We start from the raw sequence: 72,089 nt of genomic DNA, 5'->3' as shown, positions 1-72,089 counted from the left end.
TATTATTTATCTGCACCACCAATTTGCTGATATGTGAGTGATAGGGTTCCCACAGTCCCCACTATATCCCTTCGACTGTGAAAGCCCTAGCTCCTGGGTAAGGAGAACCCATATGATGTAAAAAATGGCAGAACAGATCGGCAACTGATGGGAAAATTTCACCCACCCTTGAGGTTTCTCTTTCCCAGATTTGCATGACCACGTGTATTTAATTTAATTAAACTACACATAATACATTTTGTGGTTTTTCCACCCACTAGAAACTAACACTTGCTATGCCATTGGTTTTCTTTGAATTGAGCTTTTCTTTTCTTTTTCTCTGACTCCTAGATACTGTGTGTGTACTAATCTTTTTTGTCATCCCACTGAATGCAACTGAGATATAATTGACTGTCATATAGTTGTCATGCACTACTATCGTGTTTTCTGTATGCTGTGCTAAAGAATTAATTATGTCTGTAACTGTTATTGCTTGAAAACTTTATAAATTAAAAAAAAAACTATGCAAAGGAACAAAAACTTTGATCATCATTTGGATACATTTCGCTTGGGAACAAATACAGCAGCTCCAGTTCTAACTGGGCAAGCGACATGCATCCAGGACCTGGGGTGTCATTGTAGGGGAAGTTAGTGTGACCAGGAGTCTCAGTACAATATACATAACACAAGATTAGCATTATAACATCTTCCATTGCTGAGGATAAAGCACCAAACATATGCGCTTGCATCTACTCCTACGTGTGACGAATGGGAAAGGCCTGTCAATGACGGACGGCAGCCCTCACGCAGGGACGGAGACTCAGATGTCTGAAACAGAGATGCTGAAAGCTTTCCTGGCCTATAGTGGACACTACTGTAGACTACAATGGCAAAGAAGGGATCTACAATGGTAAGACCCTGTGCCATGTGTCACAGTTCAGAAAGTTGATTTACTGCCTGGCTTCTGTCTCCTGCTTCAGTGCGAGGCAGAGCAGACAGCCTGGGGCAGACAGCCCAGACTTAAATACAGCGATTTGTTTACAGATACAATCATATCTCTAAATAAATTGATCTATTTTATATTTGTGCAGGAATTTCAGTGGGGCGTGGCACCAGAGCCCTAATGGAGAAACCTCCCCTGGTTAAAGTGGAACAAAATGGTGCAATTTGAGGTCTCGGCTATAGACAGATTTGCTGTCTGTTAGTCAGAACTATTGTTTACAACATACTTGAAGTGGGCTTTGTGTCAGTACCTTGCTTATGATTAAATGGCTTTGTTTTCTATCGTAGTTTGTTTCTCTTGCTCTTGTTCTCTAGTTCTTGAATTTGTCCTGACCAGGAACACATTGGTCTCACAGTGTTCTGACTGGTTGCCTTGTATTCTTCCACTGCTGGTGCTGACTGCCTTTGAGTAACTACTTTTAGGTGTTGCTTACCAGACATCTCAAGCTGTCTGGTTGTGAATGTTCTAACACACGCTCTGCCCCATCTTCAAGGAGAGTGACAGAAAAAAGTACAGTCATGTCACCAAGCTCACCTGCACAGACTGCTCCATCATCCAATTCATCATCACAGGATCCCCCCTCCACCACCACCAAGCCTCAGAGCCAGTGGACCAATGCCCTCAACACCTCTGATACCACACCCAATCTAGGCAGGCTGTCAAGGACTTCTAAACCTGAATCACTGATTGTGCCGACAGTCACCCGGTCAAGCCTACCAAATGCAAGAGATCCACCAAGCAGGTTAGTTGGTACCCCATGGAACTGAGAACCATGAAACAAAACTGATATTTGATATTTGATATTTGTGGTTTTTTTATAAAGCGCTACTATCGCTCCAGGAGGAGCATCTTGGCGCTGTGCCCACAGCAGATCTATTTGAGTAACATGAATCGGATCAAATGGCTGCGAGAACTGAGGAGTCCGATTGAGAGTAGATCCACGTCTTCAGGGTTTTCCTGAAAAGGCTTTCTGAGGGGGCATGCCTAAGATGAGGGGGAAGGCGATTCCATGCCCTAACAGCAAGGAATGAAAAGGTCTTTCCACCTTTTGTTTTTAATTTGATACGAGGTTCAGAGATGAAATTAGCGCCTGATGACCTCAAGCAGCGCGTAGGAGTATAGTGCTGAAAGCGCTTAATCAGGTAAGCTGGGCCCATGCACTTGTTAGCTTTAAAAACAGTAATTAAGAGCTTGAACAAAATTCTCTTATGGAGAGGCAGCCAATGGAGTGCGTTGAGGGCTGCAGTGGCCGAGGACCTCCGGGGGAGTTTTAGGACGAGTCTAGCGGCTGCATGTTGAACGGTCTGTAGTTTTTTTAGTGAGGACTTCTTAATGCCTGCAAGGAGACCGTTGCAATAATCCAACCGGGATAGGATGAGTGCAACCGCAACTGATTTCCTGGCTGAAATGGGCAAGAAATTAAAAAATTTCTTTAATTGCCTGATTGCAAGCTACTAGGAATGAAATGGCGTACTAGCAAGGAGCTCACAGACTGAGCCACCCTCAAGACTTCCCTCGACCAATACCACCAACTCTTAAAAAAGAAAAGGCAAACCCTGACGACATTGAAGCCAGTGCTAACCACAGCAAAGAACTCTTCAACATCATCAGAGAGTTCTCCAAACCAGAAGCCACCAAAAACATAATCTCCCCTTCCCAAGAACTCTGTGACACCCTGGTGAACTTCATTCACAACAAGATCTCCTCCATCTACAAAAGGCGGTAAAGGAGGAGATTTCAGGTATCCCAGGAGGTAAGGAGTTCCAGATCTTTGGAGCAATCTCTGAGAAAGCTTTGCAACCAGTTCTCTTTTTATGGAAGGATTGTGGTTTCAGAAGTAAAGAATTTGCGCGGCGTAGTTGTCTGCATCCTCCTGAACGCTCCAGCTTTAGAGCTAAGTAACTGGGTGTATTGGTATGCAGTGCTTTGTGGGTCATGCAAGCGACCTTTAGGTGTATTCTTGCCTCGTAGGGCAGCCAGTACAGAGCTTTCAGGGTCGGAGAGATGTTGCTATTTCTTTTTGTTCCTGATACCAGTCTTGCCGCAGCATTAAGCGATGGCCGCAGCGGAGCCAGCTTGTATTTGGGGAGACCGCAAAGAGTGGTGCTTCCATAGTCTAATCTTGGTAGCACTAGGGCTTGCACTGCCGTTTTTAGGTCGGCTGTGGGAGGAAGGGGTTAAGAGCATCAGATGCTCGAAGGCCACCTTTTTCAGAACTCAACTAGACCAAGCAAAAAAACTGTCCCCAAAACTTTTTGAACTCTTCAAGTCCCAAGCCTATAGTCATCCGAACCCTGCATCTCTGGGTCAAGGGACACTGCCTAATTGTGAAGAATTTGCAGACTTCTTCACTGCGAAGTCTAGTAATATCAAAACTGAATTACGATCTGCCCAGGACCACCAGTCGATCAGTACACGGACCTCCTTATGTTCACTATGCGTGGCTATCTCTGACCCTGGGCATCCAGACCCCCCTAAAAACAATGCATGCTGGAGTCTGTTCCAAACCCTGGATGAGTGCACTATACTCAAAACACTGTCAAAACCTTCCATCATTATAATGTCCCTCTGCCATCTGACTTTTTCCCGGACGTTAGATCCTCCTTACTAACACTGCGGACTAAGATCGTCAATGCATCACTTCAGCAAGGGGATATTCCGGACTGCCTAAAATCGTGGTAAGTTATCCCAATTTAAGGAAACTAACAGCTGATCCCACCGGCCTGCATAAATTATGCCCAATCCCCAACATCCCCACTCTGGCAAAGCTCCTGTAGAAATGTGCGCTTGCCCAACTCTGCAACCATATTGACCATTTCCAACTCCTGGACCAATGCCAATCTAGTTTCCGCCCGGGCCATAGCACAAAGTCGGCACTAACGCATATTGGTGATGATGCGCTAAGAATGCTGGACCTTAATGAGTCGTGCTTACTGATCCTTCTCAATCTCTCATCAGCATTTGATACTGTCAAACACGATAACCTAATTGATCTCCTAGAACATAGGATGGGGTTGTCTAGGCCGGTGCTTAACTGGTTCTCTTCGTTCCACCATAATAGATCTCAAAGCTTTAAGGTGAACCAATCCTTGTCCCATCCTGCACCGGTTACGCTGGGGGTTCCACAAGGTTCAGCAATCTCGCCCACACTCTTTAACTTGTTCATGGAGCCTCTAACCGAAATTCTGAAATCATCCAGCATTCACTGCTACATGTATGCAGATGACACACAACTTTATTTGAAGAACGCCTCCCCTGAGAACATTCAGTCCCTCAATTCAGTCCTGCTGGAAACACAAAGCTAGCTGACACGGAACCAACTGAAGCTAAATGCTCTAAAAACAGCATTCCTCCTAATCTCACCTCACAAGCAATCCCCAGTCATGGAACAATGGCCGAATCAGCTTACTGCTCTCAATTGTAGACCTCACCTCGTGGACTCAGCATCCTCGATTGGCATTATATTAGACAATAGTTTGAACATGCAAAAGCACATCAGCTCCTTCACCAAAGGAGCGAATTTCCAATTGAGCATCTTAAGGAGGCTCAAACCCTTTCTCCCTGCCCTTGACCTAAAGGCTGCATTGCAAGTATTAGCAATCGCACAGCTGGACTATGGCAGCGCAACGCTGTGTGACTTGCCCAGAGGGAAAACGGCTCCTCTTAGGGTCGCCCTCAATTCTGCTGCTAAGCTCATAACGGGGATTAAAAAATACATCCACATCTCTCCGGTCCTGCTGGCTCTGAAGTGGCTCCCTTATGAAGCTCGGAAACAGCTGAAAATAGCATGCATGGCACACAAAGCCATCCAGTTTAAGACCCCGCTGTACCTCGCCCAGAAAGTGGACCTCTCATGTGGTACAAGAGCCTCCAGAAGTGCCAGCACTCTTTTACTCAAACCACAAAAATTCAAGAAAAAAAGACTTACAATCGAGCCTTCTCAGGCATGGTGCAGAGGATCTGGAACTCTCTACGCCCCCCCCCCCCCCCCCCGAAGTCAGGCTGATCCATTTCACTGTCATTTCCAAAATGGAAGTTAAAGGACTCTTGATGCTCACTTTACAAAGCCCTACGCAACAAGGGACCAGCATACCTTAAATACAGGGTGAACTTCCTCCAACCCACCTGTAAACTATGATCTGCATCCCTCTGCATTGCCCGTACGCCCCGCATTCACAGAAACCAGAGCAGCAGCCACTCTTTCTCACACTTGTCAGCAACGTCCTGGAAAGGCCTCCAGCTCCACCTCCAAACATCCCCCACTCTACAGGAAATCAGGGAGGGCCTAAAACCTGGCTCTTCTACTGAATCAACTCAGCAACAGCAGCACCCCCTCCCTTCCCCCAGCGCCTAGATACCCTCCCGGGTGATAAGCAGTGCTGACAATAAATATTAGGGATTTTTTTTTCTTTTCTGTTAAGCACTTCTTGAGCGTGCATGTGATTTCTAGCTCTCTTACTCATGTGTGCCCCAAATCCTGTCCCCCAGTGCTTTGTGTTGTTCTCACACATGTACTGCTTTCTCACTTGTGAACTTCTCCCCCTCCCATTACGCTCCATGTTGTGGTGCACTTTCCCACATTTGCTTCTCTCCTAGTGTTACTCTCACCTTCATTTACTTCTCCCCTTGCCCTCTATTTGACTTTTACTCCTTCTAACGGGTGCTTCTCTCCACCCCCACTACAGTCTTCCTTCCATCATGTGCTTATCCCCAACCTGTGTTGTAATCTCCCTTGTGCGCTGCTTTTTCCTCTCTTGTCATCTTCTCCCCTACCCACTATTCCAGTGCTCCAACCTCTTCAAACATCTCCCCAACACAGGGGGAGAGGATGACTTCGATACTGCTGTGGTAACCCTGACTCAACATTTTGACCCACAATTGAACCCCGACTAAGAAAGGTTCAAACTGAGACCGGTCTGACAGACTTAAGATGAATAGGTAGATGTATTCTACGCATGCCTACACAAACTGGCGAGCACCTACATCAACATGGACCAGCCAGATGAAATCATGGACCAGGATTTCCATTCGTCCACTCTACGGAAACTCATACTTCTCCAACCAGGCATCACCTTAAACTACATCCTGATATTGGCAAGAACCCATGAGCTGGTGGACAGCAGTGCTGAGGACATAGAGGCGGGCCTCGCTGACCCATCAAGAACAGTCAAAGTCAAGGAAGATCAAGTCTATGCCGTTCACCAATGTCCTACCCAGCCATGTAAAGCTGCCATTCCCAAACAGTTTGAAAAAAGGTGCAGGAACTGTGGATTGACACACTGAATGCTCAGCGTATGGAAGATCATGCTCGAAATACAGCCTCATAAATCACTTTGCCAAGGTGTGCAGCAGTTGCAGACCAAGTATGAGCACAGGGTAACATGGCAAGGACCGCCCTTGCCTTGAGGATGGCAATGAACGACTGCCCGGGCAGAAACCATGAGTCACCCTGAGGATGATGATGATGAAGAAGGCTTTACATTGTTGTTAAATAGCAGAGATAATCATTGGAAAAGGTCCCCAAATCACTGCCCTGATTGACACGGTGCGTCTGTGAATGCCATGAACACAACTCAGTTCCACAAGCTTGTGCCACGGCCAAAAACTAGGACCCACGAAAGCCAGAATCTACACCTATGGAGGCATGGACCCATACCCAAGAGAGAAATCAGGTGATGGTAGAAAATGAGGGGAAAAGAACACAAGCCAGATATCATGTTACTGTAGGGGACACAGGCACTCTCCTGGGATGTCACACTGGAGGAATTCCCACAGTTGTTTGTAGGCCTAGGATGCCTAAAAGGTGTAAAGATAAAGCTTCACATTGACAAGACCATAAGACCTGTAGCACAGAGACGCAGACGAGAGCTGTTCCACCTATGCCCATTGGTCAAAAAAGAACTGGAACAACTTAAACGCTGGAGTCATTGAAAAAACGACTGGACGGACTCTGTGGGTATCACCTCTTTTGATAGCCCCCAAACATAAACAACCAGGAGTCATAAAACTCTGTCGACAACCAGCTCCCAAACTAGGCAATATGCTGGAAATGGCACATCACCCCACCAGTCGCAAACATAGTATCTGGTGCTTCATGTTTTTCCAAATTGGCTCTAACTGCTCGATACCACCAGATGGTGCTCGACTAAGTGGGCAGATATATCACCACCTTCTCCACCCACATAGGTCTTTGCAGATACCAATGCTTTAACTTTGGGATCTCGCCGGTTGTCAAAGTGTTCCAAGATGTCGTTCAAGAAACCCTGTCTTGGCTAGTTGGTCTGCTAAAAGTGAGCGATGGCAACTTGATATTCTCGGACACCTTGGGAAGACTACCACATGAGGCTGAAATCTACCCTAAAGCACCTAGATGACTATGGGATGACCCTCCACCAACAAAAGTGTTTCTTCCACACGAATGCTGTTGAGTTCTTTGGGTACCACTTCTCGAGTGACGGACTGCAGGTTGATCCGAAGAAGGTGAATGCCATGCGATCAGCAGCTGCCCCATGAAATGCATCCGAAGTGAGAAACTTCCTGGGATGACCAACTGTGGATGATTTATCCCCAACCTGGCCACATTGTCAGAGCACCTCTGCATCTTAACCAAACGTGACTGCCCCTGGGAATGGGGCAGCAGAACCAAACAGGCATTCAAGATAATGAAGGGAGCACTCCTGGATGACACAACAATGGTGTATTTCAGCCCCAGACGCAGAAGCGAGCTGGTAGTAGATGCAAGCTCCATAGGCCTTGATGCTGTCCTGCTCCAAGAAAAACATCAAGGGCCATGCGTTCCCATCACGTATGCCAGTAGGGCCTTACAGACACCGAGACCCGGTATGTCCAAATTGAGTTTCAGGCAATGGCAATTCGATTGCCATGCTGGCACTTCCACCTATATATCTGTGCAAAGAAATTGAAGGTAGTGACGTACCAAAAACCATTGGTCCCTCTATTTGCTGGCACCGCCAGAAACAGACTATTGCTATCCAACTTCAACAGTACACCTTCAGGTCGTATATTGCCTATGATCATCGCACCCCTGCTATACTGAAAACATTGCAATCAAGCACACATTTTTTACCCATTACCATTAAAACAGTTAGTCTGGCTTTCTAGGCATTAAGGCTATATATGCAGTTTCTAATATTAAATGCAGTCATGTTTAAATGCAACAGGCCTATCTTGCATGTAAAATGTATTATAACCATGCGAAAGCCCTGTCACAGGTGACAGAATCTTGAGATGCTTTATAACGTCTGTATAATCTTTGTATAGAGTTAATAATATCTCAATTGCAATGCAAAAATCAAATTATTTTGAAATCTCAGTACCAAAATATAAATAAGTTAAAACCTAATTACAATTGGTATGGCTATAATCCTGAAAATGTATTCCTGAAATGCATAAGCAGAAAGAAAAGAAAAAAGTGTAAAGAATCAACAATAAACCTGAACTTAATACTCATCCAAACCTCGAGGGAGAGCTTAACACTAATGTTACATCAAACAGTAGTCCTGATCCTAAACTTAAAGGTATCCCATCCCTTACCATAAGACTAAAGCTCATTCTAAAACTAAGAATAGCTTATCATGACCTTAAAACAAATGCTAATCTCAAACTCTAAGTTTAACCCAAGGTTGGGACTAACCCTAGCCCTCAGAGAAGCCTATCTTCAACCTTATGCCTAGCCAAACCCCTGAGTGTGTACCTAATACATTCCCTAAAATTGTATTTACTCTAAGATGCTCAAATACACCATACATGTCCATACTCAGTTACCGTGTGCACAAAGTACTGAAAATACTTGATCCAATTATGTTCAAATTTGCTTTATTTCAAATTGTTCTTCATGATAATTCATCCAACACATTATGTCAGTGTTAGACCTGGCTTCTTCAGCAGGTTTATCCGCAGACTTTTTGCTTTTTGGCCTCCTGTTTTGACCCTGTTTTTGTGGCTTTAGGACTCTGGGCACTTTACCACTGCTGATCAGTGCTAAAGTACATATGTTCTCTGTGTAAAGTGTGTTTATAGATTGGCGTTTCCATGATTGGCTTCTTTGATTTACTACTAAGTCCCTAGTACAATGCACTGTGTGTTACCAGGGCTGGGAAATTAAATGCTGCTAGTGGGCCTGCAGCACTGATTGTGCCACCCACACAAGTAGCCTTGCAGAAGGTTCTCAGACCTGCCACTGCAGTGTCTGGGCGCAGTCTCTACTGCCATGTCGACCTGGCAAGTGTACCCACTTGCCATGCCCTAACCTTCCCTTTTCTGACATGTGAGTCACCCCTAAGGTAGGACCAAGGTACCCCTGTGGGCAGGGTGCAGTCTCTGTCAAAGTTAGAATATGTGTTGATGTGTGTAACATGTCCTGATAGTGAAATAAATGGAATTTCGTTTTTCACTATTCAAAGGCTATCGTCCCCTAGGATAGAATGGGGAGTTTACTTATAACAACTTATAAGTATAACTACCCATGGGAACAAGATAGGAAAGTGGAGTTTGGTATGCCTGAACTCAGAATATGAAGATGCATCTTTTAGTAAGGATGATTTTTATATTCTGAGTTTGAAAATACCACTTTCAGAAAATGGGTATTTTCTTGCTTAGCCATCCAGTGTGCCTCTGCTAGGTTTGTATATTGACTGTCTGGCTTTGGAGTGACAGTGGCTGGAGTTGTGCATTCTGTTCAGACAGCCACTTGGTGGGGGGTGAGGTGTGTCCTGCCTTTCTAGGATGAGTCAGGGCTGGGCTGAATAGACCTTGGCTCCATTTAGAGTAGGGGAAGGAGATTTCCTTTACACCTGAATGGGCCTGGTCTGCCTTGGACAATTCTGTCTCCACCTCCTGCCAGGAAGCTGGGCCAGAGAGGACAGAACTGTTTTTTGCTGAGAACAGACAATCTCTGCCACAAGAGGACAAATGAATTTTGACAATAAAAAGTGGGGCCCAGACCCCAGACTTTTAGAATACTTTGGGATCAAGAAGGAACCTCTGTCTAGGAGAAGAGCTGAGAGAAACTGGAGGAGAAGCACTACCCCTTGGCTGGGTACTGACTGGGGTTGGCCTGCAGTGGCTGTTTCTGCCAAGGAGAGGGTAAAGACCTTGCAGTGTGCTGTGTCTCCAACTTGAAGAAGATCTCCAAGGGCTTGAGGTAGAGCTTGCCTCCTGTTCTGAAGTCTCAGGGACACAAAGTATTCATCCCCTCAATAGTCCTGCAACTGTAACTGCTGTTTCAGCTGCCACAGACGGAAATTGCTATTATGAAAACAAAAATAATGCATTGGAACAGATATTCAAGATCATTAAACTAGAAGGAGAAAATCAACTAATCCCTCTTCAGGATTTGTATCCCAAAATATATTATATAGATTACAGAACCAACACCAATTAATATTTCAAAGAAGTTTATATATATATATATATTCACTGAAAAAAACCATAGGTTTCACACCAGTTATAGTTAGGTGGAAATTTTACTCACATAAAACCATTGAAATTCCCACGTTATAGTTAGTTGGACTCACTATAACTTGCGCGTGCAATGCACTGCTGATGACGTCACATATTACATCACTCATGACATGGTCAGTGACATCACTGATGACATCTCAAATGACATCACTGATGACAACATCCTTGTGACAAAGTGGCAGACCTCCTATCAGCATAAAATAACCTTTGACACACACATTCAAAAATAGAAACTAACATTTTCTTAAAAAAGGAGAAACCAATACCAATTACAACAACTTATTAGGTAATTCCAACATCTACATACACATCCACTCATTCACCAACAGTTCTATATAGTCACTCATGCATGTACTTACTCATCATATGTACTCATACACCTATACATCCTGTTACACACTAATACTCATCCATATAGTTACTCACACACAAATTCACACATGCAAATAAACTATCAAAAAAACATTTACTTGATTATACTGCTATATACACACCACTACACATACTTCTACAGAAACGGAAACATATTTACTCTGTTAAACAATCAATTATAAAAACACATACTCACTAACCCACCCATACACACAATCATCCACCCATACAGTCTTGCACACATGCTGTCTTCAAAATACATACAAATAGTGAGTCACTTATTCATGCATCTGTGCTCTAAGTAATATCCCCCACCGAACCATACAGACACTGATACTGATACTCAAAAAAACAACTAATAACCCATATACACACTCATGTAGCTACTCACCAACCCATGCAGCCACTTATACACAAAGTGAGACACAGATACAGATATTTAAATATTTAAACATTACTCGCTAATATATGTATTCACTAAGATACATTTAATAAGTCAGTTAACCAATCAATTTTACACAAAAATAATCCATTTAGACATGTATTTACCCATTTATTCTTCCATCAACCTTTAGATATACATATATAAAAAATATTTATTTTTCAGAAAGATACACATTCACTGGATGATGTCATCAGTGATGTCATTTGAGATGTCATCAGTGATGTCATGAGTGATGTCACTGACCATGTCATGAGTGATGTAATATGTGACGTCATCAGCAGTGCATTGCACGCGCAAGTTATAGTGAGTCCAACTAACTATAACGTGGGAATTTCAATGGTTTTATGCGAGTAAAATTTCCACCTAACTATAACTGGTGTGAAACCTATGGTTTTTTCAGTGAATTTAATAGGTTTTTAAAATGCTAATTCCTAACTATAACTGGTGTGAAACCTATGTTTTTTTCAGTGAATATATATATATATATATATATATATATATATATATATATATATATATATATATATATATATCAAAGCTCCACTTACACCTGCCAGACGCACTCCTAGGCTGGTGCCTGCTCGCCGGGGGTGCACCCGACCTTAATATCCGCTCGACAGTCCCTCCCCGCAAATTCCGGGAATTAGGTAGCAGCACTCCGGGGTAAATTCACAGTTAGGTTTTATTATTCAAAACGCGCTTTCGGCACTCGGCCTTCGTCAGTGTTCAAAGCAACAGTACAGCGCAAAGTCTCAATGCTTTTAAAATCGTCACGTGATATTTTACAAGACACAAAGATAGGACCACGAAAATAACAATGGTCGCCATCTTTGAATGGGTAAAGTGTGTTCAATGTTGCTTGCCGCTCCAGATAGCCAGCAGTGTACAGCCACGCATACAAAGATAAATCAACAGTGAAACATACAGAGAGTCTAAATTCATCACTCAATGTTTGCCATTGACATAATGCCCACAAATGGGCTATATACATTCGATGCTCGTTGCACCCCCCACTCTCATCCCACGAAATCACGCCCAAAATGGGCTTTTAGTAGGTTCTGATGTAAATAAAATAACGTGATAAAAAGCATTTAAACAAGGCAATACATTGTTAGCACAGAAAAACGAATTGAAGCAATTACAGGACATATATATATTACCTACTGGCGGTCGCGAGTAGGTATATATAGTTAGGATTTTTTCTCTATGGGATTTTTGAAAATTCTATGTCGAATAACTTTGGCGTTTGTGGACGGAATTGGCTGAAATTTTCAGGAAAATGGCACATTTTGTTTCTGAGCAGCCCCTGAAAATTGGGGGGGGTTCGTCCAGGGGGGGTCGAGAAAAAAGGGGGGTCCCAAAACGTGTTTTTAACATTGAGTTTTCCATAGGGCGGTTGGCCTCACTTTTAGCCCGAACGGCTGAATGGATTTGCACGAAACTTGGCAAAATTGTAGGGACTGGTAGCCCGATGTGCCTTTTGTAGGTCTCAATATATGTGCTCCAGTGGATTTTGAGAAATTAACGTTTAAAAAAAGATATATATCTGTAACAGCGGACCGGGCAGCGCTCCGGTTCGCGGACTTTTCGCGCAACGGAGCTTTGTGAAGCGAAGCTGATTGGTTCTCCGGCGTCTGTCAACATTCCAAACAGTCCGTAGCGGCCGCCATCTTGTCTCTCGGTAGGATCGAGAGACAAGAGGAGGCGAAAGCGAAGGGGCAAATGACCATAAGGGGCATAGTAGATCCTCCCTGACCTCTTAGGTTTGATGTACCATTTTGCCAAGTTTGGTGTAATTCCGTTCAGCCATTCAGGCTGTAGACGTATCTAAATGTCAATAATCGAACGGCTGAATGGATTTGCACGAAACTTGGCAAAATATTAGGGACTGGTAGCCCGATGTGCCTTTGCTAGGTCTCAATATATGTGCTCCAGTGGATTTTGAGAAATTAACGTTCAAAAAAAGATATATATCTGTAACAGCGCTCCGCTTCGCGTACTTTTCGCGTTACGGAGCTTTGCGAAGCTGATTGGTTCTCCGGCGTCTGTCAACATTCCAAACAGTCCGTAGCGGCCGCCATCTTGTCTCTCGGTAGGATCGAGAGACAAGAGGAGGCCAAAGCGAAGGGGCAAATGACCATAAGGGGGCATAGTAGATCCTTCCTGACCTCTTAGGTTTGATGTACCATTTTGCCAAGTTTGGTGTAGTTCCGTTCAGCCATTCAGGCTGTAGACGTATGTAAATGTCCTATGGAAAATTGCATGGGGAAAACACATTTGAAAGTGTTGAAATTTAGAACCAATTAAAATGTTACTTTGGTTTTGTATTTGTGTGTGATGAAAGTTAATTGGTTATGTATATATGTCAAATGAGAGGAAACCACAGCCATTTTGTGATACTACTGTCTGAGGTACATTTGTGAGGAATTTTTGGTGGTGAATTTCTGGTGTTTGATTTACACAGTACTAACACTTCTCCTACTTTTAAAAAGGTGAGTTGTTAATTTGTAAGGGGAACTATGTTGTACACTTGAAGATAATTCGAAAAATGTTTTCTGTTATTTATTTGCAGTCCTTCTGTTATACTAAATACTTGATAAAGTTAGTTTTATATTATGTATTACTAAAAACGATAAATGAAAGTGATTATTTTTTTCTGCAATTTACAGCAAGCAATTTCAAAATAAAATGGCTCACAATGAAGAGACCGTGGCAATTTCTTTTGAATTGTCCACTACATTGATTGAAATTGAGAGCACCAATAATGAAATATTGTCACAAGGAGGAGATGACGTGTATGATTTCATTAGATTGATTGAAATTGACAGCACCAATAATGAAATATTGTCACAAGGAGGAGATGACTTGAATGATTCCACTACATTGATTGAAATTGAGAGCACCAATAATGAAATATTGTCACGAGGAGATGACTTGAATGATTCCACTACATTGATTGAAATTGAGAGCACCAATAATGAAATATTGTCACGAGGAGATGACTTGAATGATTCCACTACATTGATTGAAATTGACAGCACCAATAATGAAATATTGTCACAAGGAGGAGATGACTTGAATGATTCCACTACATTGATTGAAATTGACAGCACCAATAATGAAATATTGTCACAAGGAGGAGATGACTTGAATGATTTTTTTGATCAATCTGTTGATGGCGAATTTATCGAATGTTTGGAGACCATAGAGTTACAAGAATCATCATTGCAGACTTTTCATGAGGAAATTGCTGATGAGGACATGTTACTAGTTCTTTCAAATTTAGAAAATTCTGAAGAATAAATTTATATTTAGAAATCAAAAATTGTTTGAGACATTATTCATTTTTATTTTTAATTTATGAGGTTGTAGCGAAGTGATTGTAGTATAAAATGAGACTTATAGTATAGAGTGCAACATTTTTATGTTACATGGTAAGTTTACTCATATTTACTTCCCTTCTGCCACTATATTATCTCCAATGTGTATTTGACATCTCTTCTTCATCTCCGGCCTCCTTTCTCTCACTGTGTGTCTCCGATGCATCTTATCGCTGCTATTTTGTGTAATTACAGAAGAGAGTAAAATAAAATAGTTTGGAACGTGAAAAGGGGGCAAAGTAGAGTACCCCTCACCCCCTAGGCCTTTTCAGGCGGTCCCAAAAGGATCAGTTTCTGCTTTCCTGAGAGATTATGGTATGAGTTCCATATACCACAATAATTTGCATTACAACATGCAAGATATCTATCTCCTATTACCAACTTTTGGAGATATTCGCGCTAAGCGCGAATATCTCCAAAAAGTAACACCTGCCCTGAGCAGTTCTTAGCCATGTTATCCAATGGGAGGTGGATAAAATGGCTAAGAGCATTAGCTCGGTAATGCATGAATATCGCTGACTTTTTAGCGATATTCATGCATTGCGGCCGTTTATTATCGCATTTGCGATAAACCTTGATAATAGCAAGGTTTATCTTCGATAATTTCTGACGATGCTTAGCGGTAAAAAATTCGTTGGTAAGCATCGTTAGCGATAAATATCGCTTAACTTTGGTAATATGCACCAACGTCTGTTAACGTTCGATTCGAAGGAAATGAGGAAGTGTTGAAAAACATTGTTTGCGCCATCTTGCCTTTTTTGAAATGCCACACTTTTGTCGTGCACGGCAGCCATTTTAGATGCCTTGACCAGACCCACTCTCTGCACGCTGTCGATTCGTAGCATGGCTCCCCACCCTCGCAAGCATCTTCCCCAGGCACTGGTCACCCCCGCTCTCTGTCTTATGCATGGGCAATAAACCTCCCCCCATCTGCGCTGCTCTTCCCTGAGAATCACACTCTGTGCCCGCCCGACACCTCCCTTTCGCCCTATTCACTACCGCACCCTCTGACACTCCTCTTCCTCTGTGTCTGATTGTCCATGCTATCAGCTAGCCCTGCAGATGTAGTTTATGGCTCCAGCTGTAAAGAATCACCCCTCTTCAAAGGAGTTATAGTAGATCAAGGCCCACACCCGATGAGATCCGTCACACCACACGTGTTCCTACTATCTGAAAACCATCCTGTATTGTGATTGGGGAGGGGACCGAGCCTGAAGCGGAAGATTCCAGGAATGACTCTTTGTACATCAAAGTTTTTACAATTATGTGTCACATTAAAAATATATAGCACTCCAACAAAGTAGTAGGAATATAAAACTTTAATAACATATAAATATATACAACAAAACAAAAACAGTAAAAACATTTTAAACAACGAAGAGACCGTGGCAATTTCTTTTGAATTCCTGATGAGGACATGTTACTAGTTCTTTCAAATTATGAAAATTCAGAAGATGTTGCCTGGGGGTGGGTCGTCAGTAGCAGTCTGTTGTGCGAATAGTTCCAAGGCAGCAGAACGCGCTGAAATCTAGATGGCACGAAAGTGATGTCTAGTAAGTTGCCGCCCAGCAAATAACGGCGTGGGGCGCCGCGGGGGTGAGTGAGTCCAGTAGGCACCACAGCTATTCTTACCGGCATTGCAGAATTACTGCTGGGGACAATGCCTGTGCTGTAGCAGGGTCACAGCAGAAACAAAAAGGATTCTGTTGAAGATGTTGTTGGTTTTCAATTTGAAAACAGTTCTGGTGTCAACTGCTATGCTAATGTAGTGGTTAATGTTTTGTTTTCTCTAGAAAATGTAAAAGAGGGGGAGGCAGTCCAAAGTTCCGTTAAAAGGGCAAAGGAAAGGATCGGTGGTTTGAACTATCAGTCAAAAAGGGGAGGGGGTGCAACAATTTTTCCTACCGGGTCACACTGTGCTTTCACCGGAACTGAGGTCTGCAGGATTCTAGTAATTCAAAGTGAGGCTGGCGCCAGCATGGGAGCGGCGACGTCCCGCGGATACAGTTTCGTCACTCCACGGGCGATCATGGCAGTCATTCCCCATCGGGGGTCGGAGACTGCCGCGGCTCCTCTAGAATCTTCAAGGTCGTGGAGGACTACGGTGGTGGAGTCAACCAGTGACCGGGCCATTTCTTTATGCTGGGCCTGCTCTTGCCAGGTCGACCGCCATTTTGAGAGTTCGGTAGCTACTGGCGATCGCGGGGTCAAATGAGCGGACGGGCTCCACCCTGCCGGGCGAGACGTTGCAGCATGGCCACAGTGGAAGAACCCTTTTCCGGGCGCCTGGAGCGCTGAGGGTGCAGCTGGGAAGCCTCCACCTGGGGAGGCGGGAGAGGCCTGTTCGCACCGTCTCTCCCTCCCAGTGCACCCCACGGCGTCTCGCTTGAGATTTGTTATGGCCGGACCAGGCGATGAGGACGAGGGGGGGGGGGGGTCGGAGGCATGTGCAAGACATCACCCCCCAGTGTTGTCGCAGCCATTATTCAAGAAAGAAGAAGTGTCCCGTCCGTCTTCGGGCCGGGCTTCCGGTGGATGTCGGCCGGACGCCCCTGGCTCTGGCCCCATGAACGGGTTCCTTGGTTTATCGGCTGCAGCCGGATCCCGTCGGCCTCGGCCCCCCGACCGTTGGTGGCCGGACCGGAAGAGCATGTGGCGGGACTACCTGAAACTGTCAAGGGCCACCGCGGCCGGACTGGGAGAGAGAGGGGCGGGTCGAGGAGACATTCCCCCCCCTGCAACTCTTCAGCGTTGTAAAGGCAATCCCCTGGCCGGGTCCCGCTGGCCTCGGCCTCTCCTCCGGCTACACCCTACGTTAGGATCTCCTGGCCGAGGCGTGGCAGCAGGACCCGCCTTATATGGGCTGCTCCCGGCTGGGCGTAGCCGCAACCCTGCCCCACCTTGGAAGTTTCCAGAGTGGGGGCGGATGTTCTACTGACTTGCATTTTCCCTAGTCTATCGATTTTTTTGGCGTGGCAGGCGGTGGGACAGCGAGGGGTGATTTGGTTTCTCTTACTGTTTTTCTGGTCTCTCATCACTGGCATATTTTAACGTTTTCTTGTTTCTAGGACATTAACAGGTTTTATCATTACGTTATGTTATCGTTTCTTTGTTCGTTGTTTAATAAAAGTTCATGTTCATCAGTGGCCTACTGATTTTCGTTTTCCTATTCTTTTCTTTCCAGGTTGTTTCATGCTAAAGTTTCTGTTAACAGGATACAGTGATCACTTCGTTATTATTGCATATGTCCTTTTCACTAGGGGTGCTCTCTGGTCGGGCCAGATGACGTATCTCTAGTAAATGGTCCGGGTGAAACAGGTGCATCAATCAGTGGGGAGTAGATAGGCATGACAGATTACAACGGGGGAGAAAGGTCCGCATTACGTACCCTTTCACTATTTGCAAAGATTTTCCTACGTATATTTGCAAACAGGGAATACCTCCAAAAAGAACCAATTCCCAAACAGTCAATGTTTGGGGAAACAATCAATCAATGAGGAACGAAATAGGCACGACGTGTTAAAGGTTTGCGTTACCTACCCTTCACTATCTGCAAAGGGAGAGAGAATATTCCTATTCTTCCTCGTTTGCAGGCAGAGAAGATTCTTAAGAGAACCAACTTCGAACAATTCAATGCTCGATTCAAACAATCAACAAGGGGTACTGTGAACACAAATGAACGCCGCTTATGTACATACACATTGGTATTATCAACAGGTTGTTCCTAATGTTTCTATTTTAGGGAGGTCAAAAAGAGATCCCATTAGTGGCCTACTGATTTTGCTCGATTCCTTTTGTTTTTTTACACGATTTTTAGCTATCTGCAAAGACTAAACAGAGTATTGCGACTCTGTGCTTGTTTGTAAATAGAGAATGAACCAAAGAGAACAATCAATCAAATGGAGAGAGAAGCAGGCACGACGGATTACAACGGGGGCAAAGGCCTGCGTTAACTACCCTTCACTATCTGCAAAGAGAGAGTACTCCTAATAGAAATGAGGGGTGGGGGGCAGCATTCAAAGCAGATCAGTGTGCATAAACACGAAAATGTTTTTACTTACCACGTACTTGACATTCGACAGCTTATGATATTTGCTATTAAAAAACCATTGAAATTCACTGAAAAAACCATAGGTTATAGACCATATATAGTTAGGAATTAGCATTTAAAAAACCTTATTTTACTCACACAAAACCATTGAAATTCCATATATAGTTAGTTGCACTAACTATATATCGCGCACCCGCAATCCACTGCTGATCATGTCACATATTACATCATTCATGACATGGTCAGTGACATCACTGATGACATCACTGATGACATCTCAAATGACATCACTGATGACATCACTGATGACATCTCATTTGACATCATTCTTGTGCTAATACGATAAACCTCTTCAGACTCTAATATAACCTTAGATACACTCAGTGTATACAGACACTCATCCATGGAGTTACTCACACACCCAGTCAGTCATGCAAAGAAACAATCTCACCTCCATTTCTTCAACTATACAGTTAAACACACCTTACTTATTGAAACATATACTAACACATATTTACTCTCTTATACAATCCCTGATACAAGTTCACAATGATTGATACAACCACTCACTCATTCAGTGGCTCTCATGCATAGTTATTTATATATGCCAACTCTCACATGTACTGTGTTTTACATATGTTCTTACTATGACATGTAGCATTGAGATATCCATTCACTCATCAATACACTCATGCACACAGTCAACTGCCCATGTAGCTGTTTCCACATGCACTCTTGAACTCATACACCTAGTGAATAAACTGCTCACACATCTATGCACAGAGTCACACACCTTCCAGCCACCCCCACACAAACTCAATCTCCCATAGAAATACTTGGGCAACCAATTAATAACACATATAGCCTCTCGTATAGCTAATGATCAACACGTGCAGCAGTTTACATCACAACAGACATAATGATGCACAAATTAAGACAGTTTAGTCACTAACCCATGCATTCAGTGAGACACATTTAATCACTCACTCATACAGTCAGTCACGCACCTACTAAATTCTTCATCCAGACACTTATACATCCACTCATTCTTCAATATGTAAGACATATTTTAACTTTACAGAAACATACAGTCACTGGATGTTGTCATCAGTGATGTCATCAGTGATGTCATTTGAGATGTCATCAGTGATGTCATCAGTGATGTCACTGACCATGTCATGAATGATGTAATATGTGACATGATCAGCAGTGGATTGCGGGTGCGCGATATATAGTTAGTGCAACTAACTATATATGGAATTTCAATGGTTTTGTGTGAGTAAAATAAGGTTTTTTAAATGCTAATTCCTAACTATATATGGTCTATAACCTATGGTTTTTTCAGTGAATATATATATATATATATAAAATTTCTATGGCAAAATGAAACCCCTCATTTTGTTCCTTTTCAAATTAAATGTATTAAGTGTTACCACTTTATTCCAATCAAGATGACTTCAGGTGTGCCATACTTTTGTCATAAGTAAGACTGTTAGCGTTCTAGTTGTTCTTTAGAACACTCTGGGACATTCTGTCATTGGGCTATAGTTGGGCTACATCTGGCTGATATTTGGGCTACATTTGTTTTTTTTTGTCTCTGGTGGCCATCTTTGGGCTACATTGTGCTACATTGGGCTACATTTGGGCTCTAACATATATATATAGCCCAATGTAGCCCAATATATATTTTTTCAAAGTTAATTTTCGTAAAAACCACTGGAGCATATATCTTGAGACATAGCAAAGGCACATCGGGGTACCAGTCCCTACAATTTTGCCAAGTTTGGTGGAAATCCATTCAGCCGTTCGGGCTAAAAGTGAGTCCAACCGCCCTATCGAAATTAACATGGGAAAACACGTTTTGGGACCCCCCTTTTATCTCGGCCCCCGCTTGACGGATCCCCCCGAAACTTTCAGGGAAGGAGCGGAGCGCAGCAAGGCAAAGTTAAGGAAAATTACAGGCAGATCCCTCATTCGGCGCCAAAGTTATTCCCAATAGAATGTTGCGGATTTCCTAATTATATATATTTTTATGACATTTTTGAACAGACAAATTACATGCATAAATAGAAAAATGTACACAAATATATTTAAAAAAACAAGTTAAACTATACATGTAACACCTTCCTTTTTACCTTACATTGCAGATGCTAAACAGTTCATTTAACACTAACATTCCGTTTTATGGAGATAGCTCTTTAAAAAATAGAATTAGGGGAAGTCTCTACCCTCTTTAGTTTTAAACACTATATAACATAATTTCAAGTTATATGGGGCTTCTCCAATTGGTGGAGTCGACGCGTTTCAGCCCATTTCTTGGGGCTCATCAGGACTGGGGCAAAACAGGAAAACCTAAATACAGAATCATATATATATATATATATATATATATATATATATAGATATATATATATATATATATATATCTATATATATATATATATCTATATATATATATATATATAGATATATATATATATATATGAAAGCTCCAAGGTGCCCACCCCGTCCTCACCTATACATAAACCAAGCTGCTGTTCGCGCGCTACTCAAAGGTGGACACCTTCGAGCATTGATATATATATATATATATATATATATATACACAATTCTATATACATACTTGTACATTCGATGTGTATAGAGGGATAATATTATAGACAGCAAAATATATATATATACTTTACATATCAATACAAGGGAAATGCCCTCAATTGAAGGAGCAGATAGCGAATACAGAGAAATCAGATTCTAAAAGTTCGAAAAGAGATATTCGTATTTGTGAATAGTATAGAATAGTCCCAACTCCAATCACCGTAAATTGAATGCAAGAGATAAAATAAATTAAAAAAATTAAAAATCTAACCCACACATAATTCAACACATTCACTAAGTTCCAAGAGGCTGCTAGTCAGCTGATGGGGTGGAAGGATAGATTGACAAGGGAAGCACTCTTGTGGGAGGGGGGTAGGCACAGAGAGATTGGTGGTTTGATGGAATGTCAAGATTGCGATACAATGGATACATCAGAGCTGGGAGACTTGGTGAGAAGAGGTGGAGTACATACATTTTAAAAGGTGAGCACTCCATTTGATTTAAGTAAGATGGAACACTATCGATACCTGAGGGCTGCGCTCACTCTGGTGTAACCATGTAAAATGTATGTGATACTGCTTATAAAATGCTAGGCATTCTGTTAGGGCTGGGAGGACAGCTGCAATCAAATGTGGGCCAGATGGAGGCCCAGGACTGGGAAGCAACCCTGGCCATACAGACCAGGCGACCGCTAGTACAGTTGAAGATATTGCATCAAGTTTACTTTCACAGACCAAAGCCCATATTTATCAAGGTTTTGCTTCTCCCTTGCGCATCCACCTATGGATTAAGGTGCATTTCCAGATTTACCATTATTTTTAGACCTAGGAATGCATCAAAACGCTACGCCTCCCCAGGTGAGGGGTAACGAGAGAAGAAATATCTTTATTTCTCCTTGTTTTTTCCTCTTTCTATGTGTGCTTCATTCTGCAGCACACATAGAAAGAGATACATGCCTCTCAGGATTGTTTCTTTTGCAGGAAGGTGTCCCTTTCTGCACAAAAACAATCCTGTTTACAATGCAGGCACCCTTGCAACATAACATAAGTGTGCCTGCACTGGCACTAGGCAGCCAAAAGTGCACCATCACTGGGAAAGTACAGGAATGCACTGGATAATGTTAAATGCGATGCGTTCCAGCCCTTTCCCTTTCACGCAGTGCAGCAATGTGGCTTGCCCCATTGCGCTGTGTGACAAATGTATGAATCTGCCCCCTAATCTGTGCACCATGGGACTGGTGGAGGGGCTGATGTGAATTAGGTATTAATAATGCAACCAGACTACCTTCCTTCATTGCATCTGAATGTGTGATGAAATACCACCTATTTGGAGAAGGGTGGGCTCTGAGCTGTCCACCTTTGTTGGGTACAGGGAGTTCTCACTTCCATTGTGGATGTTTTGGATATTTGGGGGAGGTTGCCCTACCTAATATGGCTAACCTTCTGTGCTTTTGGACTGATGTTGTCCTGAAGAGACACTGTCCATGAATGGGAGAGTCACGTTGTTTCTGGTATTGTTGAATGGTGGAAATGTTTAATTATTTTATGGTGGCTGAAATGTCCGTATTTGAAGGAAGTAGGTGCCTAAGAAAGTTGCAGAGGATTCGGTCCTTACGGAGGAATGGTTCTGGAGGTCAATGTGATAGAATGGTTCTTTTTTAGGGAGTGGAAGAGCGCACACCGTATCTGATGAGTTTGCTATTGTTTACTCATAACATGTATATAATATGTTTGTTATATGGTCAATACCTTTTCTGCTTGTTCAATTGCTGATATGAATGTGTCTCTCTGGGTTAAATCTGAAAATAGAAGTATGTACTGCTGTCCGAACAATTGTTTGGTTTATTTGCTCTAAGTAACAAAATCGCCTTTTTTGCTTTAAAATAAAAAATATATATATATCAATTCATTATACGCCTAATTTACTTGAAGGAACAACAAAGTCAAAGTAACATAAAAAGTTAAAAACAATATGAAAGAAGATCTGAATGGTAACATCAGTGAACAATGGGCCTGGCTTTGTTAATTTCACATTTCGATTGAGGAAGGTCTAGAAAATTGCTGAAGAGGTATGAGAGAACAAGTTCATAATGTCACTGCCAATCTGATTCATTATTTCTTTCCAGCATCTCTGCCAATTTTAAATGGTTCCTCATAGTTTTGCAGTTCAAAGTCATGCTTTTTCCCCAGAACTTAAATGTTTAAGCACTAACTTTATTAAAAGTTCTATATCTATTATTTAAACCACCTACACAGTTTCTCGCCTTAATAGTGTGCATGCCATGTGCGAGTCGCCCACCCTCCAAAACATGTGGCCACATAAAAGACACGAAGCAGGTTTTTGTTATTCACTGCGTAGTCTTTTATTAAATCTTAAAGCAGTGTAATTAATCCTTTATTCAATTTTGATTAGGGTACTTGACCATTTTCTTCCAGGCAAGGGTATCCACAATATTATTTACAATCCAATCATGGCCATACCTTTTCGTCATGGCCCCCTGTGCTTGTTGTGCCAGCAGGCCCCAACTCGCACTGTTTCAGATGTAACTTTCCGTGCTAGTCCTCCTCCCAGAGAGAGGCACTACTACCGGGGCACTGCTTCCGCCATGGCTCCACCGTACCGGAGAATACCCCTTCCAATGTTCTTAAACATATACACCAGCATCGTGGGTAGGGCAGGAGAGTCCAGGACCACCAGCAGGTCAGTCCTGCCTCCCGCCAGCCCAAAGCCCCACAATGAATGCTTGCCCCTGTCCAGGGTCAGCCATTCCAGGCCAAAAAGGAAGTCCACACCCTTTTCTTGCCTGGGACCCCGCTACAGGGCGAGTAGCTTACAGGCGCTCTCGCACTCCTCCGACCTATATCATGCTTAACTGCTGGGTGTCCACCTCTACAGCACTCACCTGTTCGGGTATGAACAGGAAAACCGTGCTGCCTGCGGGTCAGCCCCCGCTCTTACCAACCACCAGCTACTTTTTTTATTTTTTTAGGTTTTCAAAAACGAAAAATCCATATCACACAATACATGTAGCGATAAAACATTGCAGAGCACAGGTTGCAGAGGTATAGAACAGTCTGTCCACAGTAGGGTGCAAATCGTCAACTTATATACCTGGTACATTGGAACAATTGCATTACAGATATATCTTGAACCATTGTAGACATATCTAAACGTTCATCAGTCAGGAGATTGAGCCATAAGATATGCAGTAAAGGGACTCCAGAAGTCTCTAGGCCTAGAAGCTCTGGGTAGTTCTTTCCAATAGCACAAAAGTTGGTCACGACAAAACGCCATATCTTTCAACCAGTGCTGACACTTAGGTGCAGGTTTCCCATCCCAATGCAACAACACCCTGCGTTTGGCCAACAAGAGCGCCAGAGCCAACAGTCTATGATTACACAGTTTAAGATACAAGCTGCCTCAGCCCCACAGCGCCTACAATGATCTGAATCTCTCAACCCATATTTAAAAAGTTGAACAGGGGTATAATACATTTGATAAAGGTATTTATAATGAATTAAACACAAATTTCCATTCGCTGTAAATTGACCTGTCAGTTTACAACAGATACCCCACTCATCCTCTGTCAATGCCTGCGGCAAAAGAGCATTCCATTTAGACATCGGTTCCACTCTCACAGCCACTTCATCAGCTTGCGAAGCATTATATAGACGTGTAATCATTTTCGCCCTTGATTGTGCAACATAAATATGTTGCAACACCGCAAGCGCAGGGGGCTCTGCAGGATAGCCAGGGTACAAAGCCTTAATCGCAGACCTCAGCCTACTATAGATAAAGGTAGCCATAATAGAGCCACCCCAATCACCCAAAAATGCCGGCAAGCTGAGAAACTTCCCGTCTGAATGTAAATCTCCCATAGTACGTTTATTCATAGATTGTAACATTTTCACAGCCCCCATTTCACATGTCACAGAGAGTTGTCCATGATAGAGCAGTGGCATTGCCGCGCATACAATGGCAATTTCCCAGCCCGTCTCCCAAGCTTGTTCCATGCATGCCTTGTGCAGTGTATTGCGTCAATCTCTGACTTTTCGAAGACTGTAGTGTCATTAACTACCATCGCCTGTAACAGGATCGGATGGACAGCGCCCGCCTCTACCGCCACATGTGGCGTGAAGGGCGGCGCAGTCTGCCAATATGATGCATATTGCGCTTGCGTGTACAAATAATACAGTTTCATGTCAGGCACCTGGAACCCACCCATTTCGTACGGTAGAGTCAGAACCTCCCATTTAAGGCGTGGCTTTTTCCCTCCCCAAACCAAAGTGAGTAATATACTGCGTAACGAGGTAAAGAAATGCGGTCATAGAATAACTGGAATATTGGCAAATATATACCGAAATTTTGGTAGGACCACCATTTTTATCAGGGCCACTCTGTCTGCAAACGTTAAGGGGACTTGTAGCCATCGGGCAACTTTGTCTTCAAGTTTACTTACAGCAGTCCCATAATTCTCGCGCACGACAATCTGTGGGTCTTTGTGCACCCATACACCCAGATATTTAACAGGCTCATCGCTCCAAATCACAGGGTATTCCAACTGCACCTTTTTTGTACGGTCCGTTAGTGCAAAAACCACCGATTTGTCCCAATTTATGCCCAACCCAGATTACCATTCAAATCGAACATATTCCCTTATCAATTGCTCTAAATGTATTTCTGGCTCACAAACATAGAGGACCATATCATCGGCATACATTGACACCGCCAAAGGTCTCTGCTGAAATCGGAGCGCTGCCTGAGCATGCCGCTGCCGCAGGATGCAAGCTAGGGGTTCCAACACCACAGCAAAAAGGAGCGGCGATAACGGGCATCCCTGCCGCGTCCCGCGCCCAATCGGGAACACATCTGATGTTCTACCATTTACACGTACCCGAGCCACTGGCGCTGTGTATAGCAGCTGAATCCAATTAGTGAATATGAAGGGGACCCCCATACGATGCAATACTGCCAACATGTACCTCCAGGATATTGAATCGAATGCCTTAGCGGCATCCAGCAGAACTGCCGCTGCAGGTAGCTTGGGCTTTAAGAGATGTAACACAGCAAATAGCATCCGCAAATTATGCGCTGTGGAGCGCGTCGGGATAAAACCCGACTGATCTTGTAGGACCATAACAGGTAGTAATAACTGCAACCTAGTGGCTAGGACCTTAGCAAGAATTTTAACATCTGTATTCATCAATGAGAGCGGCCTATATGACATACACTGCTCTGGCTTACAAAGGGTCACAATCAACGCCTCACGAAGAGTGGGGGGCAACCTTTGCTGCTCATATGCCTCCTCAAACATAGCATGAAGATGGGGCACCAGGATATCGAAATATTCTTTGTAAAACTCCGCTGGGAGGACATCTGTGCCTGTTGCTTTGTCGTTAGGTAGAGCATTAACAGCATTACGCACCTCGCCCGAAGTCAGAGGATGCATTAAAAAATCCTGTTGCCCCTTCGACAACCACACTAGGGCTATGTCAGATAAATATTCCGCTATCTCAGACTCCTCAGCAGTTTGCCTACATCTGTACATATCAGAATAATGCTCAACAAAGGAGGCCAGAACACCCTCACTGTCACAATGTCTGATGCCATTCGCACTAATCGCATTGACGGTGGTATTTTGAACCCTACGTTCAGCTATTTTTGTGGCCAGCGCTCTCCCCGGCCACCCCCCTTCTCCATAGTATCGCGCTGTCCATTGTCTTGCCATATGCCTCACCTCCATGTCCGCCAACTCATTATATTCTGTGATTTTTGATCTAATGGTCGCTAGTGTAGCCACATCTGCCTTACTGTCATACCGTTTCTCAAGTTCTAAAAGTTTCGCTTCAAAAGCAGACATGGAGCCCCGAAGGGACTTAAGAACCCCAGCCTGAAGACCAATACCCGCTCCACGTATCGTTACTTTGCACGCCTCCCAGAGGGTGTCCAAACCATCCACCGTGCCTGAATTGTGTTCAAAGTATTGTACAATAGCTTCCCTAAGTCCTTCCAGGAACACTTCATCCTGCAAAGCGGAGGACTGTAATCGCCACTGAAATAACGGTGGGGCATATCTGGGTATAGTGATCAGCGAAGGAGAGTGGTCAGAAAGGGTCCTAGACAAATGAGAAACGTATGTGACCCACATGTTGATATCACTAGTGGTCAGCCAGTAGTCGAGGCAAGATCAAGACCCATGCGCATAGGAGAGGCCGGTACCCTCCCGTGTCCCAGGATGTCGCAATCGCCAGATATCTACAAGTGCCAAGTTATGCATCTTAGTCTGAACTGCCTGCGCAGCCTTTTTAACAGTAGGGTCAGAGGCGGTGTGTCTATCCAAATCTGCATTCAATACGACATTAAAATCACCACCACAAATAGGAGCTGTCGGCAGTAACCTATAAACCTTATTCCATAAGACATCATAAAAAGCAGGGTCATCGATATTAGGCCCATACACATTAATGATAGTAATCATCATTCTACACAACTTCCCCTGCACCAACAAGTAGCGACCATCCGCGTCAGCCTCCACATGTGACGGTTCAAACACCAAATTTTTCTTAATCAGTATCATAATTCCTCTCGAATAGGAGGAGTAGGATGACACAAATTTGGCAACTGCCCATCTGTTGGCCACATTCTGCACCGCCTCCTTGTTTAAATGAGTCTCCTGCAATAAAGCAACTTGCACATTGTGCCTATCTAAAAAAGCAAGAACCTGCCTGGTTTTCTTTGTATTATTCAATCCCCTGACATTCCATGTTATACAGGTCACCTTACCCTCTTCCAGCAGTAATTCCGATGTTCAAAAGTAGAACAGATGTTGCACCCCTTGCACTTATATTTCAGACATAACAACCAACCCTATTCCGAATCTCTGCAAAAAAACAGCCATATGTGGAATGCCCAACAAACCCCCCCGCCCACTTAAGCATCCCAAACATGCTAAGACTCCCCAATATCATAAAAAACACAACCCAATCCCCCACCCCCACCCCAAATGCAAGAAGCTAGCCCTCCCACAAACTATGCCCATATCAAGAATTAATTATACGGGTTATTCCCTTCCAGGGGGACACCAGCCGCCCTCCGACCCCCATGGTGGTACCTAGAGGGGTCTGGGCAAATCTGCAGTCATTTCCCAGCACATCCCACAGTCATCATAAAATCGTACATATACTATACACAAGCAGACGCCAATGCGTAACCAAACATACAATGGTCACCCTCCATAGATATCCTGCAAGAAACAATATTGCTCGGCGGCCACTTCCCAGACCACAAGTGACCAGACTGATGTAAGCATTACCCATAAGAAAATAAATAAATCATGACATAGTCAAACGTTTCACCACCCCCAAACATATCACAAGGCACTGAGTAGCCCAAGAAAGAAGCTCTGCAGGCCATAAGAGTCAAGCAAATAATGTCAAAGCAACCGCACGTCAAAAATGGCATAAGGCCCAACTGCCCCGCTCACCAGCACAGTATCTCATACGGCAAACACAAGTCCCATGCAGAGCTTGTGCTAACCCCGAAAAGAGGACCCTTCAATCAGGTAAAATAAACCACAGTAATAGCACAAAATCAAAGAGATAGTGAAGCTTAGCATACATGAGCGACATAGAACTATAATAACATATTAGTCCTCATTGTCTGCATCTTCACCAGCCTGTCTGGTCGCAATACGCTTCTCCAGCTGCCGAATATACTGCAAACATCTTTAGGGGTCATGCAGATCCGTGGCTTGTTTCAATATTGAATCTTTAGCCGTGCGGGATATAACATGGCGTACTGTATGTCCATGTCACGCAACTTTTTCTTGATGTGCTGGAACTCCCGCCGGGCCTGCTGAACTGCAACCGTAAAATCCGGAAACAAGGCCACCTCTAGCCCCTGATAATTGGTGGTACCCAGTTCTCGCGCCCGCCGAAGTGCCACATGTCTATCGCGGTAATTGAGAAGCCTTGCGATAATTGTCGTGGCGGCGACCCCGACACCGGGTGCGGCGCAAGGGACGGTTGTGCTCTTTCCATCACCAATACATTTGAAAAATGCTCCGCCCAAAGCATGGTTTTCAGCATGTCCTCCACATAGAGCTTGAGCTTGCCCGTATTGGTAGATTCAGGCACTCCTGTGATACGCAGGTTGTTCCGGCACGATCTCGCCTCCAAGTCCTCGTTCCTGGCCTTTATGACTTCCTAGGTCTTATCCACCTCAGAGCAAGACTTCGTTATACGATCCACCTTGTCCTCAACTGTGGAGATACGTTGTTCCGCCTCGGTCAGATGCTCCCCATGCTTGTCTAATTTCACGGACATAGTGTCCAATCGTAATTTCAAGTTATCAATCTTCCTGTCAATAGTTTGAAGGCTCTGCTGCATTGCCAGCAACATCTTTTCCAGTTTAGAGCTGCTCCCCGCTTCCATGTCCGTCTCCGTGTCCGACGCTGCCTGTTGCTGCGCTTTCTTCAATCGCTTAGACTCAAAGGAGTGTGTAGACTGTAGCTGTTTGTCCGGCATACCCATCCTGCCACAAGGACCACACTTATTAACTGCCAGAATACGGAAGGCCTCCGCAGTCTGTTCCACCCGTGCGCTCACCAGCAGCGCAACCAGGGGCACACCAGAGAAATGCCTCCAAACGAACAGTGGGGAAAAATCTATAATTGGCACTGCCACCAATCCTCTGCAGTACCCATGCAGCAGCACTCTCTAGAAGTTATTTAAGCACAGATGCAATCCCAAGCAGGCCCAGCCAGGGTCAAAAGTTGCAGATCCGCATGCAGCGCCACAAGAGCAGGCCAAAGGTATTTTCCAGAAGTTGGAACAGCAAGTGGTCTTAAATGTACACAGGAGTAGGCACTCCCTGACCTAGCCCCACCAGCAGCGAGGGCCCCCTTCAAAACACAGCGGGCATAGGCCTCACCTTCCCCCACAACCCTGACCAAACAGGCGACTAATGGTGCAGCCTGGGCTCAGTGGGCCCCACTGTGTGTGCCATAACAAAATGAGGGACAGTATGGTTCCATGGAGCAAGGGCGCATAACAGCAGTCGAGGAGAGCCTCCACCAAAGCAGTCTGTGCAGCCCACCTGCTAAGTCTCCCCACATGGGCCCCCGACGTGCAGTAGCTCACCGAATCCCGCCGGCCAGTCGTCCCGTGTGTTAAACTTCAGGGCCACACAGCTCAAGAGATCTGAAATGCGAGGAGTAAGGGTTCTTGTCTGGGACCCTCCCGGCCGATGTCAATGATGAGGGCCTGACTACGTCTAGGAGAGCAGAGGAGCCATGCTGGTCGGCCCAATGAGGAGTGTAATGTCAATACATCCAAGGTTAGGTACACAAGACATGCAGCTTGAATTGGCTCTCGGTGCAAAAACTGACATGCGGAGGGCAAATTGACTATCACAGCCCCGCGATGTCCACCGCCAGCGAGAGCCGCACACTCAATCAAAGGGCACCGGCAACGCCGCTCTAGAAACTCGCGGCAACCACCGGGCACCCCACCTCACTCCAGCCGCGGGGCCCACAGCAGCCTCAGCGCATCCACACCGCTGCCATTTCAGGCGCCAGGCAGCAGATGGTGGAAATCAGCTCAGCGTGAGGCAGCAGGCTTTCAGATGACCGCAGTGGATGCAGCAGTTAAGGTAAAGTTCAAAAATGCAAATTTCCTTTGCTGATGACTGGGAAAAATCGAGGATTATGGACGGATTGAGGCCCTGACCAGCAGAGCTGCACTAATGTGCGGCCATCTTGCTTCAGGCACACCAGCGCCCCCCCAACCACCAGCTACTTACCAGCTGATAGCAACTACTAGCCCCCAACCGACCCCTCCTAGGAGCTGCTTAAACACCGTCTGTCGTGATGCTTATGCTGTTGGCAAACCACAGGCAGCTCCCATCCTACCGGGAAACTCCCGGGTAACACAGGTAGGGCTGACTAGACTGCGATCTCAGCCAGTCTGTCCTAGACTCCTCCAACTGGACCCCTCACTGGTGCCCTCAATCATGCCTCCGTTGTGGTATCAGATAGCCTCTGTATCGCTCACCGCCTATGCACCAATGCCCAACCTGGCAGAACTGTGCTGTGGCCTCCCCATCCCCCCAAACAGGATGAGCTGTCTGCCTAGAACATCGCTCCTCCCTAAGCTCTCAGTGAGCCTCAAAACCTGGAAACCTTCTTGTTTCATGATCCTCCCAGGAGTGTCTGACCGCCCAATGATAATGCAATGCAGAGTGTCTGATAAAACCCGCCTTTGCGGTGAGGCTCGTAAATTAGATCCACCTATTGTCTTCCCCACAACCACTGCTGAGGGACAAAACCCTCTGTGGGACCAAAAAGGGGTGATCGAACCTAATCCATATGGGACATGGTGGTATGATCAATTCCCTTGTTAGCTCCTTGATGAGTGGTATCTCCAAGCTACCGAGCTTCTGGCCGGTCTGGTGTACTTGTAACGCAGATTTCCTAACATAACTAGCCCCTGAGGTGAAACCGATACGCTGTACTTCCCACCTCCACCACGGCCCCCTGTTGAGTGACAGTACCACTTGTGCAAACAACCGCATGCCCATCCCTGTTATTGTGCTGGATGCTCAATGCCAGCCGGGGGCCTTTCAAAGCCTCTGCTTTGACCTCCATGTGGTGTTCTTATTATGGAGCGGGCTGTAGGTCCTCCTTCCACCTCCTAAGCCTAATATTCACTGCTAAACCAAACCACCTATTTCCTACCAAATGGGTCATCTAATAGAATTAAGGCATTGCCCCCCCACACTTGTTAGATGATTGTGAACCAACTGGGGACTGTCCTCCCCGACCACTAAGCACCTTACACATATGCGGGACTGCGCAACCATGTCCAATTGCACCTGTTCTCAAAGAGGCCCAGGCTGCGTAAAATAGGCTTTCCCTGCGAGCCTGCTTAGCAACCCTGCCACATCATTTGGTCTATCCCTGTCCGTTAGGATAACCAGATATGTGACTTCCCCGGCCCTAAGAGGCAGCCCTGCATCTTGTACCTGTTTTGTAGACTTCACCACATCCAACAAGGACCCATAGGACCTGGGGGTGACCATTGCCCCATTTCTGTTCGCTCTCCTTGCCACCCCCCACCATGGTCCGAATACAAAGCAGGAACCATGTGAAGTAGTGACTGCTGCCCTAGCCACATTTACAAGACCAGCCGAATGTATTCATATTGCCAATAGATAGCACATTTGGACTGATGCATCCTAGATATTGAATGACCAACCCAGGACCGGAATATTGCCATTCCACCCGGCTCTGCCAACATTATGTTTCTGCCCTTGGTTGGTTTTACCTGCTCCCATACTTATTCCTGGGAAACTGGCAACCATTGCCCCTGGCAGAAGGGTGTGCTCCCTCGCACTCTAACTCCACCTTACCAAATGCAGATCTGGGCGTATCCCAACCGGCATCCCATACTAGAGCATTTGGGAAAACAATTGCCTTGCGTGCTCCTCCGAACTTTGGCGGACCATGATAGTGCCATAAGTGTTTTTTGGGGCAATAGCTGCACTGCCCAAATTTGTATCATGACATTGGGCCCTATGGCCTTCACTCACTGGCTCGTACTTGAATATTTTCGGCCTATACCACGCTCCCCCTCAGATATACCTTATTTGTCTGATGTGGGTTATGACCATATAAGTTACCAGTAGAAAAGATGCCCCCCAGAGTTCCGATTATCTTCCTAAACTCTGTTATTTCAATTCCCGCCGTAATCCAGGAAACCACGTTCTGGAACCTATGTGGTGCCCTTATCAGTCCTTGATTACAGGCACCCTGCTTGCCAGGTAGTTGACCCGCTACTGCTTGGGAGTCCACCTTACCAACTGCAGATCTGGGCGTATCCCAACCGGCATCCCATACTAGAGCATTTGGGAAAACAATTGCCTTGCGTGCTCCTCCGAACTTTGGCGGACCATGATAGTGCCATAAGTGTTTTTTGGGGCAATAGCTGCACTGCCCAAATTTGTATCATGACCTTGGGCCCTATGGCCTTCACTCACTGGCTCGTACTTGAATATTTTCGGCCTATACCACGCTCCCCCTCAGATATACCTTATTTGTCTGATGTGGGCCATGACCATATAAGTTACCAGTAGAAAAGATGCCCCCCAGAGTTCCGATTATCTTCCTAAACTCTGTTATTTCAATTCCCGCCGTAATCCAGGAAACCACGTTCTGGAACCTAAGTGGTGCCCTTATCAGTCCTTGATTACAGGCACCCTGCTTGCCAGGTAGTTGACCCGCTACTGCTTGGGAGTTCCCTACCAACTGTACTACCGATTCCCCGGCCTTGGGGAGAATAGTCTGAATCAGAAAGAAACTAAAGGGCCAGCATATGGCCTCCAATAATACAGTACTCCCTGATTACCCGAGCTTCGCACCCCTTGTACCAACTTAGCATGATTCGATTTACAGCTGTGCCCGATTGATGTCCAAACATAGGAGATTACCGCTAGGAGTTCTGGAAGGGAGGCCTGCCAGATCTAGCACCTATATCTGAAATTAAGGGCCCCCCGCCATTTGCCTGGGGTGCCTGCGCCATACCACATTATAAGCTAGTGTGGCCAAGGGGCCCTACAGAAAACCAGTGCTGGTATTGGGGTTCACCAGAGGCCCACCCCCCTCTCAGTGATAAAGCAGGCCACCATTCGGGCTTTGAAAATCTACAATATGCCGGGGATGCCAACCCCACGTGAAAGGTGCTGGTTTCCCACATGGACCCCTACTCCTAAGGCAAATAGGAAATCTGAGCTTAGCCACCCCCCAACTGCAGGGGAACCTATACCCTCTGCGCAACACCCGTCCTCCCAACTACCCACTGCAACGTCCGTCACGTGTATAAACTCGCCGAGCTAAGGCTTTATCGCCATCCCCCAATCCACATGCAGCTATGTGTTGTAGTCACGGAATGCCGTACTGAATACTAGGGCCTGATAAGCACCTTCGGCCAAGTTTCTCCACTCAGCTTGTGTGATGTCTGAAAAAGCTTGCCATGCTTGTCATCACTTCGACATACCCACTCTGCCAGGTCAGGTACATCTTCCTTAAATCGCGTTGGCAGCCTGTAGCGCGATGGGCTTTCCCGTCCTTGCAGTGATAGAAGCCATAAACAAAGAAAGGAAACAAATAGTTTTCTTACCTTTCGGTGTAGTTTTGCAGCTTGAAGATCTTTCTGGATTCACTATGCCGTGCATTATTCCGCGGTCTTGTGGTTGGATCCGGATTCGTAGTCTTTCCTTTTTTTTTTTGTAGCCCAGGTGGGCGTCGGCGTCACACCTCCTTGGGTGCATTTCCGGTGACGTCGGCATGCTTCCTGCGGAAGCTCCCACTCTTGGGCGCCATCTTCTGGTTCTTTTTTACCGCGTTTCTTTTGTTTCCGAAGTAATGGCAATGTTCTATTTAGGTGATATTTTACCGCTTTGTACTTTTAAAAGTCCTTTTTTTTTTACCACCTCTTCTCTCTCCAGTCTCATCTTTCTGGCGGAGGCGGGTGGGTTCGCTAGTGAATCCAGAAAGATCTTCAAGCTGCAAAACTACACCGACAGGTAATAAAACTATTCGTTTTGCAGCGTGAATTTTTATGGATTCACTATGCTGTGCATAGATTTTGTAGCAGTTTCTCATTTCTGTGGTGGCTGGGTGGAAGATGAGCGTTGGTTATTGAATATGTGCTAGAGCACCTTTTGTCCGACTTGTGCTTCCTTGTTCATCTGTATATCCACACAGTAGTGCTTCGTGAACGTGTGCACCGAAGCCCATGTTGCCGCCAGGCATATGTCTTGTATGGGTGTGTTAGCCAGGAAGGTTATTGTTGCACCCTTTTTCCTAGTGGAGTGGACACGTGTCCCCTCTGCTAGCTCTTGTCCTGCACGTTTGTGGCAGAGTTGAATAGTTTGTGCGATCCATCGTGCAATAGTCTCTTTGGTTACTGCCTTGCCCATGAAACTGTTGGCGAATGACACAAAGAACTCTTTTGTTTTCCTGTGTCCCTTCGTCCTCTCAATGTAGTGCATGACTGCCCTTCTGGCGTCCAGGGTGTGCAGGGCTCGCTCTGCGCTAGTGGTTGGTTTTTGGAAAAAACTCGGTATCTTTATAGACTGGTTCATGTGGAATTTGGACACCACCTTCGGCATGAAGTGTGGGTCAGTCCTCATCACAACCCTATCATTGTGTATTTGTATGTAGGGTTCTTGTAGCGTCAGCGCCTGAAGCTCGCTTACTCTGCGTAAGGACGTTATTGCAACCAGGAAAGCTGTTTTCATAGTTAGCATCTTTAGGGAGGCCTTGTGAAGTGGTTCAAAGGGCTCTTTCATGAGTTCCGTTAGGACTATGTTCAAGTTCCATGCAGGTGGCGGCACCCGCTTGGGTGGTGCGATCCTTTTCGCTCCTTCCAGGAATCTCTTCACCACCTGTGATGTGAAGAAACTCCTGCACGTTTCTCCCCTTGTGTAGGCGACTATCGCTGCCAAGTGAACTCTTAACGAGGATGAGATAAGGTTCTTCTCCAACAAGTGCGTCAGGTACTTTAGCACTGTGGAGTCCTTCTTCATCTTATTGTCAAGTCCCTCTTTTCTGCACCACATTGTGAATCTTTTCCATTTTGCAACATAGCACTTCCGAGTGCTGGGCCTTCGTGCCCCCCGAAGGACCGTCAGGGTGCTTTCTGGCAGTCTCAAATGTGCGAACTCTATGTCCTCAGGGGCCATGCTACTAGGCTCAGGCTCTCTGGCTCTGGGTGTAGCACCTCTCCGTTCTGCATGGAGAGTAGGTCTTTCCTCTTGCCGAATCTGTGGGGTGCACACTGTGTCATCTCCATGATCTGCGAGTACCATGTCTGTCTGGCCCACTGTGGCGCGACCAGTATCAGGGTCATGTTGCTCGCTCTGCACTTGCTCAGCACTCTGTGCATCAGTGGTATCGGGGGAAAAGCGTAAGCAAATGTCCTTAACCAGTCTATCCATAGGGCATTCCCCAGGGACCCCTCCTCGGGCTGTCTGGATGCGAAGTTTTGGCATTTTGCATTCCGGCGTGTGGCAAACAGGTCCACCGATGGTGTTCCCCATCTGTCGAACAGCCACCTTGTCTCTTGAGCATTGAGCTCCCACTCGTGGGATGCCGATGTCTGTCTGCTGAGCCAGTCTGCCTGTATGTTGTCCTTCCCTGGTAGGTGTATGGCTAGCAGGTCTATCTTGAGAGGGATGGCCCATCTCCATATCTCCTGCGCCAGCGTTGAAAGCGTGGCTGACTGTGTGCCACCCTGCTTGTTGATGTAGAACATCGCGGTGGTGTTGTCTGTTTGTAGCAACACCTTGTGCTTGTACAGTCTTGTTTGGAAAGCTTTCAGTGCAAGGAAGATTGTCTTCAATTCTAGGTAATTGATGTGCTTTGTCGCATCTGCTGGCGTCCACAGACCCCTCACCTTGAGCTTCTCCATGTGAGCGCCCCATCCCTTCAGGGATGCATCTGTGGTGATGGTCACTGTTGGCGTTGGGGGCGTCAGAGGCTTTCCCCTTGTTATGTTCTCCATGGTCCACCATGTCATCTCCTTCTGCACTGCGTGCGTCACAACCACTAGATCCTCCCAACTACCTGTAGCTTGTGACCATTGCTCCTGTAGCCATTCTTGAATGGGTCTCATGTGGAGACGTACATTTGGTACCAGGTGGATGCATGATGCCATCATCCCCATGATCTTGCTCGCAGTCCTCACTGTCCGAGCTTGTCCCTTCCGGTAGAGGCGAGTTTCCTTCACCAGCGCCCTCGCCCTCTTCTCGCTGGGGAACACCTTTCCCTATAAGGTGTTGATCTGTGCCCCCAGGAAGATCCTCACTTGTTCCGGCTTCATTGATGATTTCTTCCAATGGATGGAGAACCCCAGGCTTATGAGCGTGCTCGTCACTGTCTGTGCGTGCTGCTTGCATTTCTGGTATGAGTTTGCTTTCACCAGCCAGTCGTCCAGGTAGGGGTATACGTGTATTCCCTGCCTTCGTAGGTGCGCTGCGACTGCTGCGAGGCACTTTGTGAAGACCCTTGGTGCTGATTTCAGCCCGAAGGCTAGTGTCGTGAACTGGTAGTGGCTTTCTCCGATGGTGAACCTGAGCATATGCTTGTGCTTTCTGTTCATTGGGATGTGCAGGTAGGCGTCCTTGAGGTCTATTGTGACCATGAAGTCCCCGATCTGCAGTTGCGGGAGCACCTCTTGCAGGGAGGTCATTTTGAATTTTTGCGTTCTTATGAATTTGTTCAGGAACCTTAGGTCCAGAATGGGTCTCATTGTCTCGTCTACTTTTGGTACCAGGAAGTACGTTGAGTATATTCCTTTGTTTCTTTCCTTGAAGGGTACCCGTTCTATGGCCTGCTTCTGCAGGAGTTCTATTGCTTCTTCCTGAAGGCGCTCTAGCTGTTTGCTTGCTAGTGGATTTCTTTTTGGTTTTCTGCTTGTTGGCCTCCCCTCCAACTCTATGCAGTATCCAAATTGGATGATGTTGAGGATCCATTTGTCTGATGTGATTTCTCTCCATTCTTGGAGGTAAAATCGTAGTCTTCCTCCCACTGGTGTTATGTGGTCGTAGATGTCTAGCTTGTCTTGACCCCTCTGTACGTGCTGCCCCCTGGGATCTTTTCTGTGGGCGGGCACACAGAGTTTTTTGAAGTCACTTAGAGGCGGGCTGCTGTCCCCCTCTTCTATTCTGTCCACGTCCATTTCTTCTCCCTCTAAAGGACTGGCCTCTTTGTTGGTACTGCCAGGACTGCTTCTGCTGACCCTGCTGAGCCTGCGTGTCTGCCTGGTGCATTTGTTGGAAAGCCTGGTGTGATGTACCTGGCTGGTTTCCACCTCTCCCGCCAGGCCTCCATGACGGGGTGCCCCTTTTGTTGCCTCTGAACTGCAATGCTCCCATGGACCTTGCTGTTTCGTTATCCTTTTTTAGTTGACTCAGCTTCTCATCAACTGTTGTTCCGAAAAGCGTATCGCCGTTGAACGGTGTGTTCAGGATGCTGTGTTGCACCTCGGGTTTGAAACCTGAAATCCTGAGCCAGGCGTGTCTTCTTTCAGTGACACCCATCATCATGAGCCTGCTGGAGGTGTCTGCTCCATCCAGGGCCGTCTTGAGGCAAGAATTTGCCGCGTTCTTCCCTTCTTCAACCAGTTTTTCGGCCTTCTGCCTGGCATCCAAAGTGAATAATAGCTACATGATAAAGGGCATGCTAATTTACAGACCCCCAGGCCCTATAGCCAAGTTTGAGGAAAGTCTGGTTGAAGGCATTATGGAGACCGCTTTATGCAAAGACAGATTTTTAGTACTTGGAGACCTTAATTTACATTTTAATAACCCCTTAGACAGCGTTAGTAAGAATTTCAGTCAGGCATTAGGAACCCTCCAACTGAATCAAATTGTTAGCGGTCCAACTCATCAGTTGGGTCACCTACTGGATCCCATATTTGTCAACTGGGGGGAAGTAGAAGCTACGGCCCCTATACCCATCCCCTGGTCGGATCACTATCTAGTCCCTTTCACTATTCGTATTCCTGGAAGTAGACCCCCGCAGCCAACAGTATTGTATCACCTCAGGCGGAAATGGGCTACTTTTTCCCAGCCTAAATTCTGCGAGGCACTGACTAAAGGGGGGAGCCCAGGGGGGGATGACGCTGACACGGCCAATACTAATCTTTGCAAACGCATCAATGAGGCACTGGATTGTACAGCTCCTCTTCTAAAAACCAAATCTGGGGGCCGTGTTCAAAAAACTGCCCCATGGTTCAACGATGAATTAAGAGCCTTGAAAACTGCACTGAAGAGAACCGAAAGAGAATGGCGCAGGACTTTCTCCAAAGAATCAAGAGTCGCCTACTTGACCGAGAGGCGACTTTACCATGGCCTAATTAGAAAGTCCAAAACAGCATACTATACGTCCAGAATCAGTGAAGCTGGTAATTCAGTGAAAGAGCTGTTTTCGCTCTACAAAACTCTTTCGAGCGGAAAATCAGCCACTGTCCCAGACGATTGTTCCCCCGAATCGTGCAATAAAATCGCAGATTTTTTTTCAGAGAAAATAGCCAAAATGTACTCGGCGTTTCCAACGCAGCCTATAACAGGGACAGAATTTGTCGAAAGCCCTAGGGATTGGGGAGATAGACACAGATTGACCCACTTTGTTACCCCGCCCCCAGAAGATCTCTTAAAAATCTGTAGATCCGTGAGGTCGGGTTCTCCACGGGACCCTACCACACCTAAACGTCTGGCAGATAGTCTGGTGCTATTGGAGCCTTACATCAGACATCTATTAGACGTGTCTTTTAGTACCATGACAGTACCTAAAGACTGGAAAAAGGTGGTGGTTTTACCTCTTAGGAAGAAACCAACCATCAGTTTTGAAAAACTAGAGAATCTGCGTCCAATCTCACTCCTACCATACCTCGCCAAAGTAGCCGAAAAAACGGTCAATCTGCAATTGATGGACTTCGTGGAAAAAGCTGCTTTATTACACGATACTCAATTTGGCTTCCGTCCCCGTCATTCTACGGAGTCTGCACTCCTAACAGCGGTGGAGACCATACGTCAGGGGGCGGATGAGGGGCACACCATGGCCCTCATCCTATTGGACCTGAGTGCAGCATTCGACACTGTAGCTCACACCAACTTGCTACAGTGTCTGAATAACGGAGGAATATCTGAAGCTGCACTCCTATGGATCCAATCCTTCCTGACTGGGAGAAGTTTCCAAGTCCGCCAGGGTGATCACTACTCTAGAGACATAGGATTGGGACAGGGCGTTCCCCAGGGATCGTCCCTGAGCCCAACTTTGTTCAATCTTTATGTCTCTCCAGTGGCTTCGATTGCCGTGAGTCATGGATTGAACATCGTGTCATATGCCGATGACACGCAGTTGGCATTCTCCCTCTCACGTGCTCCCGGACTTGTTATGGACAGTTTCAGGGCTTGCATGCAAGATCTTGCTACCTGGATGTCCACCAACTACCTTAAATTAAACGACAACAAGACCGAGGTGCTCGTGGTGGGGGGGAGTCCATCTGTTTGGTCGTCGGCATGGTGGCCTCCATGCCTAGGTGAGGCACCTATGCCCCGTCAGGAAGTCAAAAACCTTGGTGTATGGCTGGATGCTGACCTGTCCTTTAGACCCCAAATAGACCGAGTGGCAGGTGTCTGTTTCAGCATTTTAAAAATCCTACGGAAGGTTCTTGCTCTCCTTCCTATGTCCGCCCGGAGAACGCTGGTACATGCCCTCGTGACATCGCGCCTAGACTATGGCAACCTATTGTACTCGGGAGCCACCTGCAAGGCAATAAACCGCCTCCAGGTATTACAGAATGCGGCAGCTCGCCTCATTCTAAAAACCCCTAAAAGATCGGATTCTAAAGCCGCCCTTCAGACTCTCCATTGGTTGCCAGTGAGAAGCAGAGTGGAATTTAAAGCCCTCTGTACCTGTCACCGTATTCTTGCTAGGAAAGCGCCAACACCACTTCACAACCTAGTTACCAAGTATGTTCCATCTCGCGCTCTGCGCTCCTCACACGGAGGTCTACTTTCGGTCCCTAGGGTCAGAAGGGCCCGCATGGGTGGACGCTCTTTTCGCCTTTTGGCAGCGAAGCGCTGGAACGCCCTGCCTCTTAATCTCCGCCTAGACCCATCGGAATCCAGCTTCCGGAAGAACTTAAAAACTCACCTATTTTCAAGATAAATCGGGCTCACTCCTTACTACTGCTCTGAATTTTTCAGTTGTAGCGCGGGGACACGCTTCCTAGCGTAACCAAGCGCTCTATAAGCCTCCCTTAATAATAATAATCCTGGGGCAGGTCCTTCACCAACTGCCCCAGCTCCTCCATGATCTGGTACATGTGCCTGTTTATCAGGGCGTTGGAATTAGCCATGCGCCAGTGGGTCGCGGTATTCCGTTCGATCCTTCTGCCCACCAGCTCCATCCTCTTGCTCTCCTTATCCGGTGGTGGTCCAGAAGTAGTGGGCACGTTAGCCCTCTTTCTTGCTGTGGCCGTGATAATGGAGTCTGCGGAGACCGTGCCCTGAATGTAGGGTGGGTCCTTTGCGGAATGTTTGTATTTCTTTTCTGTTCTGGGAGTTACAGCCTTGCATGTTGCGGGTTCCCTGAATGCCTCCTTCCCCTGAGCCAAGACGCTGTCGAGCATTGGTAGGTACTGGCTCCTTGTTTGTGTGGGGAGCAATGTCTCTAGAAGGAAGTCTGCTTTCTGCTTCTCTTCGTCGAGCTTGAGTTTGAAAGCTGCTGCGGCAGACTTTATCACCGAGTTGTAGGCCCGATGTCGTCCGGCGGCGAGGGCCTTGAGGGATATGTGTCGACCGCCTCCTCTGGGCTGTCGGTGTCGACATCTAGGTAATCCACCTCCTGTAAGTCCGAGGGGGCCGACTCGGCGTCCGTCCTGCTGTCCTCTTCCTCCCCATAGTTGTAACTATAATAGGGACTGTCGTCCTCTTCCTGGTCATCGACCACCTCGACGTCCGGGTCTTGTTCCTCGGCGACCTCGTCTTCCTCCTCGACCACCTCCACCACTGGTGGCTTGGTCTTGTGTGGAATCGTGAAGGTTTTCATCTTTGCGTCGAATTCTTTCTTCCGCTGCAAGATGTTTTCCATTTCGGCCTCGAGGTGCCTTCTCTTTTTCTCCATCTCGGCTGCGTGTTCCGTGTCGGATGGTTCGGCCGCTTTTTTCGGCGGTTGGCTCGGCGCCGTGCTTTTCGGTGCCGGAGGCTTTGACGCCGAACCGGGTTTCGTGTCTCTGTTCGGCGTCGGTGCTTTAGGGTCCTTCTCCCTCGGCGTCGATCGATCCTTTTCGGGGACGATTTTCGACGACTTTTGCTGTTCAACAGCTCTCGGCGCCGGGGACTCCTTCTCAGAGGGTCCGCTGGGCCTGTGAGTAGTCGCGGGTGCCAGGTGTTTTGCGCCGGCGCTTTCGGGGCCTTGCCCTCGTTTTATCGAGACTCAGAGTCTCTCGGGTTCTTGGGGGCCGGAGAGTCTCCTACCTTATCAGAAGTCTTGGTGTAATCGGTCTCTACGACCGTGTAGCTGTCGTCTTCGGCGGCATCGTTGCCCTCTTCCTCAGAGGACATCCCCAGCTCGTGGAGGGATGGAGTCGGGGCCTTCCCCTGCAGGGTGGCGTGCGCTACCCTCTGTCTCTCTCTCACACGAAGGGTCTTCGGGGTGAAGGCGGAGCAGGCGTTGCAGTCCTCGCTTCCGTGATTTACCGGTAGGCAAAGGTTGCAAACCGGGTGCTGGTCCTTCTGCGCGTACTTGTGGTGGCAGTTACGGCAGAACTTAAACGGCGTGTTGTCCATCATCGAGCGCTCAGGGCCTCCCTGGTCGCGTGTTCGTTGACGTTCGTCGAAGATCTCGATGAATTCTCCTTCTCCCTTGCTGGTTCTTGGTCGATTAAGTCTCCTGGAGTCTTCAGATGATTTTTCTTTCCAATTTCTGTATTTTCCTTCTTCTTTCTCCAAAAATGTCTGGAGCCCAAACGGTAACGATCCAGACCCGACCGCGGAAAAAAAGAATCTGAAGATGGCGCCCAAGAGTGGGAGCTTCCGCAGGAAGCATGCTGACATCACCGGAAATGCACCCAAGGAGGTGTGACGCCGACGCCCACCTGGGCTACAAAAAACAAAAAAAAAACAAAGGAAAGACTACGAATCCGGACCTAACCACAAGACCGCGGAATAATGCACAGCATAGTGAATCCAGAAAGATTCACGCTGCAAAACAGGTTATTCGCTGCCCACTCCTCTTGCCGTGCCTATTCAAAGCCCATCCCAACCTAGTTGTTACCACTCGCAACCATACCCCCTTAAATCATGCACCCCAGCTATTAGTTGCTGGCTTATAATGAGAACGAGACCCTTCTTACAACCTTGCGGCTGGGCCCCAGTGGTTGCCCTTCTTGCATGAATTTAGACCAAACCCCTCAAGAGTCAACGCTGAAAATGCGCCGGCCTTGCCCCGGGCACCCCCAGCCACGGGCGTCACCCCTACAATGCGGCAATGCTAACAGGAGACTCTTGACATTCCTTACCCCGAGCTAACTCTGTCTTGTGTCGCGCTCAGGAGGCCCCCCTTGCACCTACCGACATGAGAATTTATGAGATTTTCCATCAACTGCTGGCATTAGCAGATGCTCATGTACCCCCACTGTGACTCAGCTACAGTGGGTGCTATCCCAGTCCGAACTTCAAATTAAACATTGCCATATTAGCGTATACTTGTGCCCGTCTGCCACGGCTATGTGATCCGGCCCCCGGTTTATCAATCTAGCCTGCACCCGCAAACGGAATATACTTCATGCGTGTCTGCATATCCCATGTGATCCAACTCCGCGGTTTGACTAGCAGCCATGCGCCCACGGTCAGTGTAGAGCACCTCGATGAGGCGCAGAGGCACCACCATATCTAGCCAACCTCGATTATACGAAGGTAGAATGACCGAATGTACATTATGCACGTCTGTGCAGGCCATGTGAACCAGCCCCTGGTTCATATATCAACCATGCGCCCACCAACCGAATAACCTTTAGGCATATCTGGTGGCCCATGAGATTCGACCCCCTGTTAACTATCCGCCATTCGCTCACGGTGAGAAATGGAAGAAGGGAAAGCTGCAACTCTGAGATTATTTATAATTCAATTTGAACTACACTTCAGCCGCACCAAGGCCGCCTGCAGGTCATCTCGGAGGAAGGAGGGGGCCCAGAAATCTGCTTCTCCACATCTGTACCGGCAATGGTGCGCTACTTAAGGCACGGGAGGAAGCACCGACATGAAATACCAACCCGGGTTTCGAATTCCGAAGCCGGCACCTCTGTCTTTCGCGCTACGTTCAGCTACTGGTAATTACCGCGCTAAGCGGTCTCGAATGAGAAATCTCTACTACCAACATAGACAAATGCCTGGTCCTGCCCTGGACTGCAAGGCATAATTGAATACCATCCAAAGACATGCATATGGCTTTACAACGCACTCAACAGTGAGGGCAGAATCAAGAAAGTATATTAGTGAGTGGTGGTCACAAAGGGAGAAGTAGAGGCAGCGGGACTATGAGGTATGGGACATCGGCAAGAGCGGCCGACTCCGGAGTGCGGGGCCCACAGCCCGATCGCCGGCTGCAGTTCCGCCCCATGTGACTCTATGAAACAGCCCACCCCAACTGCCCCCCGCACCCCGAAACCCCATGGGGTGACATGTTCGCCCTTCACAAATAGGTGTCATTACTATTAAATATGACTAAGCCTTATGGAGCACCCTACAACCTCAGGGGCTACATACAAAAAGGTGCGCTCCACTAGGAGTTCCTCACCTCTCATGCAAAGTACATCCAATCATTTGAGTGTACCCCATGACATGTCTGAAGACAATGCGTTTAAACGGGTTAACCCTTTGGTTTTAGGCACACAGAAAAATAGTGCTAAAATATGCCGATTATATTTACCAACCCAAGTATTCAACGATCTATGTCCTTCAAAGGAAAGGAAGAGGCTGAGTTAATCAGTATTGAAGACCTATAAATACCGCCGCCCAAACCGAAGTTTTTGTAACAACGACATCCGGGCGCTAGCCACAGACTTGGTCCATGATGGGCCGACCCCCTGAGCTGGTACCCTCCCAAATCGTGTTGGCCAACCGGCCAACTAGCTAAGACAACAGATGCCCAAACCCACCCCAAGATAGGGATCTTAAAGCGCCTCCTTCCTGCCCCTTCATGTGCTCTCTGTTCCGTGTCTGGAAAACGGGCTTAACAGGGAAAGCTAAACACCTCCTTAAGTTAAATCTATACAAGGTTCCTAGCAATAAGGGGCACTGCCTCCTTAGAGCTTGCCTGTAAACACCACTGTGATTACAACTGTAGCGATCCCTGTCTTTAACCCCTGGCATAAACAGCCACTCGCATTTTACATACCAGTCAATGCACGAGCCATGAGGCCTCCGCCATTGCAGCCAGAGCTGCGACATCTTCCGAAATTCACTGGCGATATTACCGGGCTAGGCTGCCGCTCTCCGAGCATGGTGGCGGACCAGGAACTTCTCTCCATGACTGCGTTCCGTTTAGCAAAGCATTTCCTTGAAGCGAAGAAAACAGAAGAATAGTTTAGAGCTAAAGAATATCGCACTTCTGAACATGCACCGATGCTGGTGTTCGGTGAAAAACTTCTCGTAAAACACACACACACACAGCCATATTCTAATAACTCACCAAGAGACTACGCGTGCGGCCCTCTCCTTTTCTCCACGTGCAGCGGCCCAGCTTCCACCGTATTTCATCGCTGGTCTGCTGCCGCCGGAGCTGCTTAGAGAGGACAAAGAGGATTAATTCTGCCTCTCCCCATGCTTTTATACCCCCGGAGGAGAGGTGGTCGAGCCTGTCTCTCTGGTGACGTTGCGTTCGCGTGGGCACGCCTCACCTTCTACCTCTTCTGCCTTGCTGTCTCCTCCCTGTCCCCTTTCCACCTCGCAGATATCTATTCTGGCTCCCGCTTGGGATGCCACTAAGGGCTCCACGCCCCTAGGTGCGGGTGGCAAGCTCAGTTCCGAGGACCAATGCACACTGATATTGATGCATGCACGTTGATCTTAGGCACACATCGGCTCACCTTACAAGCTCAAATCCACTTTTATCTAACATCACCCCAGTGTAATTTAATATTGCATATCAGTAATATTCTTTCAGGGCTGAAAGTGAAGGTTCCAGGTCAGAGATAGCCTAGATGAATGCATCACTTTATGCACTCACACAACAAACACATCCATGCAGCCACAGTGGTAAGCTCACCATTCCTTGAAGAAGCACTTTGCTTAGAAAAGTGTCAGCACTTTTGGCTTCGTCAGTGTTTTTTTTTTACTATATTGGGCATAATATTATGTCTTTTTTTAGTCTCATACATTTAGGTCATATACACCCTGCTTCGAGGTCATAGCCTCTGCCACCTTGGTGCCAACATCGGCCCATACCCCAGCCCGCTCACAACAATTTCCCATAATAACAGACACCACACAATGTTTTGTTGGAGAAAGTTGTTGCAGCTTTATTTGCATAAACATTATGCCAACTTGTTGGGTTATCTTACGGGCGATCCAGGGTCAGGCAGCCCCTCGCCACCTGCCCACCTGATGAGCCATAAACCCCCTGTGGTGTTAACCGCGGGGGTGTTGTCAAGTTTGGGGGAAGGGCTAGACCCTCCCCCCGGCGAACCTCCAGTCCACCCCTTACTCACGCCCCTCCCCACTACGGGGGGCTGAGCGTTGCAGGCAACCCCTGGTTGCTCAGGTCCACAACCGCTCGAAGGACTAACGGTGCGCCGTCACTCCTCCAGGATCCCACCTAGGATCTCCCTGGGGATAATTGGCTCTCGCACCCTTACTGTGCTCCTGTAGAGGGTACCCTTCTGTACCTTCCAGCGTTGGATCGCCCTGTAACTCCGCCATGGCTCTGGGTATGGCCCCCACCGCCCCAGAGCCCCCCCACCGTCTATTGTTCTTTTATTTACAGCCTGCCGCTACCAACGCTTCCGCTAAATCTAGCAGGAAGAGGTCCATCCCCACTTTGGATAGGTAGATGCCATCTTCTTCAAAGCACCCTGTGCATTTCTCATGTAGCAAGCCATGCATGACTAAACCAAATCCTCTTTGCGTGGTGAATTTGCCCAATGCACTGTTCACGCACCTGCTGGAGGCCTCCAATGCCTCCCCTGACCTTGCGCCCTGCCAATATAGCCTCGGGGTAATTTTGGTCCCCCATATCTCACAGGTCCCCAGCAAGTAGCTCCCTGGGGATTTTGGCTTTCGCACCCTTACTGTGCTCCTGCAGAGGGTACCCTTACTGTACCTCCCTGTGGATTTTGGCTTTCGCACCCTTACTATGCTCCTGCCGAGGGTACCCTTACTGTACCTTAAAGCCTCTGGATCGCCCTGTAACTCCGCCACATCACTGTGTGTGGCCACCGTCACCCCAGGGCCCCCCACCACTATAGCCTTAGGTACCTACAGCCTGTTCATACAAAAGCCTCCCTCAGATCAGGCAAGGACATGTCCATTTCACCTCTGGACAGTTGTGCTGACCAGCACCCACAAGCCCTTATCAGTTCTGCCGCTCTACAGGCCTATGAACTGTATCAGAGATGTCCCTGATCATCCCAACTATGACTGCAAACTGTGCTCTGCGGTTGTCCGTAACAGTACTCCATTCCCCCAATCAGCACATCAAGGCAAGTCGCACCCTCCTGGGAATGGCTCACTCCCGCCCCCTGCTCATAGAAAGGCCTATTTAAGTGTAGTACATAACCTTGCATATTCCTGCCAGCATTTCAGGGTTCTGCTGAAACTTAGCTTGCTTGACTGCCAAGTGTGCATTACACCTTCGTGGATGTGAATTTTCCTACTCCGTTTCCGGCGGCCGACAAGCTGATGACCTTGCCAGCCCCAACCCTGGGTCAACTAAAAGAAGCTATACTGTTACCCATGTGAGCAGCTGCTGTTGCTAATGATGGTCCCATACCGGCCGTAAACTAGCCCAGGAACAAGCCTGAGCTGGCTACCCCAGGTCCCTGATGCACACACCTTACCCAAAGAGCTCTCTTAAAAAAAGAGCATTCAACCCAACAGAACTGACCCATCTGTATCTAATTTGCAGTGTGTCAGAAGCAGCAAACCAGGCCCCCTTAAGGCTAAAAGGATCTCCTGGGCCGAAGGCAGTTGTCCACCAAGATCTTGACTTACTGAGTGAACAACATGATTTCAACCATCTAGCCAACTACAACCCGGGAGACTCCTGCTTAAAATTGTTATTTGGGCGTGCCCTAGCCGCGCTTACAGAAGTCCAGGCTTGACAATACCGTTGCGCCAGACCACCTGGACAGGCCCTCTCCCCTTCTATGTGCAAACCCTATAGTGTGACACAAGTACTGACCTTCAGATAAGTTCTGGATAAGACCCCTAGGCACCCCCCAATGAGTACCATACAAGTCTCCTGCCCGTCTACACTTGTGGTTAGCCCTCCTGTCACCTAAGAGCTGAGGCCAGTAGTTGCAAAGGTACTTGAGCACAACTGGAGCTGATGTGTAAGGTTGTCATGGTAATTGCACAACCGCTACAATTGACACTGCTTCTACTCTCCCCTACAAGAAGTCAGCACCGGGTTGTCACCTTGCCCCCCAAGAGCACTTAACTAGGAACAGCATTCAGGCTCCGAGCCCGGAGCACCCCTTGCCATTCCTGCTTTCGTTCCCCCTGTCCTTCTCAGAGTGGTGCCTGAGTACTTGATCCGATTGACCTGAAATTAGAAAACAGGTTACACTCCAATCCTGGACGTGTTGACCCAGGGCCCCACACACTGGCACCAGTGTGTTCTTCCCCTGCTCCTGCTCTGAGCCCAGGCAGGCCAGCCTGCTAGGCGTGGTTTGGCCATTATAGAACAAAACCTGTGCGTTTCGGGAAGAAATAACACATCCATGCAAACAGCCCCTAACCAGCATAGACCAGTAAGCCTATTGCTCGCTCGATTGTCAGGAACAGAGCCCCATACTTGCGAACCAGTTGCTGTACAAAAGAACACATTCCCTTATTGCACATGGGGATGCCTGATATGCCCAGATACAACAGTTGTTTTTGTCACAGGGAATGCATGATTTGCCCCCACTACTATGCAGACTCACCAGTTAACTACCAATGTAATACTTCCATGGGGTGTAACCTGCGCGCCCCACAATAGGGACAGTAATGACACCTGGGGAGAACCTGGGAGTCCCATAGCCTAGCACCATGCCCCCAGTGTGCTATGACCCTTATGCCTGTTGATAGTTCAGGTGGCCCCCCATGTGAATAGGGCGGTTCTCCAGCGCGGTTCCTGCATTTGAGACATAAAACATCCATTAAAATCCCTGCCCCCCCCCCTCATATACCGATATGTATTCTCTGCGATGAGACAGGGGCCATCAATTGCCCCCCACGCTACTAAGGCCAAGCCTGTTTGTCAGTTACGAGCACAGATTGTCCACATTACATTCACGTAAGGAGTTGGGTGGGGCAAATACTACATACCCTAACGCGCCTGATGCAGTAGTGTAGTGTCTTGGAACTAAGTCAATTATTCAACTGCTAAGTCTGATAATGACCATTGCACTTTGTTCTGTGTGCTTAGAATCACTTCTTAACTTGTCCCCTTACTATTCTTCCCAGAAACACCTCCTCCTCTCAGACCTTCAAAACTGACCTCAAAGTTCTCCTCCTTCAAAGACACTTCCAAATTTAATTCATGCCCTCTCTATTATCTGAAGGAAGACCTTTTATTATAGAAAATTCTATTCTCCTTGACCATGGAAGTGTCATCCCAGAGTGCCCTTGTCGTTTAAGAGTCTGCCACTTACTGCAGTATACCCTTTACCAGTGATTGGCACTCTTTTGTAACATGCATCGTCACTTTTCTCTTGTAACACACTGTTTGCACCAGTGATTCACCAATAAAACCACAATTTAAAAAAAATATTAAAAAACAAAAGAAATGTGACCACTGAGCCCCCAAGAATCACTAGCTCATGACCTACTAAGAACCCAGCTGCCACTCAGTTTGAAAACAGTGCAAAGTGCTATAGTAGACTACACCGTTCTACATAACCCTCACTTGGGTTGGAGGTACGGAGTGCCTTACCTGATCACCCCTTACATTGTACCTGGACTTACACCCAGAAGGTTTACCGAATTGAGGAGGGGGGGGGGGGGGGCAGAGTCACACTTCCAGTGCAAGACTCTAATGTGTTTGCGGGCAGCGGTCGCCTAGTGACCACCCCGTCTGCTGCCCCACAACCCAAGGTTGTTCACCAATGGCATATGCCAATGGCTAATTAAGGATTGGGTTTTTTCCTGCGCTAAACCCACAAGCGAAAAGCTCACTGCACTGCACTAGTGTCATCGACCGCCCTCAGTCGGTCCCACAGGCACTCTTGTGCGCCATCAACTTCCACTGTTTACTCACATTTGGGGAGGGGCGGATACACCGTGTAACTCATGTCCGCCCCACCTTCACACTGATCGCACCAATGAGTAAAAGTCCCTAGCTGCAACTGCGGGCGCCAAGTTCCCCATGCGTCGCTGGCAATAGAGTCAAGAAGGACCGCGGTCATGCACTCGGAGCGCTCAGAGGATGCAAGGCATGCATGCGTGGAGAGCCGGAGATCCCAGTGATAGTACGGGAATCGCCCATGCCAGCAATCTCCAGCCCGCCGCATGCTAAACCGGCTCAGTGTGCGCTCGCGCAGCACATGATTCACCATCAAAGACCATCAGTCCGATCCCTTTACACATGGGGAACATCCACGACCGTGCCCCACCCGTGGCAGTGTAAAGAACTTCGTAGGTGGACATATCGGACAAGTGGGAAGCAAAACGACTTCAGTGCACCCATGAGTGAAAGCTAACGGCCATGACTTACCCTCTCTAGCCCGAATTAACATCCGAACAGCCCAACAGTTTGTCTTGTCTTAGTAAAATCAAAACGTCCCATCATCAAACACTGCAATGCCCTGATCAGGGAAAAGTAGCCTGCAAACCTGAAATCAACATGCAATAGTCCTTTAGCAGTCCTAATTATCGCTAAACAGTGCGCTCAGACGGACTCGTGTATAAAGCAAAACAATGTAACATATTTAACTCTAAGCCTCATTAGAAAACATGGCATTCGGACCGCGCGCTGCGTATAAGCTCACACAAATGCCCCGCCGGACTCGTGCTCGCAACCAAAACAATGTAAAACGGTAAATATGGCGGCAGCGGCCGTAAATAAATTGATTGTGTGACAACTGATACGTGCGTGCATCCACTTTCTCTCCTACTGGAAAAACCAATCCGACGTGCTTCAGACCCTGTTAACCAGCAGTGGCTGAATAGTAAACACCACCCGCCAGAAAATAACCTCAAATCCCCCTCAGCAGCGGTCCTGGCTTGAAACCCCCAATGACCCTCTCAGAGTCAACTCCACTTTCCTCCCTTCAATTTGATGTGGAGCACGTGGTGCCTGGCAAGCCGACCTCATCCACTGTGAAAGGGGGACTATGACACTAACTAGGAGCACCACGGGAGTCAGTTGATAGCAGAGTTCGATGCCGAGCCACAGAACGTGGGAAGAGATTCTACCCGAGTAACCCTGCTACTGCGCACCCCTGACACTAAATTGCAGTACCCGGTATCCGCCCAATTCAGTCCCTGCATTTGAAATATATTGCGGCTCTGGACAAACATGCAACCCCGGACTTACGTAAATACCGGTAGGCAACACACCATCACCAGACGCTCTGCCCGATCGGCATTTGATATGCCCACATCGACCAACTAGGAGTGGGATGAAAATAATAGCCACCTCCAGATTAGAACACAGAGCGCCCCAAACACATCAGTCAGAGTCTGCGACTTATACACTCACAGGCGCGCGGGCCCACTATTCCCCCACAATGCATATGACCAGCTCTGACAGGCTATAATTAAGAATTCTATAACGCATGGAGGAATAAGCTCTGAAGCCCACAATCCCGGTCAAAATTTCTCCCTTACTCTTGCGCTTGGTCAATAACTTTCCGAACAGCAATCGCTGCTGCGTTCTAGGTGCAGAATGGAGCCCCACCCCTCCTCTGACCTGCGAGGACCCAGCGGTTGCTCCCCTTCCTACCTCGTAGTCTAGCCCCTCCTGTCTGTGATGTGCCCGAGTTGACTATCCAGCGCCTGCGAAGATTGGGTAACACACTTTTAAATAACGTCCAGACGTTCAAGGACAGACCCCAAGAATTGAAGTTTAAATGTAACGTGCTCAAAGGAAGGATAAATCGGTTTTATGGTTGCAAGAAGTGACATGTAATAGCCCGATCGTTTATGTTATAAAAGTAATCTCTTGAAAATGGCTCAGTGGGACATATTAGTTGTTGCTATCCACGAGATGCGGTCTCACCCATCCCTCGATTGTTGCGACACTAGTGAGAGAGCGCCATTTACAGTGAAATTTGTAGGGGTGCATCATATGTACAAGTAGTCAACACCCGTATATATAGAGGACTTTTAATCATGTTTAGATGCAATGTGGGATGGAGAACTAGAGTAATTGGTATTAGAATTCTGAAGAGCCAAGGTTATGAATTACATCCACATTTGCTGTTTAACATAGAGAGTCCGTAGACCAGTTGAATATTTCTCGGCTACTTTAGATCCAGTAGCCGCAGCGTTGCCCGGATGTCTCAAATCCGTTGCTGCAACAGGTGTCAGCATTGAAAGATGTGAAAGTATTGTGATGGGATATCCACTGACAGTGCATGTACCCCATTCTGTGGAATTGTTGATTACCAGGACCAAGACACAGCACTTGACCAATCATAGGCTCACACGCTACGAGCAGGTTATACTTGCTGCGGAAAATGTGACTCTCAGGAGGTGCTCTGTCTTGAATCCTGCTACTTTGTTGCCATTACCAAACGATATAGAAGATGATTGGGAAGACCATGATTGCCTTGATGTGACTGAACTATGCACCAAACCTAGACCGGATATTGTTGATGAGCCATTGACGGACCCCGATTAAATTTACTTTGTAGATGGCTCATGTGTAAGAGACAATACTGGTCAGTTGAGAGCAGCGTTTGCTGTCTGTACCATTTCTGGAATAATTGAAGCAGCCTGCCTGGAAGGAGTACACTCCGCGCAGGTGGCTGAGATAATTGCGTTGACGTGTGCCTGTTTGGCAGCCAACGGGATTCGGATCACCATATTCACTGACAGCCAATATGGGTTTGGGGTGGTTCATGACTTCGGTCAATTGTGGTCTCAAAGGGGCTACATGACATCATCGGGCTCCCCAATCAGGAATGGCGAATTTATCAGGTTATTGCTGGAGGCCTTGCAAGGTCCTGCAGAGATAGCCGTGGTAAAATGCACAGCCCATACCAAAGGAACAGATTTTGTGACAATGGGGAATCGTTATGCTGATGAAGTTGCACGATATTGTGCGGAGCAGGGATACTCCTTTACTGAACAAACAATTGAGGGACCAAAGGAAAGAACCGAACTAAGCATGATGCTTGAGGTGGCAGACACATGGGAAGAGTTGAGAGACATGCAAGGACAGGCGTCAGACTATGAAAGAAGGGTGTGGGAATCGGCTGGTTGTGTCAAAGGAGAGTTGGACATGTGGGTTTCGGCTGACGGAAGAGCTGTGTTGCCGAATGAGTTGGTGAGTGCAATGGCCCGACAGATACATGGTCCTGTGCATCTGGGAAGGGATGCGATGATGCGTGTGTTCAGGCAAACATGGTACAATCCAAAATTTAGACAGGCTGCGGAAGCAGTATGTCAGAGATGTGTAACCTGTCAGCAGCTGAATGTTGGGAAAAGAACACCAGTCACATTGAGTCACATTGGGAGGTCCGGAGGACCTTTCTATAGGATGCAACTGGAGTTCATGCCGAGGTGTAACCGCCTCAGATACGTCTTAGTGATTGTGTGTGTGTTCTCTAGATGGGTTGAGGCATATCCCACTCGTAGGTGCGATACACTCACAGTAGCGAAACTATTGTTGAGGGAATTGGTGCCACGATTCGGGGTTCCGACCTCTTTGGAATTGGACAGAGGAAAGCACTTTAATAGCGAAGTTGTGAAGATGCTCCGCTCTGCCCTGAACATTGACCAGAGACTGCATTGTAGCTACCGCCCAGAGGCTTCTGGCATAGTGGAGCAAATAAACGGAACTCTCAAGGCCCGAATGGCAAAAGTGTGCTCATCCACATCCCTGAAGTGGCCCGATGCATTGCCATTGGTACTAATGAGTATGCGTAGTACCCCAGACAGGAGGACAGGGCTCTCACTTCATGAAGTACTGATGGGGAGGGCTATGCGACTGCCATCTATTCCTACAACTGCCTTGCTGAATATCACAGATGATCTGATTCTTGATTACTGCAGGGAACTTTCTGATGTCATCCGTTCTGTGTCCCTTCAGGTGCAGGCTGCTGAAATCCCGGCTTCTAGCGACCTTTGTCAAGACCTGTGCCCGGGTGACTGGGTTGTCATGTATTCCTATAGGTTCTGAATCGATCCCCCTATTCCTGACCCTATTCTAGTTAAACAAACCACAAAGTTAACTAGCAGTCAGCCCATGAGGCAGAAAACCCCCATGATGCAGATACCGTTATCTGACGCAGTCACACTACGGCACAGGAAAGTGTTATCTGATTAGGTCATAACACTTGCGATCTAATTAGACAAGCGATATTCCTCCAGCCCCTGATAAGGCATACGGAGTTCTCATAACAAATCAAACCTATGACAACCTGGGTAAAACCCTGCGGCCATTGTTTTGATTTCACCGAGAACTTTAGTAAAAGAATGTGCTAACGAGCAAGTCATATGACATCTTTATTGACGTATCTATGTCCATCCTTACGTCAATCTCGGCACCTTAAAGGTATAAATATTACCGATCTTGCCATATGCAAACACACGCGTGGTGACGAGACGGAGCAGCCATACTTGCCGAAGCGAAGAGCAGAGCAGACCCCGCTGGCGCAGCCCCGCCTTCCTGACGCGCTGAGACGCGCTGCTTTCTCCTGCCGAGAATCCAGCACCGGCGTTTCCGGGTAGCCCTCGCAGGCAGCCTGGAATATCGAGACCAGAGAGAGAGATACCATTCCTCATTCATCCTAAATTCCAGGTACAGAACTGAATAACCCCTCACAGAGAATTCTTTAGTTATTCACTTGGCAAAAACAAACTTAACTTAAACTGTAACTATCTATTCCCGCCCACGTATTAGACTTAGGTCAGGTACACGGGGTAGGCGTATCTAGAAACACCAGTTGAGTACGTTTAGTCAAATGTATATGTGTATATAATATATTTTATTCATTTTAAAACATCTTATGGCTTAGAAACCATATCAATGTTTTTACAGTATTATTTTATACTATTGCTTTTAATGTATGCACTTTACTTAGCTATAAGTATTGCAATAATATCGATCCATTTCTCTTGTATGAGAAAAGAGACTGATCAATAAATAACACCTTTTTATTGAACACGCCCGTCTCTTCCTTTTCTCTACATTCTGATGAGACTAAGAATGCACGTACTGACTGAGTAAAATAATTTGCCTTTTGTTCACACGACTCTCGAGATTGACTCTTGATTAGGGGAGAGCAAAGTTGTCATGTTCTATGGTTGTCAGAAACTAAATCCCTTCTTGTCTAATCAGGGAAGTTAATTCCTCCTTGAACATTCGAGAAAGTTTCTAGTGAACTCTGAGCTACGCTGGCAAACCCAAAACTTTAAGTGTAGTATCGACAGTAGTAGACCTAGTTAACGTCTTGCCTAGGCCTTTACTACTGTAGGTATTATTCCAATGCGCAGAGCCTATTGGGAAGATAGGAACTACACTACATGGCGCCCAACGCGTTTGGAAAGGGCGATAAAACTAACGTAAGACATTTAGAGTAACTCAGTCGTGCTTTCTCACTCAGACCCCTTTTCCCAAATACTCCAAAGACGTCTGGAGTGGGTGAAAGGGTATATCCGCCAGACCTCGCAGGAGGGAACTCCTATGTATGGTTCTTGGTATAGTCAACGTTGAAGGATAAACAGTTCCAAAATATTGTGCATCTAATCTTTGTTTCCATAAGAAACCTGATCTGCAAACAAACAAAATAACCATCCGGTCAGTAAAATGACAGACAGTGATGAAGAAAGAGAGGCAGTTAGATTAGCAGCTGACATAGCAGAAGCTGATACTGCACTACAAAATGCAGACCCGGATATAATACTCATCCCGGTCATTAAAAGAAAATCTATAACCTTGAAACTTATAGAAAATGGACTGACACCTAGAGGTGGCACAGTCATATTCGTAATTGAGGCACACGAATATCGGCAGACAGAGGTATACTATTCATGGATACATTTTCCAGCAGCAAATGCTGTAACAAAGTACTTCCACTATTACAAAATAGAGGAACCTCCTAATGAGTACACTCCTTTCGAGGAGGTGGAAGTACCACTCAAATTCCAAGAGCATTTGCTCTTATTTGATGGCGCCCTAAAACATAATAATCACATCACCAGGCTCGGTCCTTTAGGTAGACCAGGAGCAACGTGGCCGGTCCTAGCCGGATACACACCACATCCAGACATCGACGGGATGTCTGCAGCTAACTTGTTAACACAGCTAAAACAATTAATAAAAATTCATAGACAATTAGTTCAGTATGTGATGCGGACTTCAACAATTCAGCCAGCGATTAAACTTCCACAGCTGACCCCTCACCAGGGGAACACAAATAAAATTACACCACAGAACATCCAATCCTGCCTAGGTAAAGTACCGGCTAAACGGGAACAAATACCATTCTGGTTGGCACAGAAAATTACCCAAATAGAGGCGGTGTTTCCTGACACCACCCCGCTAGAAAAACACAGGATTCTGACTATCTGTCTCCCAATGGGAATCGCACCACACATAGAGGACTGTGACACTTGGGGTACAGTCTTTGCTTCCATCTACACAAAAACGCACGGTGTTCCATCCATTTCGGTGATACCAGATGTGCTAAAACAAATTCAAGACGAATACGGTCCAGAACCCGCTTTAACTCTTGGTATGAAATTACTGAAAGACTTCAAGCAGGTCTCGGCTATATTATTAGCCAACATAAAAGGTGAAGCAGCCAACGTGGCGATCCGCCAGAGGTTAAAAGAGACAGATATAGCAGACCAACCAGCTGAAATTGCCAGAATCATAGAAAAATCCTATGAGGAACTAGGTAGAGATAGTTTAGGTGGAATACCAGTAAAACCGCAACTGACTGAAAGTCCCGAAAAAATATTTTTTAATAATAATTCACCAAAAAAAGAACTGGGATGGAAACAAACAATCCAATCCTAAAGAAAAGAAATTCCAGTCCAGAGGAAGGTCTCCTAGGCGAAGAGAGAAATCTCCGAACCAAAGACACAGGTCACCCCAGAGTGACCCCTCTGGGAAAAGATATAACCTTAGAAATAGGGATAATATAAAAAAACCTGATAGATATCAAGACATTGATACGCGTCCCTCTCAATCTTTTCAGACTTCCTCGCAGAAATCGGAAAGAAGAGGACGATCAGAACAAAGAGAAGAGCACGCCAAGTCCAAAGACAAGGAACCTGCTCAACTAAAAAAGAAATTACAATTTCCAAAAAAGAAGGTAGCCAGTATCAAGGTAGTTAACAATGCCGAGAATACTGAGGACACAACTGAAAAACGGAGAGTGGGCTCAGACAATGCTAGACAGCGCAGTAGAAGTGAGCATAGCTCGCAAAGTCCTTATGAATCATCTGGAGACAGTGGACACGAATGAATATCTTCAAGTGGAAACTGCAGACACCAGGGTTAGCGAACCTCACAAGATATACGAGATAACATTACGTATAGAGGGAGATAAGACTAGGAAAATAAGGGGACTATTTTGGGATAACCTCTCCAAGGGTTATGACATCCTTCTAGCTGAAAAAGACTGGCCACCAGAGTTTGTCAGGGAGTGCCCTCATGGCGAAGAAGTAATTATGCCTGCCTTCTCAAATCAAATTCCAATTCATAAAAAATACACACTTGCTAGAAAGTGGGCAGTGGCTCTAGCACCTGCTTTATATAAAAATCATGTAGGATGGGATGAGGATTCTCCTCCTCACAAAACCCAGTTAAAATCACAACCTACTGCACAAAGGCAGTACCCAATTAAGCAAGAAGCTAAAAAACAGGTAAATGAAATACTAGATCAGCTAGAATACCAGGGGGTGATTGAAACTTGCACCTCACAAATGAACAATCCTTTGTTTCCGGTCTCCAAACCAGACAATTCATATCGTCTAGTTTTGGATTACCGACACCTTAACACATGTTGCAAAACTTTTGCAGTGCAAAACTCACACAGTGCTGCACTAATGAATAACATAGTGCGCAAAAAATACAAAACAACCTTAGACATCTCTAATGGATTCTTTTGTCAAAACATAGCACCAGAGAGCAGATATTTAACTGCATTCTCAGTAAATGGCACTCAAAAACAATTCTGTCGGTTAGCCCAGGGGTACAAGAACAGTCCGGGGGTATTCTCAGCGAGAGTAACAGAATTACTACAACTATATGATGATGAAGCATTATCTTATGTCGATGACATTTACTTAACAGATGATGACTTGGAGACTCACTTGAAAAGAGTGAACACCATAATACTTGGGTTCGCTGCAGAGGGTTACAAATTCAACTTTAAAAAATCCAGAATTGCCCATCTGACAGTCCTGTTCTTAGGATATGAATTATCAAGCGAAGGCAAAAGCCTGGCTGACAATTTCCTAGAGAAATGTGCCGTACTCCAAGCACCTAGAACACTAAAAAACCTACAGTCGATTCTAGGCTTCCTAAATTTCGGAAGAACATACATTGCAAATTACGCAGAAAGGGTCAAACCCCTTTATGATCTAATTAAACCAGATTTTAAAAAATCCAATTGGACTCAAATACACACAGAAATTCTGAGATCCTTACAAACAGACATGCTAATTAAAACAAAATTAGAAACACGTGATAACACACGCAATCTTGTGATTCGAGTCATCCCAGGGAGATGCGGATTCACATACCTGACCTCTAATGAGGGGGAAAAGGTACCAATTGCATTCAAATCACACTTGTACACAGAAGCTGAACAGAAATTCAGCAACAAAGAAAAAATTGTTCATGCAGTTCAAACCGCAATAGCTAGAGAGAAAGATCAAGCGGACGGTAGACATATCACAGTCAGAACAGCAAAATCAGCCTTTGAGGCACTAACAACACCGTGGAATTTACCAACAACAGCATTGAATCCGGAATGGATACAATGGGTGAATTCTATCACAACGGACAAAGTATACTACTACTTTGATCCAGAACTAGAAGAATTAAAAAATCTAGAATATGAAGAAACATATCCTCTGCCAATCGACATTCTGCCTTTACGACATTACGCCTGTGTAATCTATACAGACGGACATGCTCAACCCTCCGTTTGGGGAGAACAAGCATACAACCCCACATGTGAGATTACAAAAGAAGTGTGGCGCGGAGGTAAACTAAAACCTCTATTAACAAAGACACACTCAGTAGAAACTAATTCAGAACAACAAACTCAAATATTAGCTTTAAAAATGGCGCTAGATAATGCGGATCGCGAATTCCCGACACTTATAGTGTCAGATTCATATTACTGCGTCAAATCATATAACAGCGATTTGCAGACATGGATTCAAAAAGGTTACAAAGATGACACAGATGCACCAATAAAGCAGAAACTGCTCTGGGAACAAATAGCTCTTTTACAAAAAGAACTACCAAAGACTCACGTGACTCACTCACTGAGTCATCAGCGTGATGGCGTTCACGTTGTAGGGAATTCATTGGCTGAAACAGCCGCAGCGGCAGCCACTAAATCGGCTCCCGTAGTTCGAAAAAAGCGTACATTAAAATACATTGACGGTGAAACAGTGCTGGCGGTGAAAACGTCATCAAAAGGCGACTGCTCAGCGTTACCGATCGACTATCCACTCAATTATACATACATAATCGATGCAAACTCCGTCCCTTTTGCTCGAATCCCTGGAGTGGGGGATAGGGTGATTCCAAACATGGACAGGAGAAACTTGTTAATCGCAGACGCACATATGGGCGAGGGTCTCAGACACCTTAAACTAAAAGATTCTCTGGAAGAATTACAATCAAGGTACTGGTGGCCAGGCATGAGCCTGCGTCATACCATGTTTGTAAAAAACTGCCCAAACTGCAACAGAGATCGCAGTGGGGAAAGAAACAGTTTAATACCTCGTCGTTCTACTCCAGAAAAAATCAGGAGTAAAAAGGAAGGGTTGCGATTAACATATACAGGCTAGTTCCACTTATAATGTAGATCACCAGCACTCGGCTGACGTCCGGACTGTTATACAAAGATTTGCGAGTCTAAATGGCATATACGCTAAGAGCATGCTACGTTTGACCATTGTCTCCACTCTAGCCCTCAAGCCTGAGGGGAAACATGACCAAATGAGCATAGCCCAGCGGGAATCTTCTCACTTCCTTCCTGAGGGTACGGGATGGTGTAAAGAAAAAACCAAGGCATAAAGCAATCTATAGCGGAAAGGATATTAGGTTCGGGAGCTGGGTGGGTCAAACATCTAATAAGTGTCCAACGTAGTCTCAATAACTTGCCAAGAAATTCTCTGAAGGGATTCAGTGCGTACGAATTATTATTTGGAACTAGGATGATGATCTCTGACATTGATAGTCAGACTTCAGTGGTGAAAGAAAAAACCTTTGATATCAAAGACCGTTTGGCTATTTTGCAGGACTTAAACAAAACAAGAAAAGACCTGAGCAACATAAAGTTGAAACAACAGCCAACAACCACTGAAGAACCACCACCTGTCCCAGCAAGACCTGTCTGGATTCCAAAAGTCGGGGATCTAGTCAGGGAAAAGATCGCGGTAAAGAAGGAATTTGGGCCTTCTTACAGAAAAGCAGTTCCTGTCTTGTCTGTCAACGGGACAAGATCAGTTGTACTACCGCCACTTGCTGGAAAAAAGGAGAACCGAGTTGTATCCATCGACCTGGTAAAACCACAACATGTGGCCGATAACAAACAGTAGGCCAAGTGGACTCCCAATAAGTAGCAGAACACCAAGGTTTGCTACCAGTACAGAGGTCCTAACGAAGAGGCTCATCACATTCGAAACGCCTACAGAAGAACAACAAGGACTATGCAACAATGCAATAGAACTCAGACCTCTGAATACCCAAATAAAAACATTTAGCAGAGACACACCAATCTATAATGAAGTACCAAGTGAAAATGCAAGAAACAGAAATCCTGAACCAATTGGAACAATTGACAGAACTGCATCCGGCTACTTCATTAACTTTGATGATTCCTCTGAGGGCTTCAGCGAATCAAAGACACAGCCATCATCAAAAACCTTTAAAGACAAAGCTAAGGAACTTTTGAGACAACTGAAAGAAACATATCTGATTTCTCCATGGATTGAATTTTGGGTGGGTTTTGGTGCATTTATCCTCATACTTTGGCTCATCATGGTACATACTTTGGGATGCTTCATTGAGGGAAAATATGCTAAAATGGACACAGCAAGTCAGAAAATCAACTTGATCCTCAAACCACACACATCTTCACACGTCGAGAAAAGAGAACTTTCTTTAGCCAACTTCACAGCCAATCCGATACCTGGTGGGGTAGCCTGGGACAACACTGACTATGAAATTTATGGTCCGGTCGAGATCCTGAAATATCCACACCAAATTAAGATCTCATTGAGTGACTTTGCAAAACCAAACTCATTTGCTGATGATTGGGACTTCGAAAGCATTAATAATATGATGTCTGACTTAGTAATGTCTGCTAAATTTACCAAACATGATTATTTGCAGGGTTCTACAAATTATGACAGTATGTATTGCTATAACCACTATGGTAACCACTTTTTACATAGATCTGCACAACCTAGAAACGTTTTAAATTATAATCAATGGGAACATTGTGCAACACCTCCAAAAGGGAGCTCAAGAACCGTTTACGACAAATATTCATATTTTTCAGGTTTTAACACAAGTAATGCTGAAACATTTTATTTTAAATTGTCGAACAAGACAGGAACCAAAACCATGATAACCAACACAAAATTGTTATATTCAGACTCATTTTTTGAACAAATGAATACTTTTGGATTTGATTATTGGGACAAAAATGTTGAATTGAAAAGTGTTTGGGGTACAAAAGAATGGCAAGTACAGGGTATAGAAGCTTTGTTTAGAGCCTGCATGATCCCAGAACAAATGATATTTTTAAATGACACTGTTCAACAGACCACCTGTCTTGGCTTAGCCAAAATCAAAGATTTAAACAAACCGTCTATTCCAAAGCCAATAATGTTTAGCAATAACTCTGATACAGATGAAGAGATAGACGTAAACCATATATTAAACCAAAACAGAACACATCCTGATTGGAAACAGTGGTTGATCTGGCCCACAGATACTAATAACTGTCAAGACAGATTCCTGAACAAAACACAGGGGTTCAAAATGACCAGGCCAGACCCTAGATATCCTCAAAGACATCACCCAGGGATAATAACCACCTACAGTGTGGGCAAATTATGCCTTCAATGGCTACAAACTTCCACACTGGCAGAAATTAAGCAACACCTAACTTTACTTACTGATGGTGCTGACTTGCGTGATTTCACTTTGGGACCATGCAAACAGCGTCAAAAGCGTTTCATAGCAGCCTCTGTATATGCAGCATACAATGAGGCCTGGAAGGTTACTCAAATTGAAACAGCAGAGAGAATACGGGAAATTGACCGTATTAATTTGGAAAAATCACTTTCTGTAGTGGACAATGGGTTAATGACTCTGTCCTCCAGAATTTTTTCTTTGGACAGCATTGTGTCGTCAGCAATCGATATATTATCGCAAGACTTACTGCTATTACAACACGGTCAGTCACAATTGCGTTCTATTGTACAGCTTGGCTGGACGTTACAAAATCTGCGTTCAGGCTATGTGCCTTGGCGTTTAATCAACACAACGTCACTATTCCAAATCTTTAACCTTACTGATAGACAAATCAGTATGGCGCAAAAGGGTGCTGATTATACAATCTTGAGCATTGAAAAACTAGAAAGATTACCAATGACAATGTCAGAACGACCTGTCAATGAATGGATAATACATGGGATAATAAATATTCCAATCTCAACCTTCAGGTTTCAATACTGCCAAAAATATATACAGGCTGGCATGTACGAGAAATTGGGAAAGGGGTACCTTAAAACAACATGGAACCTGCCCTATTCACATGCATGTGTCAGTAATAAAGGACAGAAAGTGTTTCTTAGTGGCAACAATTGTGCGATGTCACTGAGTGGCACACTTCTGTGTAACGGAATTAGTTTGCATGGAGCCTGTGAAGGGAATTCATACAACCTTTCATGTCACCAGCAAGGCGCACCTGCAACAGAAATAGAACCATTCTTTCAAAGACTCTATAATGGGAGTTACATTCTTATTGTAGACCGCAGATGTTGTAGTCTTATGCCCGGGACTCCTTATCTAGTAACTACGACTGCGAAGGTCAAGTGCTGTGGACGCTCATTGTTCCCCAGCTCCTTCCCAGACAGGAAGGCAAGGGCATGGCCCGATTTGAAAATTACTTCTATTCGAATAGATACTTTAAGCAGAATGAAAACAGTCCTTCTTCAGACGCCTACCAGGCTCTCGTCATCAAAAGAAACGTATGATCTACAAGTCGCAAGGACGACTGCAGAGATACATACATTATTATCAACTAATTCCCCCGTACATTTCGCGGAAATCCTGAATGAAATCTTAAATATTTCTGATACCAATGGGGTCTCAAAGGTATTTAAGACAGTATTTTCGATGGCATTAACACCATTCAAAGCCATACTGGGTATTTTTCCAGATTTCGTCCATTCGATTTTTGGCGGACTTCCCCTGATCCTGGGACTAATTGCAGGAATCCTATTCTTAGTCCTTATTTTTCGTTATGGCAACCCATGTCACAGACAAAACTCTTGCGACAAGGGAAGAAACAATCCTAGCCATTGGATACCGGGACCGGATATCAAAAATCCTGGGACTCTCCCGGCTTAGAGACCTGAACATGACTTGGTTTCTATCATTTCGACCAATGTGGCAAAGATGTGTTTTACCTGTATTGAGGTGTCTGCTAGGCGGAGAAGAATGCGTGTTAGACACCTGTCTGACGCTACAATCGGATGCGCCGATGGATGCAGAAACATTGTTGAGCCCGATCAAGGTTCATGCTTTGTGCTGCCCTCAAAGGCTACCAATCCTGATGACGGCATTCGTGGAAGCTTCACCACTACGATTGATGGGTAGTGAAGTTCAAGATGAAAGCAGCATCGAACAGGTACGACCTTCTGTCAGTAATGCAAATCAGAATGTCAATGGAGACAATCATGCGCAAGAATGCATGATTACACCTATTTCCGAGTTAGTGGAACTTTCCCAGGAAGCTGTTGACAGTTTTTTCGAAAGCCTAAATGATATGATGTTCTCACCCGAACAGAAATAGAGACTTTTGAGCAAGCTCGCACACGGCGTTCCCTGAATTCGGCCTTCAACTTTAAAAATAAAGTCACATGAACATTTTCGCTCCAGTTCACGGACAGCAGTTTTTCCAGCAGCCCCAAATATTTTTGCATATTTTTCGGGACACTATCTTCTGCTTAAAGTAAGAACTATTCTTAGAGAACTAAGGTTTCTAAATTTTAGATAGCTTATAGACATTAGCTGCCCGCTGGCATGTTCATAAAGATATTTTATTCTGTGATGGAATGGTCTCGAAACTTTTTTCTGTAAGAAACCATTTCATGTGTAATTCTCATATACCAAATAAGCAATAATGTATACAAATGCGATTACTTTGGCATTTTTCTACAGCTTGAGTGCATACCATATATATATGTCTGCAATTTTTTTCAGTATATTTGAAAATTTCAAAATGCATTTATGTATTTTGGGGTGGTAAGGTATACACACTACTCTATAGTATGTTGTACTATGTTATACTATGCCTAGATTAGTAAATATGTCCATAGTTAGCGTGGAGTGGGTGTCATGTATTCCTATAGGTTCTGAATCGATCCCCCTATTCCTGACCCTATTCTAGTTAAACAAACCACAAAGTTAACTAGCAGTCAGCCCATGAGGCAGAAAACCCCCATGATGCAGATACCGTTATCTGACGCAGTCACACTACGGCACAGGAAAGTGTTATCTGATTAGGTCATAACACTTGCGATCTAATTAGACAAGCGATATTCCTCCAGCCCCTGATAAGGCATACGGAGTTCTCATAACAAATCAAACCTATGACAACCTGGGCAAAACCCTGCGGCCATTGTTTTGATTTCACCGAGAACTTTAGTAAAAGAATGTGCTAACGAGCAAGTCGTATGACATCTTTATTGACGTATCTATGTCCATCCTTACGTCAATCTCGGCACCTTAAAGGTATAAATATTACCGATCTTGCCATATGCAAACACACGCGTGGTGACGAGACGGAGCAGCCATACTTGCCGAAGCGAAGAGCAGAGCAGACCCCGCTGGCGCAGCCCCGCCTTCCTGACGCGCTGAGACGCGCTGCTTTCTCCTGCCGAGAATCCAGCACCGGCGTTTCCGGGTAGCCCTCGCAGGCAGCCTGGAATATCGAGACCAGAGAGAGAGATACCATTCCTCATTCATCCTAAATTCCAGGTACAGAACTGAATAACCCCTCACAGAGAATTCTTTAGTTATTCACTTGGCAAAAACAAACTTAACTTAAACTGTAACTATCTATTCCCGCCCACGTATTAGACTTAGGTCAGGTACACGGGGTAGGCGTATCTAGAAACACCAGTTGAGTACGTTTAGTCAAATGTATATGTGTATATAATATATTTTATTCATTTTAAAACATCTTATGGCTTAGAAACCATATCAATGTTTTTACAGTATTATTTTATACTATTGCTTTTAATGTATGCACTTTACTTAGCTATAAGTATTGCAATAATATCGATCCATTTCTCTTGTATGAGAAAAGAGACTGATCAATAAATAACACCTTTTTATTGAACATGCCCGTCTCTTCCTTTTCTCTACATTCTGATGAGACTAAGAATGCACGTACTGACTGAGTAAAATAATTTGCCTTTTGTTCACACGACTCTCGAGATTGACTCTTGATTAGGGGAGAGCAAAGTTGTCATGTTCTATGGTTGTCAGAAACTAAATCCCTTCTTGTCTAATCAGGGAAGTTAATTCCTCCTTGAACATTCGAGAAAGTTTCTAGTGAACTCTGAGCTACGCTGGCAAACCCAAAACTTTAAGTCTAGTATCGACAGTAGTAGACCTAGTTAACGTCTGGCCTAGGCCTTTACTGCTGTAGGTATTATTCCAATGCGCAGAGCCTATTGGGAAGATAGGAACTACACTACAGGGTACTGGTGCGGAAACACGTTCGGAAAAGTTGCCTGGACGTGCGTTGGAGATGACCCTTCCAAGTCATCCTAGTGACAACAACTGCTGTGAAGTGTGGCGGATTGCCAAATTGGATCCATGCTTCTCATACCCGACGAGTCCCAGCACCCCTGGAAGGAACAGCTCCTCTAGAAGAGAGAAATTCTGACGAGGAAGAAGATCCACAGGAGGGGTCGAGTCAAGCTGAGGGGGTGCCAGTGGAAGTTGGGGACTCCCCTAATCAAGCCGAAAGTGACCACGACAACAGTGACACTGAGTCTGCCTCAGAAAGGGGAAGTGGCGACGAAGGCGATCTGAGCGCAGAAGAGGCTGACAGTGGGGACGAACAAGGGGTGCAAACGAGAAGCAGAAGAGCCAGAAGTGCAGAGGCTCATTGGCCCGAAAGACGGAGGCGAATGAATGTGAGATTGGATTCCGAAAGAGATCTTGCTCCTGTGTCCGAAGAATCAGATCCGGAAGAGGGAGAACAAGAATCAGAGCAAAGGGGTCCGAGAAGGTCAAGGAGGGTAAGAGTACCTTGCCGAAGATATGCCACTCCTGAGTGGACCTACCCTTTTACAAATGCCAGGTGTACTGAGGTCCGGGAGGGTTAGGTCAGTGGCTGTGACCAGTACGATCCCAAACGTTAAGTTGGAAGTGATACTGTTGGTACCTGGACTTGAAATTGAAGGCGTACTGACACTCACAATTCCCAATCCCCCTTACCTAAGCAAGATACGTGATTTACTCCTGGATAGACTGATTTTTCCTACATTTGGTCCGGATATACCAGCCTATGACGCAGTTGTGCTCCGCATGGAACTTTTAGACTATGTGTTGCAGGCAATTGGACCCAGTATCATCATAGACTATTAAAGACCTTGTAAATAGCTGTTTTACCTAACCTAGAGCCGAGTGGAAGAAGAACAAATTTAGGGACTTTCCACAGAGGACGGAGGAGGGTTAGGGTTGTCTGCTGTTGAACCAAAAGAAGAACTGAAACGGGGATTTCTGCTTTCCGAGGTGGTTCGAGAGACTCAATTAACAAAGAAAGAGACTTTTGGGTGCTTTCTGAGAACAAACTACTTTGTGCTGAGACCATGGCTCCTGGAAACCCGAATCGTAGAGCCAAGTGCATAGTAGGCACTCTTTTAGGAGGAGTGATACTCCTTATAGCTATAGTAGTTTTAGTCTCTTATTTTGCACCACACGAACAGGTAGAGAAGGCTGAGGGGACACCGACATCTACCACCCCTAGCCAGAAAGAAGACAGAGAGCGAAGAGAGAGAGCCTTGCTGGCTGCAGAAAGTCGTAGGCTACATACAGATCTGTCTAAGGGAAACTTTGGACAGAATGCATATGCAAAGCTATTGTATGAATACATTGATGCGATGGATGCGAAAGACTGTTATGTGTGTATGCAACTGCCAGCTTCAGTAGATGAGGGCATTAGATACCATCACCTTCCCTTGACATATGGAATATCCTGTAGTTTGCTGATTAGTATACTTTATGGGCGAAATCATTTTGAATATTTCTTTTCGAATTATGATGCTGTGTTACCAGTAGTCCCGAATTACAAGCATTTGAACAAGTGGGATTATTATAAGTCAAAGGACAGACTCGGATATTTTTTCATTCCCACACAAGAGCTAGACACCCCGTATGCACACCGACACAACGTGACCTGCTCATTATCTGAGACGGAGAAGAAGTTCATTGAACAGGTGGAAGACAGGTACACGAAGCAAAAACAGTTGCGAGATTCAGGGCAAGGCAAAGTAGATTGGACGGAAGAAGAGAAGCAGCATAAGTCAAGAGGGAGTTATGGTCCAATAGCTCTAGATGAAGTGCAGAAAGGGAAGTTGTGCCTTCACCGACCACAGACGTATTATGAAAATGTGTATGTGGGTCATACTACATGTGAACACACTTTCACATTGGAATATTACACAAAAGATTTCTTGAAGAGCGTGGTGCAGGTGATACCTACTGTATATTTCGTTTGCGGAAGGAATGCGTATGTGAGATTGCCAGAGAAGTGGTATGGAACATGCTATCTAGCAATTATTTTTCCCAAGATTTATCATACAGAGGATTTTGCGCTCTTAGAGGGAGGGCCTCAAAGGAGGGTAAAGCGAGGGGAAAGTGCTGGAGCAATTGTGGGAGATGTGTTTGGAGCAGCGATACCTATGTTGGGTGTCATTTTGAATGACATAAAGATACGGCGGTTGGCAACTGTAGTGGATGAATTGTCAATGAATACAGCCAAGTCATTAGTGTTGGTTGAGGGTGAGATGTTGTCGATCAGGACAATGGTTTTACAGAACCGTCTTGCTCTCGACGTCATCCTAGCAAAAGAGGGAGGAGTCTGTAAACGTTTGAAGGTCCAGGAATGTTGCACTTATATCCCAGACAATTCTAAGGATCTGGAGAAATATATGAGCAATATTACTGCAATTCATTATGAAATTGAGGATTTGACACAAGAGAATGCGTGGGAGACTGTTGGCAAAGGATTTGGGAAAGTTGGAAGCTGGTTTGCCAATTTAGGGAAGAGTTTCCTTGGGTTTGTACTGAAACCTCTCATCATAGCAGTGGCATGTGTGATTGGATTGTGGGGGTTGGTGAGACTGTACAAGTGGTACAAGTCCAATAGATTGGCGAGATCAATGAGAGCGCAAGAGATGCGAATGGAGAGGCTGCAGGACAGTCAGGTTTTAAAGTCTTTATTTCGATTTTTAAAAAAAATCATAAAAGACACATAATAACGCACATTAATTACATTAACTTTAAATTACAATTCCAGATGAACTTCCTAGTTTTAACTAATCCTATACAATTTATGGATATTATTTTATTTAAAATACAACTATGATAGTAGCTGGGTTCATTTGTATAAACAAAACAAAATCCGGGAAAATAAACTGAAAGAATGAAACAGTCGGAAACAGAATAAAAGTATACTGTACTATACTAAGCTAAGATGATTTTAAAAATGGTATTAATATTAAACAACTTGAAAGACAAACCTGACAAAAACATGGAGAGATTCACAATTAAACTCCAACATCAATATGTAATAAAAAAAAACATATATAAGATACATAAGATACATAAAATACAATCGTTTGCAGGGACCAAGAACAAAACTAAGCTGCCTATTAAAAGGTGCATCAGCGGACAATGACAGGGGTTAATCTAATGTTTTGACCTAATTATCCAGGCCCACCCCAGGTATTTGGCTAGACTCACCACAAATACCTCTGAGGTGTTAGTTTTTAATGCCCAAATGGCCTCTGCAGATTTTCTAAAAGGCAGGCGCTGGAACAATGGTTTTAGCCATTTGGTTCGCGGTGCTGAATAACTAGGGCAAGCAAACAAGAAGTGTCCTACTGTTTCCTTGTGGCTGGGGCACCATCTACAGTGATCCGTGCCACCAATGGACCAATTTTTTGTGAAGGTGTTCAGCGGCAATGCTCCTACCCGAAACTGATGATAAAGTTTCTTGTCCAGCAGTTTAGAAATAGTGTCCCAGTAATATTCACGGGATGGATCCAACTTGAAGGTCAGGAACCTGCCCGTGAGGCTGGTAGAGCTGGAGGTTTTGACTCTAAACTGACGGAGCGTGGCCCAATACAATTCTTTAAATTCTTGTTTGGGTGGAAAGGTACTGGTAGAGGGGGATAACCATAATTGTTCTAACCCCATGTCTCCCAAGATGGTTTTAACCATTTGGAGCCAGGGGATCTTCCCTGAACCCCTAATTGACCTGACTTCTGCTACCTCTTTTGCAAATAAGGTGAGGTCGGGAGAGGTCCATAAACGCCTCCAAAAGGCCACCAGTCTAAATCTAGCCATCTCATTAATTGGGGGACATCCCAGATCTAAGCAAAGGGGAATAGAAGGGGACGACTGTGGCAAACCTACTAAATTCCGCAGGAATTTGCACTGGATTTTAAACAGACCTGAGAGGTCCATATAGCCCCAGAGATCTGCGCCATATAAGATTGCTGGGTTAATCTTGGCGTCGTAGATCTTAAGAGCTGGGATGACCCGCTTGGTGATGGATCTTTTTTGCTCGCTCAGTAGGCAACCTGTAAGTCGGGCAAGCTTGAGGTGTTGTGCACCGACTTGAGCTTTCCATCTCAGGCGGCTATCTAGAGTGACCCCCAAGTATGTCATAGTCTCCACTTGGTCCAGATTTACTCCACCCATACTAACTGAACTCCGGACAAAACGATTCCTTGTTAGGACCATAAACTTGGTTTTGCCCACGTTTATCTTAAGGTCATTTATGGCACAAAACTCCCCAAAGCGGTCCAACGCCCGCTGTAATCCACAGCGTGTTCTAGAGAGGAGTAGGGTGTCATCGGCAAAGATGAGCATAGGGAACCGTTGTCCTGCCAACATGGGAGCGTCCGTCGGAGTGTCTACAAAGAATTTGACCACTTGGTCAATAAACAATAGGAAAAGTGTAGGCGCCAGGACACACCCCTGACGGACACCTCGTGATACCGAAAAGGGTTCCGTCACTTGTCCCTGACCTCCCCACCTCACCCTCACATAATTGTCCTCATGCAGTTTGATTATTAGGACTAGTAGCTCCTCTGGTATTCCCAATTTCCTCAAGACTCCCCACAGTTTGTCCCTCGGGACTAGGTCGAAGGCGGACTTCAGATCAATGAACGCTGCAAAGATGGTACCACCACCAAGCTGGAGCTCCTTCCAGTAGATCAGACAAAGTCTGAACACCTGGTCGATGGTACTCGCTCCCGATCTGAAGCCCGCCTGCATAGGAGATAGTATATCCTCAGTTTCGATCCAGCCTTGGACCCTGCCCAGAACCATACGCATGATAATTTTTTGTATGGAGTCGATGAGACTAATAGGGCGGTAGTTACCTGGATTAGACCTATTGCCTTTTTTATAAACTGGTAGTATCTCCGCCCCCTTCCAGGTCTTGGGGATTCTCGCACCTTTGGCAATTGAATTGGCAACCTTGGTAATATAGGGCGTCCACAGAGCGGGGTTAGCTTTAAACAAATCGGCCGGGATGAGGTCCATCCCCGGCGCTTTCCCTCGCATGGTCAGACTAAGTGCCATCTCGACCTCTGTTTCTGAGAAGATAAGTTTCTCCCCTTGGATAGGTGAAAAAGGTGCCAACCCCAAAGAACATGGGGATTTGGGATTCTCGGCACAAAATTGGGTCGAGTAGAATGTCACCCATTCGATGGGAGGCACGTAGTTTGCGGGGGTGCGTGCGTCTGGATCCTTCCCCCACTTAACTATGTCCCAAAATTTAATAGAATTGTTAGATGTAGAAGCTTCCAAAAGGTCTGACCAATACCTATCCTCCCATTCCCGTTTTGCATCCCGCTGAGTATTCCTGTAGAGCCGCCTAGCTGCTTTAACTGCAACCATAATCCGGGATTTCACTGCTTTAATGAGATGGGTATGGGCCTCCCTACATTTTTTGTTGTACCATTTCTGATGTGGGACAGTTACTTTGGTGACTTCCTTCCGACATGGGAGGGAAAGCAAAGATTTTAACTCATCAAAACAACGGTCATGGAGGTTAATGATGTTATTTGCCACTTCAGGATCACCCCCCAACAGATCAA

The sequence above is a fragment of the Lissotriton helveticus genome, chromosome 2_1, assembly GCF_964261635.1.
Source record: "Lissotriton helveticus chromosome 2_1, aLisHel1.1, whole genome shotgun sequence".
NCBI classification, from domain to species: domain Eukaryota; kingdom Metazoa; phylum Chordata; class Amphibia; order Caudata; family Salamandridae; genus Lissotriton; species Lissotriton helveticus.
The sequence above is the reverse complement of the archived record's forward strand: the minus strand, read 5'-3'. Positions refer to the sequence as shown.